Raw genomic sequence first — 56,066 nt, 5'->3', positions numbered from 1 at the left:
CTAGCATTTGTGGGGAATAATCTTTATTTGTAATGCTGATTGGATGGAAGTTTGGGCCTAGCAAGAGGAGATATAATTTGCCTGTTATGTTCGGATTCAGATAAGCACGAACCATTAATTTGACAGAGAAGTGATACTTATAATGCAGCAAGCTGTTTTAATTGCTGTTATGATAGAGATTTTATATTTCCTTGTCCAAAGCATTTATTGGTTCACTGAAAAGTCAGAATAATGTTTCCTTGTAACTTAGACTATTATTGGTCAAGGCATTTGTAAAATCATGGGTGACCGGTGGTCCCCCATAAATAATGGTTGCATCCAATATTAAGATAAAGATGGCAGACTATAGCGTTGATTAATCTGGTTCTACTCTCATCTGGAATACTTGGAACAAATAAAGATCCTAGAAAATTAGTATTTATCTGCCTGTGTGTTGTTTGTGTTTTTTGTCATTGTCTTTGTCTTTGACTTTCCCATCATGTTTGCTTTTATTGACAACAATTCAGTCCATTTAAATGCTTCAGTCAATGTTTTTCTTGACTACCTACCAGCTCCTCGCCGGGCGCTATGTGGCTGGTGTGGCATATTTAAGGTGGGTTCAACCCACTAAATCAGCACAGACAGTAGGGCAATTGTCACATTTAGGGCTCCAAGAATATTCTCTGTCCATGTGTATTTATATACGTAGATGCAGTTTCTTTTGCTTGAATACAATTCACTGGCTTCGTACATACAGGTATACCGGTTTTTAGTTGAAATTTAGCCAATCTTATTATCCAAGTCAGTTGGACATTTGCCACATATGTCACAACACTCAAATATGATAATGGTCATGGTGAATGGCAAACTTGGTGGTCATACAGTTATAAAAAGTAAGCACCAGCTTACTCCGCTCACCCCACTATGAATTAAATGGCTGTTTATAATACCACTTTTGATGGTTCCATGTTTCTTATTCATAACAATTTTAATGTTAAACTTCTATATGTGCTTGCATATATATGTCAATCAGACCGCATTGTATTGTAGTGAGCTATTTGGAATTGGTGTAGTATAGTAAAGGTATATGTTCCAGTACGGGGGTGTGACATCAGAGTACACTCTTGAAGACGAATTTAAAACAGACGTATTTAAATGATGTTTATAAAGTCACACAAAGTGTGTCCAAGTAACTCTTTGTGCAATTACTCCTACTGACAGAAGTTAATGAAACAGTGTCATTTTGTCGTTGTATAAATCGAAAATTATTTAAGCAAGTATTTAATATACTCAAATATTGTGACCATTTATTCTAATTATAATACTAAACAAGTATGTTGGATTGCATAATAAATAGCCAACGTGTGCTACCCCGTTTTCATTTTATTATAACACTTATTTGACACATCCCTTTTACCCATTACATCTGCAAATGAATATATTACAGTATTAAACTATGTGCATGTAAAGTTCTAATCTACACACATTTGAATAGAATAAATTATTTATATATATTGATATGTCTTCGTAACTCAATTGATTGACTGTAATTGGTTGCAATGAAAACCAGTCTGGCCAGTACAAACACAACATGCATAGGACTCGTATTGACTGCACTCCTGAACGACTGAGGTACTTTAGCAGTAAGTTTATCTCGTTATCAAGTTATTCGTCCAACACAAAATTACTACAACTGTCTATATTACTTCCTGAATTACGTTCTAATAATCTTTCATTGCTCTTTTCATTGGAAATATCAATCAGAGAAGCATGAACTCTATCAGTGCGTAAAAGCACATATCACCACACTTTGTTGTTTACTATACTAAAACCATCATGAATATCTCGCCACCTTTATACATACTGTTTAAACATAATTTCGATATGTCATATCATAATTAAAAAAAAAATTTAGCCGTTTCTCGATGTGATAATTTTTTTAGCATTTTTTGTCAATGCGAATTTCTCTTACATAGTGCGTAGCACAAATGCGCATTAATATGCACAGTAATACATTATTTGAAATTTGTTCGAACTTCGTAAACGTAATGTAATAGTATAATAGTAATCTACTAGTATATTGTTTATGAAAATGTCTTTTCTACGGGAGACACTATACAATCATTAACAGTTCTAGAATATTACTCGTTTAAAACATTGTCTACGAATATCGCTGTTGTGACCCTATTCAGATGATATATTCATGAAAATAAATACTCTGAATGAGTGAGAACACGATGGCTTAACGGTATATATATCGTATGTTTGACAGGCCGTGCAACTACCGAAACAACTACCCATGTACACTCCAAACATCATGTAACCGTTATCTCTCGCTACCGCAGCACATTTGCCGACAGGGTTTATCCTTTCACGTGGCGGACCATCCAATCTGTGGTCAGTTCCTTCAAGTGATTCAATAGCATGTGGATGGTCATGGTAATAACATCCAACTAATCGATAAACTGAACAAAAAAAAAACAAACAAAAAAGAAACAAGATATAAAATAGCCTATAATATTTTTTTTGAATCAAGAACGGAAGTCTCCAAGAAATATTGTTCATAGCATAGCAACTTGATTTTATACACAGAAGAACTATTTTTGCGACATACCAAGTAAGCCCAAATACAACCTACCGCATACGAGGTTATCGAAGTCCTCACATTCACAACCAGTTTCACATATTCCGCCACATTCGGCAGTGCATGGTACTTCCAGAAAATTTAATAAAATAAAAACATTATTCCATTGTCAGGATATTATATGTGATGTTTGATGAACTGTGGACAATATACACAAACATATTGTTTGACATATTTATATAAAAATTGTGAAAAATGCGCACAAACACTCGTAATGTACATAATGCTTTTATTTTACTGATATGATACCCTATATCACAATATGATTTTCCCACGAACATATTCATAAAAAAAAATCTTTATTGTTTACATATCAGTGACTAGTTTTGGCCGAACTGTGTAATCATCACATATGCAAATATTGGGGATGCATACAAATTAAATTACTTATTGGATAACTTCTGTCGGGCTTACCTTCAGTGGTATAATACGGTGTAGTATATTCATCAATAGTTGTTAGATCACTCCCTGATATATTATAAAAAATACTGATTCAAATATAAGTTTTCCATGGCATTATCATTGAAACAAAAAAATGGCCAGTTATTGTTGGTTAAATTGAGAAGAGTATATCACAGGAAACTGCATAGGCGAGTACATAATGGAGTATGTTGGCAATATCGAGTGATATACCTGTTTGTAGCGGTGGTTTATTGCTATTCTTTCATTACATTGTCATTTTAACTGTAATTCCTATGCACGAAATTATTTTTTAAGTGCCAAAATACACTATTCAAAAGTGATGACCATTTAAAACCTTCCACTTGCGTGCGACTGCGGTTAAACGAAATGAAACATTAAACACGAGTGGTGGAGTAACTTTGCACCCATATTTTTGAAATTTATTCGTGTAGTTTTATGATTGCGGCAAGACAACGATTCTCTCCACACCCCTGATTACGTTATGAGAATCCACACAAAATTGGCCAATTTAAGTTTACAGCAGGATTTAAACATTGTGTTGTATACCGTACTGTATACCGTCTGATTAACTACGGATTGCAATCAGAATTACTTAATCAAACAATTGCAATGCTTGTATAAAACATACAAGTTGCATTTAAATTTGAACAATATATCAACATTCAATGTATTTCTGAATATTGAATACATATAATGTACCTTCTGATGTTTGTTCGGGATAAGGCGTAGATGTTACAACTGGAATAAATTAACAATTGAACAATAATTACTAGATAAATCCAGCAAGTGGCACTATATATGTGCACTATTTCGCAACACAAAATATCATTATTTCGTACACAAGTTGTTGTAAATGCTCCGAAACCGAAAATTGCTCTCGTGGAGCACATTGATTAATGTGTCACTGTACGCATTGATCTATCTATGTTGTCTCATATAAATTGTTGTTTTATACGTCCGTTGCACTCTTTTGAAAACCCTATACGACTATTGATATTGAATTATTGGATGCACATACCTTTGCTTTTTTTCATTTCGATATAAATATAAATAATACATATAAAGTAAATTTGCATTCCGAAATACTTAACTTGCCATGAGTTTAGTACATGCAATTTTCATACTGTTTTATCTGCATAATAATAAATGTGGAATTACCAACGACAAAGAAAAAACGGGGTATGGCCATGCAACACCATGTAAATACGTACTTGAAATAAATTGTTGTTCAAACATGTATGCTACAAATCATCATGAGGAAATTGCAAAACATATTTACCTTGAATTGATTGTTTTTTTCATTTTAAATTGACTTTTTGTATGAAATTTACTAAATTTATGTATATATGTCTATTTCATTAGTTGCAAATTTATGGTTTGTGATCACGTGACAACTCACAAATTACCTCTGGCTAGATTCCAGACACATGGAACAATTATTAGACTACTCATAGCCGGCATATCCAAGATGTTCACTAGAAGTTCATAACAAGAAGTATTTATCGTATATCATGGTAAAAACTATCACTGGTAATTACTGGTTGCAACAACTCCCAACATAACACTGAAACTTTCAGATAAGTAGAACGCCATCGTTGATACCTTGTATTCAGCTAAGATAGTCTAACTATGTACTATCTATTTCATGAAGCTATTCAAGTTTTAACAAACCAGTGCTAATAAAGTTAACATAAATGTATCTGTTATATCTATAACGTACATGTCTTTTCGTGTGTATATATTATGTTTGAACATCGAGTGAAAATTTACTTTGACTTTCTATCTTTCTTGTTCTTTTTTTTTAACTTTTATTACTGTCTTGGCTTTATCTATATTATCAACAAGGTATATGATTTTGGGATATACCTAACAGGGGATCACTTGTTTTATTTATTTACGGTTATGTGAGAGACACCAACTTTGGGCGAAAATCATGCATTACTAAGAAATCAACACATCTTTCCTTCCTGAACCCCTTGGCCCTCGCAAATTTTAAAGAGACCTCTTGTTCATTTTAGAACAAAGTGCCCTTCGCTCTCGCAAATTTTAAAAGAGACCTCTTGCCCATTTAAAACAGATTGCCTCAATTACCCTTTAGTAAGTTCTAATAATTACCCTCTTGGCCATGTTTTGGTTAGCGGATATGTTTTTTGTGTGCAGTGGTATTTCTGTTTCTGCTATATACAGGATGTCCTGTAGTTTTAGATTTAGAACAGTTTAGTCTAACTTAATCTTCTCTTTGAAAATATCCGGCGATAAATCGTAAGTTGCAGTTCAGAGTATCACTGGTAACAGGAATATTGGTATGAATCAGACCAGACAGAATGTCCTGAAACATACCTCGGGGTGTGTATTCATCAGAAGTGACAATATCAGTTGTCATTATGTCCGTTGTTGTATATACAGATGCTTTATTAGTTGTATGGCTGTGTGCTGTCAGTATATGTGGTTCTGCAGTGGAAACTGAAAGTGTAACAAGAAGTGTAATTATCATAATCACAACACAATGAGTAGAAGGTAGATTCCTCGTCATTGATCATTGTCAAGAGGATTGGTGACTCAGTCACATGACGTAGAATAAAAATGGAAATTGCATGGTATTACTTGAGCTTGATGTAATCGTTGCAAAAGCTAATGTATCTGCCACTGTTTCTGTTCAATTAATGTATCCCACACGTAGCTACTGATGCTTCCTTTAATACGATGACGATTAACACCCATGACAAGCCCGTAGGCTGGTTGGCCAACCGAACATGTATTTGGCTGTTGCCATGGTAGGACATGAACGCCAATATTTTCGAAAATGTATTTTATCAATAGGTTTGTTTTAAAACCAAACATCTTCATCACCAGGAGAGTTATCACAGGGTCTGATGTTGTAGCTCGATTACATGATTCCACCAGACACGCCATCGTCGTCATTCTTGCACACTTAGCTCCCAATATGAATAAAGTACTCCATCCTCTGATTTCACCATAAAATAACCTCGTAAATCACGCTGACCCTCCCTTCCGAAATATACAATAATACTGAACCATATTTTGTGTAGAAGGACGAGAGGACTGGTGTTATATCCACAGTATGTTGGTAGAATGACTGATTTATGAACTTTACTTTTAAGCTACTAGCTTCATCTCCCTTGACGAGATCAACATTTTGGCGCATAGAATACTGTGACAAAGACTTTCTAATTTCAACATTGTGAAGTTATTTCGTTTTTATGCAGAAAAATACAGTATTTTCACCAAGTAAAATCATACACCTCTCAGACCTCTCTCCCGCAAAATAACTTCTTAACGCTTGTTGTTTCAGAACGCCGTAGAAATAACTACAATGATTTTTTCCCGAATGCACCACACCTTCTATTTGCATTCACAAGTCACAAGTATGGCAGGCGCGAAACGCTCGCGGCGTAGATCGCGCCGCAGCGATAATGAATGTGACGTTTCAGTGACTGCTTAGCCGTACATATTTGCAGCATATAAAACACATTCTAAACATAAAAAACGGTGTATCTTACTGACTTGCCTTGGTTATATCGGTTACACCTATACATGGTGATATACGGCAGCTTTAAATTAATGTGCAGTCACATATTATTACTTACCTGGCAAGGGTGTATATTTCAAATCAGTGACATCTGGACTAGTACTCAAATCTTCAGTGATACGCATATTTATTTTGTCAGTTGTAAAATCAGGAAGTGGGGTGGTGCTTTTCTCTGGTTTGACAAATCACAAATTATAATATTATCAACAACGATGCTCGACTGGCCAGCAATTAGTAATCATTTATAGAATATTACTTGTTAGATGAGGTATAGCTACTAACGTTATGATAAATACAATGTAAAATTCTTTGGTTTTTTTTTTAAACGCAACCTAAAAAGAACTGATTTTGAAAAAAAAATCAGAATTGTATTAAGAATAAACAAGAATATTATGGAAAAAAGAAAATTTTCTATATTCTCTATATCTTTGCATTTTATTTGTCATGAATTATGACTGAAACATGCTGAATGAAATTACAAAATGTTCAACAACTCATGTATGAACAACTGTAAAAATGCTGCATCAGAACAAAAAAAACTTCGCAATGTCGAAAAGGAAAAGTTTTTTTTTTCATATCAGTGTTAATGATAATATTAATTTATATACCTTTGGAAGCAGTTGTGTGTTTTTGATCGGTGACAACGCCAGTTGGCATCATTCTCATTGTTGTATATACGATTGCTTTCTCAGTTGTTGGTGCCTGTGTTGTTGACATATGTGGTTCATCGGTTGTAACTGAAATTTTAAGAATAATAATAACATCCTAACCAGCACAAAAAAACAAACGAACGAAGGACAGTACATTCATCATCATGAATCATTGCCAAATATAAGCCAATATCTTATACAATGGTTCCACCATCAACGTTTGGCGATATGCTCTCGACTTGTTGCTTCCTTCGTTTATGTATCACTTGTCCAATTAGGGATGAACACGTGCCACTTAAATACTACCCTCATATAATTAGGATATCAGGACATTACCTTGTGGAGGATTGGTGTACACCATTGGTGTGATTTTAGAACTTTTTGGTTCTAGTGATGTTAACCCATGAACTGTTGGAATAGGAGCTTCGGTCGTGGTACCTAAAAGTCCATGAGAAATATTCAAAATTGTCATTACAAGTATTGATATCACCTTATAGTAATACCAATTATTAATTATAATATACAATTATATAGAACAGTGACGTTATTGTTATGCTAATTGCCGCTCGTCGATTCGCATGTCAGTGTATTGATTGTACTATTTTACCTAATATAATTGATCACATTGTTTTCCATAGTATGTGTTTGGTTACGTTGAAACAATTCAACATGAATATTCATCACACACTCAAACAAATAGACTATGAAATGTAGCGAGATATGTTGCGTTTGTCCCCTGTGGCGAGTCGATTGTCGTGACTGCGAATTCCAATTATATGTTTAGTTTTTGTTTCCATATACAAATATTATGTAAACCGTTATCAAGTTCGCCTAACAGATAAAATGGTATTATAATATACAATTTAAACGCAATCATTCGCTTTGGGTAATTCCATTTGTTTGTATTCAGAAAGTGTTGGAGTGTGCGTTTCTGAGATCTGGCCAATATAGAGGATGTCATGATTGGTTAGCAAACACATGCGCGAAATTTACGGTGAAAGTTAACATAGTTTAAATTGTTGCTTCCTTTGTTTATGTGTCACTTGTCGCCAATTAGGGATTAGCACGTGCCACCTAAATACAACTCTCAGCATAATTATGATATTACCTTGCGGAGGATTGGTGTACAACATTGGTGTGATTTTAGAACTTGTTGGTTCTAGTGATGTTAATCCATGAACTGTTGGAATAGAAGCCTCGGTAGTGGTAACTGAAAGTTTACAAGTATTGGAATCGTCTTACAGTGATACCAGTTGTTAATTATAACATACACTTATATAGAACAGTTTTCTATGATGTTATTGTTATGCTATTTGCCGCGTATCGCTCGTCAATGTGCATGTCAGTGTATTAATTAGACACTTTTACCTTATATAATTAATCACATCATTTCCCATAGTATGAATTTAGGTCACCATGAATATTCATTCACACACTCAAACAAATAGGCTGTAAAAGGTAGCGAGGTATGTAGCGTTGGTCCGCTGTGGTGAGTCGATTGTCGTGGCCGCGAATTTCAATTAAATGTTCAGTTTTTGTTTGTGTACACAATTACAATAAAAAAACATGATCAAGTTCGCCTGACAGATGAAATTTTATCATAATATACAATGATAACACAATCCTGTGCTTTATTTGTATATTGGTTAGTGGATTTAGTTTGTGGTTTTCATATTTATTATTGTGTATCACTGCTTACCACAATTTGCACCTGGGCGACCAACACGACAGTATCGCCAGCGTACACTGGGATTCACTGTGTAGCACCACGGAGCGACTTTATCATCTGGGTTCCGACAGTGATTGTGATTACCGAGACCAGCATTTGGATAGTTTTGTGGTGTTCGTGTGTGGCTATGAGGGGTCTGCCACGTCCATTTTTGACACGTGTCGCCACTACCAGCTACGCTTAATGTTCCTCGGTAGTCAGTACCATGTACATCCCTGTAACACTCTGAAGTTGGACCTGAAATGAATATTTATTGATAAATAGTGGATATGAATAATGCACCAAAGTGTAGGTATGTAGTCTGTATATATTTATATGTTTATTTAAACGTTAAATAACTTACCTTCGGTGGTCTTGTAATTCTCGGATGTTGTATGTTTTGTTCTTTGTGTTGTTCCTGTTGTTGTTGGTAAATATTCTGTAGTAACTGAAATTACATATAATGTCGGTATAATTTAACATGTGCCAGTGCTGCATGGTATCTTCCTTGTGGATAACAGTTCGAATAATGGATAGTTACTTGTCACCGTATAAACAGTTTTCCGAACACATGTTTAGAATTTAGCTTGAGTGTACATGTCTCCTTTGAGTAATATGTAAATAAATTACATTTCGTAATCAAATTAGTAGACGAAAGATGTTTGAACCAATAGTATACAGAAAGTAATGTAATATATCATTATGAGTAGCATTCAAATAGTTTTCGTGTGGTTGGCACATGACAAGTGCCATTGCTGCCATCTTAGTTCTCCTAACAGTGTTACAGCATTGTACCTCAAGCTCACCATATTCGTTTACCACACATTTTAAAACTAGTTGTTTATTACAAAACTATTACTTTAGTAGTTTAGACAGAATAAAACAACATTGTAGTTGTATTACAGACTTGAATTGAGATAAGGGAAGGTGATAGGTATTTTTCGTGACTTTTTCCCAGTAAAATTAAAAATCATCTAATTTGTCATATTTCTTTTGGTGAAAAAGATGTCTCTCAAATATAATTTCAAGACACATATCTAAGAATGAATTATAATTCTGTAGTCTTTTCTACTACTGTAATCTCTTGTTCAACAGAATATAACATTGATTATAGAAACTAAAACTAAATATAGAAATATCGATGAAAGATATATATGGACGACGTGTATTCATTCTTCGGTAATAACATTACCAACCTGTTACCTACAATTCAACGGTTTCCGCAAACACAAAACAATGTACATACCACAATTCTCATATGGGTCCCCGACATCACATAATCCCCAACGCTTGGCGGGATTTGTGGTATAGCACCACGTTTGTATATCTGCATCAGGGTTTCGACAATAGTTGTGGTCACCAAGACCAGCGCCTGGGAAGTTTTCCGGAGTCCTAGTGTGCTTGTGGGGTGTTTGTTCCGTCCATTGTTGACAAGTTTCACCTTGGATTGTGGTGCTCTTTTTTCCACGGTAGTCACTTGCATCTGGTACCTTATAGCACTCATCTAAAAACACAAATATGAAAGTATGTTATTTTTGATTATGCAACATGTATATAAAAAAAATTGGCAACCTAACAAATTGTCAAGCATTTTAAATCACTGAAAACTTGATAAGAATTAGGCATTCACCATGCACCTACAAATTAAGCTCACCGGGAATAATTCCAGGCAATGTTGTTAGTGGTGCTCCCGTTGTTAACTTGGCTGTAACGTTCGTTCCTTCCGTTTCCTGTTTTGTAACTAGTTTTTCTGTTGTCTGCCATTTTGCTGGAAAATGCACAATGCATGAGTATAAACAACTGGTAAAGATTAACACCAAAGAATTATATAGTATACTGTATGTCATGCATTACCACGCCTAAACAACATGCGTTGTAACACATGACAATTCTTACATTAAAAACATAATATAATTATCAGTACTGTTCAATATATCGAATTTATTGTGATTTGTCAATGAAAGTATTCTTTTATTATACCCAGAACAAAGAGTGTGTGATGCAACAACTACGGTGTCTATGTGCAATTGTTAAATGTTTGCCAAACTATGTATGTCCTGACTTGGTTTTCTACCACGATGTTAGCTCTTTATTTGTATTTCAGTGAATGAAATGTTAATTATGCCTAATGTTTTTGTATGCTGTCTTCGAGACATCTGGTTTTCAAATGGTTATCAGGCAAGCTATACATTTAGAAACAAAAACATTGATTGATATAATTTGATAGCTCATTTGATTTATGCCTTCCATGACTAAATATAGTTCAGTCCCTGAGAGGAAGGTGCCAATTAGATTTGTGTTAATGTGTATGTGATAGTGAAATTGTCGTCAAGGATTCAGGTTCTTCAGTTCCAGGTTCCGTTGTATTGACATATGCTGATGCAGATTTGGTATGTGTATAATGTATATCGTTAGTTGGGTATTGATAGTTAGATTACAATACAAACATAAACATACATTTTGTGAGCAAGTACTATAATAGTTTACCCTTAGCTTTTATATCTATATGACACTATTTAGTAAGTCATTCACTGTGATTACCGAATACCCGAATCAGCGGTGTAACACCTTTCTGTAAGACCCGGCCATAGATGTATCTGAGTGATTAGGGTTGGGGGTCAGAGATGTCTATTTATAACATTCACTTCATGGATTATGGTGTTGGAAAGTCAATAAAACAACCTTCTGTATTATTCCGCTGTTATACATACAAAAGTTGATCAATCTGATTTTTATGTACTTAATTTTAGAAAAAAAAGACAAAAAACAAAAACATCTGTCATAATAATTGAAACCATTTAAATGACTTACCCAGTTGAACTGAAGTAGGTTTTGTCAGTGAGGCCAGTGTTGTTACACCTGGAGGTAAAATAGTTAATATAAAGTAAAACACAATTTATTCACAACATTCAAGTAAGTTCATTGAACCATTTGTTAAATCTTATTCTTACTACAATCGTCACGGGGATCTCCAATGTCACAGTAGTCCCATCGTATAGTAAGGTTGGTCGTGTAACACCACACATGCACATCACCGTCAGGATTTCGACAGTAGTTGTGGTCTCCAAGACCGGCATTTGGATAATTATCCGGCGTTCGCGAATGATAATGATATGTTTGATCCGTCCATTCAGAGCAGTCTACTCCTCTTTGTGTCATGTTAACTATACCGCGGTAGTCACTTCCATCCGTTTCTTCATAACATTCAGTTATACCTGAAATACAATTATCCCTTGTAATATCAAATATATGAACAATATATAAAGTTTAAATATGATTTTTTATGCAATTCATCTGTTATAATAAGTTGAGTGATGTGAATGTCTTACGTGGTGAAACTTGAGGTGAAGTTGGGGCTACTGTTGTTACACCTAGAAGTAATAAATTGGATAATATTAAGTAAAAATAAAGTTTAGCCGCAACAATTATATCATTAAGTACAGTAAATAATTTCTTAAATCCAATTCTTACTACAGTCCTCGCGGGGATCTCCAATGTCACAGTAGTCCCATCGTATAGTCAAGTTGGTCGTGTAACACCACACATGCACATCACCGTCAGGATTTCGGCAGTAGTTGTGGTCTCCAAGACCGGCATTTGGATAATTATCCGGCGTTCGCGAATGCTGATGGTGTGTTTGATCCGTCCATTCAGAACAGTCTACTCCTCTTTGTGTCATGTTAACTACACCACGGTAGTCACTTCCATCCATTTCTTCATAACATTCAGTTATACCTGAAACACAATTATCCATTGTAATATCAAATATATGAACAAAATATGAAGTTTAAATATGATTTTTTATGCAATTTATCTGTTATAATAAGTTGAGTTATGTGAATGACTTACCTGGTGGAACTTGAGGTGAAGTTGGGGCTACTGTTGTTACACCTAGAAGTAATATATTAGATAATATTAAGTAAAAATAAAGTTTATTCGCAACAATTATGTCATTAAGTAAGTACAGTGAATAATTTCTTAAATCCAATTCTTACTACAGTCCTCGCGGGGATCTCCAATGTCACAGTAGTCCCATCGCCGATTAAGGTTGTTTGTGTAACACCACACAAGCACATCGCCGTCAGGGTTTCGGCAGTAGTTGTGGTCTCCAAGACCAGCATTTGGATAATTATCCGGCGTTCGCGAATGCTGATGGTGTGTTTGGTCAGTCCATTCAGCACAGTCTTCTCCACTTCGTGTCATGTTAACTACACCGCGGTAGTCACTTCCATCCGCCTCTTCATAACACTCAGTTATATCTAAAATCCAGATAGTGCTTGTAAGATCAAATATTTGAATAACATGTGAGGTGTTAATATGATACAAAATGCAACTCACACTCATCTATATATACTTACCAAGAGGATGATCTTTGACCCGCAATGCAAACACCAGAATCACAACCAGGAAAGCTATGGCTAGTACAACAGCAAATGCACAAATTGCTGCCAAAGCAAAATTAGAAGCTTTTTCCTATTGGAAGTGAAAATATGTATTTGTTAAGTAAATAGGTGTCATGACACCTTGCAAGCAGCATGTATAAAATCATGCATATTTTACAGTCGCTAACATCGCAATCAAAAACGCGGTCTCAAAATGTATGCACTACATGGATGAAAAAGAAAACAAATCCTATTTGGTTTTATTATAGAAGTAAAAGCGAAATTTAGTCACACTTTCTTTATAGTTGATTTTTTATTTATGTTTTGTTTTGACGCAGTGGACGCTAATACGAAAATCGTGGTCAATTCATTCTATTGATGTATGGTCCAAATGGAGATGCACAATATTCACAGCTTTTCAACAATGTTTGTAAAATCTGTGAATGTATTGCTTTCTGGTTTATTAAATCATTTTGGAATTATTTCATGCTGTCACAAAAGCCCGTCTCCCGTGTTATAGAGTCGATTATACTATTAACATAACAAAGGGACTTGTATAAATTAGTTGTTCGATACTCGATACTCTTAGCATCCACTTTCAGTAAAATTATTAAGTTTTGACACTGTCTAGGAGACAAGTGTACACTGTAGATCAGATATAGTATTGTATAATATAGACAAAATAGTATAATTTTGTAATCAGTTTATCCATAGTCAAATACGAAGGAACGTTTTAGGCATATACGTCCCATCGAGCCGTTGATTTTGAGTACTGGTCACAAGATCCTGGATACGTTTATGAAACTTAGTCTATAAAGTTCACTGGACTATATCTCCATGACTTTGGTGCATATACAATTGTCAAGACCCAGTTTCAAAGATCAATGTTCTATAAAACTACAATTAATTATTTTACATCTCAGATTTCTGAAACAAATACATTATCATAGCTGCATGCTTAATAACGGGTAAGGTAGGTAATAATACACTAATGTTTTTACACTATTGATACCTCAATAATGCAGTAGACTATAGTCAATTACAAAATCTCTTAAGGTAGAAACCTATTCATATTTTCTGAAAAAGTTGGGCATAAATCGCATGACGATGTTCATTTTTTTATGTACAATCATTGCGTTACTATCCCATGGCACCAGGAAATAGCTTTGTGAGAAACTTTCCTAATATTTAAATTCTATAGAAAAGAATGTTGAAAAATGTTGCATTTTTGACACATTTTGAACTTTTGAAAAACAAATAATTAAATAATTAATTAATAATTAATTATAATTACATCGTTCGCAATATATATTTTTTTACAATTTGAATTATGGCATAACATTTCTGCCATGGCATGACAGATCTCTATAATACTGACAAAATGGCCACAATCAACTAAAATACAAAAATAATTTTATCGAAAATTGTGCCGGTGATCCCCAACTTGTTTTCATGTAAATTTCCTTATATTGCCCGGAAATAGAGTTAATTGCAAGATGAATTAAAGAAAGCTTACTAATCTACAAATGTTACTGTATCAATTAGAACATTCTCTTATTAAACCGTGATTACAAGTCCTTTATGTCAAGCTGTTTCAAATTAATACATCTTTCATACGTAAATAAGCATGTGATTTAAGCATTTTCCTACGGAAATCACTACCACGTATTCTTAATTTTGTACACTGCAGTCATGTCGCATTAACCTCTCGCCTACCTACATCCAATAACATTACTAATAGAACACATTAATGTAAATATGATGTATGTGCAACACTCACTGATTGTACCATTATGACGATCTTGTTTCACATATGACCTATCATGAAAAAAAAAGATTCAACGTCATTACTATAAACACATCACAATTAGAACCCCAACCACCAGTAGTTCAAATTTCAGTTTACACTACATGTGTTGAACTGATGTCTCTCACAATAGAGGAAAATGTTTTAAACGGTTCCAAAAATTGTTATTTTTATGCTTTGTGTCAGTAGCAAATACCAGTCTATTCCATAATTTTATGTATACTATGACGTCCATATATCGTCTTATTTTTTATTTGATTACTTCGTGTTTTGTACTCGTCAGTTGTTCTGTTTTATTTCGAATTGTTCAGTTGACTGTTGTCAGTCATTCGTTTCGTGCTTTTGAACTTGTAAACAGTTCTACGGTTTGGTACGACTACTTTCGCATTCATATGTGGTATGGAGTTACACAAACAGTATCCATTCAATCAGGATTATATAATACACTATATAAATGTGGACATAGCTTTGAATTCACACTGCATTCAGAAGGCCGTCAAATATTATAACTAAAACAACAAGAGTATTTGGTAAACCTTAACACAAAGAGTGGTGTGTTTCTTCTTTCGTGTTCTAATACAATGTGGAATTTACTAATATATCCTGCGGTAAAGAGGATATATAACAATGTCACTTTGCAACTCGCATTAAAATTCCAAGTGAATATTTTGAAATCCCTAATTTGTCAAACCTAAAGATGGCGTCGCATGGAATCATTCAACCACTGATCGGCCACTACTGCTTGTCGATTTACTTTTGGTTTGGATAAATACCGCTGAACAAATTGACCCAAAATTCACTAAAATGTCGCCGATGTATTTTAGTAACCAAAAATGATGATTAAAAAATAAAATTATTTTTTCAATACACTGACCACTGTATGTTCAAAAAACGGCCTTTCTGTGTGCAAATAACCTTCTGATGCTAAACTAGCTGGAAATACAATCATGTGATTATTAGAATATCAATACTTATGCTCAATCCAGTGTTTGTCGTCTGGGACTTGGAACATATGGAAGTGGATATAATATATCCTATCACAAATCATGTAACCAAAATTGAATAAAACAATTTACAATCATTGTAAACATTTTTGAATTTAATATTATTCTACCATGTATGGTATTGATTCTACAACGTAGAAATATATAATAGTTAATTATAATATATCAAATAATATATCAACTAACATGGCCGGACGTGACAGAAAAGATAGCTGATACATAAATATCTGACTGCACTAAACTACTAGTTATGAAGCTAAGTTACATGTGTTATTGTGCGCTGTCTATTGAATAGGCATTGTATGTACACGATGATTGAGCATGTATAAAACCTTTTGGACACTTTTTTTGTCGAAGTCCAAACAATAATTTTCTTAATCTCACACGTAAGTGAATACTGATCCCACACTTCTTGTTGGATAACAGTTACTCTAGGTCTGGTTTTTGCTATGACCAGGTCAAATGAAACCACATTTAAATCGTCTTAGCTACACGTATTACGAACATCATATCTTTTTCAAAAATAACAATCATTATGTGTTATATGAAGCAAATAATCAATATCGTGTTCACTATATCACTGTCAATATTCTGGATATTTAACAAGAATGACCTACGGTATCAAGATCTTCTCATCGGATTTGCGAAATACAATGTGCATTCTAATTTGGTATTCATCGTTGGAATAACCAACCCGCATGAAGATTACTATGAAAAATACACCCTGTTTAAACGGTTGAAAATAAATAATCTAAATATTTCTATATATTCTCAATAATTTTACGTCGAATTCTTAAGTAGTCTCCAATTATGCATTTATTATTTGAGTATTTTTAAATGCAGACAGTATATTGTTATGGCCTGTACATATTTCTGTCATTGGACTGCTGTATTATGTATTTTACTTTAACAATTGACATTTAGTCATAATCATATCAAATAATGATTTGTACACTACTCGTGCAACCTCTGTGTAAGTTCGTGAAAGGTAATAGAAAACACAAAATATTAGACTCAATCTATAATTTGTTTAGTTTGTTTTGCAAACATGATGACTTGAGCGAGAATAATAAAAATAGAGTATATACACTTTTGCTTGACATTTTACAGCATAATATAATGATAACAACTTAAATTTCTAGCTACTTGTTGTCCAGACAGTATGACGACGTCCGAAAATAGCATGTTACAGATAGTATGTTGTAGTGTTTTTTTCCAAATAAAAATGCGCAAGTGTTAAAAATAAAAATAGATTATTTTTAACTCAGGCGCTCTCAATTCACACGTACAATTGAACCCATTGGACCAATATTTTTACATATGCATTAGCAGACACATGCCTACTTTATTGTTGAATTAATTTCGCAACGACACTCTTAGTGGCGTTTGAATTAGCGAAATTTAAATTGGCAATACCTGTTTTTATGATAATTACACTATTGTTTCTAGGTGTGCTATTGTCATGTAATTTTTTAACTCGGCCTGCCGAGATTACTTCCGGGCATATTGACAAGTATCAACGAGCGTACACGATAATTCTGAATCTCTAATACTAAATCAATGAAGTCAATCTATGTAGGATAGTATGTAATCTGCTGTAGCATATGTTAATGTGAGACGAGTCGAAATACAACCTACAGTTCTCAACAAGAATAATAAATGTTAATTGGAATACAGAATAAGCATTACAAGACAACAAAATTACCTGTAGTTATCAGTTTAACGCTCAAAGTATCAGTAATTTTAACACGAAGCGTAGTTATTCGTACAGATGACTGGAATCGGATTACATTTATTTTCAGCTATGGCATGGTAGAGTAATTGCTATGACAACACTTTACTCACTCACATATTTAAATATCTATTTATATTTACACTTTTCTCCAAGAAAATCACAATTCAAACACGATGTTTCACACAAGCAAGTATGATTTATAATAGTATGTTGTATCGTAATTGCCTGGTAAAATGATTTGAATATGACCGAATATATCACGTAGCAACTTACCTTCCTATGATAATCCGCTGGTGGGCGAAACCATTCATTCGAATAATGTGCATTGTTTTCACTGTGTTGTTAACATTTATGGTCAATTTGCCGATTTTGCAGTTGTATGATGCAGTCTAAAAACGGGTAATAATATTTTTACCTTTTTTGTGAACAATTTAGTTTACCTGGTTATTAAAAATTATACCTACAATCTTTATATATATTAATCAATAATTGCAAAAACATGAGGTTAGATTACCAACTGATGTTAGAGGCGCCATGGCTAAACATTGTTTTAATCTATCAACGTTGCTGTTCGCAATACAGTGTATTGCATATTACAATCACAATTACAATAACAGTTACTTGAAAACAAGCTGTCTCCAGACAAGACTAAAATCGGAGAGTTTTAGAATATTCTGACAAGGTCCATTTAGGAAGAATGAGACAGTATATATGCGAGATATAACAAACAAAAACATGCTGGAACTCGTAGCATGAGGTTCAGATGTAATTGTAATCACGAGACAACGAATGGTGTGTTACCATAAAATAAATATATGATGCCAAACCATTCACCCTCTCGAATAAAACTTGAGATTATTTCATATCATATTGTATTGATGCATAATATGGACGCAGTTATGCAATTCTTAGTCATGTAGAACATTTACTCTGTGCTTACAAAAGCAGCACCAAACACCAAAAGGCTTAATGTGATTGAGTCACAATCTAGTCGCAGAAGGAATTCTGCAATGTGCCAGAAAACTGCCATTACTAAGTTGAAATATATTCAAAACTATATACCAATATATCCACCCAATTCCATGCACTTGACGTCATCCCTCATTTGTTCAATGAAATTGGAGTTCAATACGCACATTCAGAGTGCAAGACAATTTCTGATAATTGCCAAAATCCTGACACGGATACATTTAAGTGAGTCATTTAAGTCATCTAGTTAATAAGGTCACACACAACAAGTATACATTACTGCCCTGTCACACTATAATATACATTATCTAAAATCATTTTGAAAACACTAAAAAACGCCCGACATTGAAATATTATGCGGCAAGCTTTTATTTTAAGGAAGCAAACTCTGTGAATACGTATTATATTGCATTCCTATTTACAGAATATTAATCCCCAGCTTCGTCTTTGGTGAATATTTCGGATAAAATCTTGTCACACATACAATGTCTCTGTCATGAAGTATTCATTATTTTGATCTAGGTAAAATCTTTATTTATTTATAGACATTTATTTGTATAAATTTTACAATTACATGTTGTGATATTGAGCGTATCACTACAGCTTTTATTCACGTTGACGCTTAGTTTGTTGTTGTTGGTTGTTTTACAATTTCGATTGTTTTAATTCTTGTTGTGCTGTGAGTTTAGTGTTTTCTATATCCCAGAAATAAACGTGTGAACAGTATTATTGAATCATGTATTTAGTTTGTTCTTCTTCACCCCTTCAAAAACAAGCTGCAGGTTATGGCGTTGCTTGACTATTCAATGTGTGAGGCTACCTGACTGAGTGGTTTTTGGTCTAGCTAGCTTCGTTATCTAAAAAAAACAGAGGTATGAGTTACATTTGCAGTGTAATTAAAATAGAGCATAACCTAAATTACATGCGCCTTAAATATATGTTAATATTGAAGTTCAATTAGTGACCTACTGATTTAGTATCAACTCTATGAAATGTCACAGTATTGAGCAGAATTTCTGCATTTCTGATGAATGGGCACATTGAGGCATGTGACAGGAGGCGTAATCACACGGGTTATAGCTCTTCGGGTTATCACTTAGCTAAATCTTTATTTTCACCATAGCGACAATAATTGTAGGGATGGAATAGCAAGAATTCCTTAAAGAACCTCACCCTTTTAGCTGAACCCTAACACTCTACTCCCCCAATGTTTTCAATGTGCCCCCCAACAGGGTATATACAACTGAAATAGAGGAAGGGCACTGGGGGGTATGGATATAATTAGAGTTATGGGTGAGGGACGCTAACAAAGTTTTACAGATAGAATGGGTTACAGCGTTTTCTGAGAAGTACAGCTGTTCATATTTGCAGTGGATTATGGATATTTTCTTTTGCTGAATCACAATTCATTCAAACAAATAGTGTAGTAAGCAAAGATTGTATTAGGTAAGAATTGCATGGTAGATGTTATTCAGTATTTCACAAGTGAAGTGTGAACCAGGTGATTTACATTATAGAATAATGATTTTTCCGAAGTTACAAGTTTCTTCTTGGTGGTGGTGGTGGTGGTGGTGGTGATTATGTATTCGCTTCTCGTTATATTCTAAGTGCAGGTTGCTGCTGCCAAACTAAACACATGAAAAGGATTAACATATTATAGGTTGATACAAATTAGTGTTGCTTGATCACAAATGTGACATTGTCAGTTCAGCGAGGCAGCTAATCATTTTGTTTTTACGATCACATTTTTGCATCTTTTCTGTGTATGTTCTGTAGTCTCGGTTAGGAAATGGTGACCACTGTATTTTATTTATAGACTGTATCGTTTCTCTGCTTGTAATTTTCATTTGTGAATATCCTTCACATTTGAGTGTGTTTTATTTGAAATTTGTCAGCTGTGTTTAAGGAATGGTTTTGCATTTCCCGCGTGACGGGAACGTGATTGAGTAGGCATGCGCAAAAAGAAGAGTTGGACAGCGTTCTGTCGTCACAGGAAGCGCTGTTCCAGCACAGACAAATACTCCGACCTGCAGCGATGCTCAGAAAGTTGTGGTGAAATTGCTTTGAATCGCCAGTCACTGATTGAACAGTTCTGATACGTACCAGTAAATACACAGGAAAGACTTCCAATGCATTTTGGGCCTTTGACGGCGACGAAATGACTGCGATAGCCACGAATTTCCAGTTGAGGTGAGCGTTTCAAATTTGGTGTCGTCTGCCGGGTACTATCCAGAGTTAGCGGGACCAGCGCAATACAAACGTGACCTTGATAATATGATTGTGTTCAAATAATAGAAACTGACATTTTTGGACTAACATTATGTAATTGAAACACAAAATATAATTACTAGAGGGATTACAAAAGAGGCTATAGTTAATATGGGCAGATGATTTGCTGGAGTTGTTGGTAAATTTATGTAATTGATTTTGCTGTGACAATGTATACATGTATGAACAATTATGTGAATATGGTGTTGTGTGTTATAGGAAGTAGGTGATGTCTTTTGGTAATGTCATTTGAATCAAGAGGGGAGGTTAAAATACTTGATCGGAAAGAATGATTATATTTGTTCTTTGGCAGTGAATGGATTAATTGTACTTGACTGTGCCCCACCCTCCACTCGATTGTAATTTGACCAGTTGCTATTAGACATCACTAGCATGACTAGTTGGAAGACAACCATGTAAAAATAGTGTGAATAGAATAAACGTCTGTAAAGAACAAGGAAAAAATAAACTTTATATTTTTTGTCTTAACCATTAATATACAACAAGTTTACAAAAAAATTCGAGTAAGAATAAAGTAAAAAGTTGAACCAATAGGAGATACAGGTGATGGTTGAATTATCTCGCCTGGAAGAAAATAAAAAACAAGTGGTAAGGATTATATATTGTAATGAATGATTTGAGTAAGGTGTTGAGTAGAGGACTGTTCAATAGGAAGAACATTGTTGAAATGCTTTGGAAATGATTGGACTTTCCATAAATAAAATCTTGATGCACATTGTAAATAACTAGTGAGAGGATTCTGAAAGCACTACCGTGCAGTCAAGCATCCTCTCAATGAAAACACAGGTTATGCACATTATAATGAGGTAAATTAGTGTTGTAAATGGAGCGTCATGATTAAATCTGGTATGATGTGCATGGAACAACTCATTATGCAAAAGCAAACAAGTGTCGACGGAAGACCCAAATGATAGTTATCACCACCGACCAATTTTGTAGTAGTCATGTTGCCGAAAATACTATATCTTGTTGTTTTCAATAAATATATGTGTAGCAACAATAAACTGTACAAAACCAGTAGTTAACTGTTTACAAGACAGTATTATAGACCCATATCATGTAAAGTTACAGGGTGTTGTACAAATATACCCCCTTACTTTTAGGCTATTGTATGTTCATCCAATTGTCCATTCAGAATGAATAAGAAATAAAGTAGGTGCAAAGAGACTATATGGAATGTAATTGTACTTCATAGAGTTATCAATGATGATATCAATTCCATCAGACTTATAGAACCGGTAAAAGTAATGAATTTATCGCATGGCAATGGTAATGTGTCATCTGACATATAACCGGAGTGAATTGACCATGTGCAAAAACAGCATTGTTGGTTTGCATAAGACAGCCCACACAAATGCTATAAGGAGTAAACTTCTTGTATCACCAATGACAGGGCTGTAAATGAGTCAACATCAAACCAGAAACATAGAATGTAAATGTATGGACCTGTTTGTACAGAATTCCAGTTCATCCATCATTATTTATGTGGATCATGTTAATAAGATCTCAAACCATTATGAGGCCAATGAAAAACAAATTTGGTGTTTCCAGTATTAGAGTAAAAACTATTGGGTAGTTAGGCAGGGATTTTATTATTTTAGATTTATTTTTTCCCCAACATGTTCAGTCTATATCAAATACAATCATTTTCAACATTTTTTTTTACATGATGATATTACTATCAAATTTTGTTTATTTTAGAAAAAGGTAACTCATTTCCATGAAAATAAAATTAATAAAAAATGACAACGCATGTCATTGTTTAAGGTTGAGGTGAGTGGCATGAACTGTTGATCGGTGGCACCATTTCAAAAATGGCAGATGGCAACAGAAAAACCTTCACTGATGTACATATGTATGTAGTGAGCACAAGGAATAGGCCTCTATCAGTTTCTGCCTAATAAATGACAGTTATGTACATTCCTGCTGTGGCCATTTATCTACAATAGCAACATCATAAGCATGATAAAAGCCCCCTGATGTACACAATGCAGCTCTCGCTGTTTCTTGCATGTGACAAAAATCCGCCTAAATCACAAGAAACTTGTAGTGAGCCAAACAATGATCACGAAAAAGTAAGAATGAATACAGCCAGCCATGCCAATGTGGTGAATCAAATGCAATTTCTTGCATGACTTTCTGCTCAATATTATACAGTGTGTGGTAGCCTATGCCGAATAATCAATGGTGTGGTCACAAATGATCATGAAGATTAATCATGATCACATACTTCATATACATTATAACATTACATTATTGGACAAAGACTATAAATCATATCCATGCCCCTTGACATGGCTAAATCCGAGGTCATCATTTTGCCAATGCCATTCTTGCATGTCATTATAGCTGGTTGCATAGACTAGACTATTAATGTACAAGTATTTACACATATCACCCCTAAATGGTTTTAGATGCTGTTTTATTGAGATGCATCGCGACAACTGTGGCCGTGAAGGGCCGGTAGGTTAGGTAATTGTTACTAGTCGCACCATGCACGCACATCATATGAGTTCACAGGCCATAGGCCTAGTACATCGCTGTCATCATCTATATACGATGCAATATTTATTTTTGGTCATTAGTTTCTCTGATTCATGACATCATGTGCCAATAAATCCTGAAAATTGGCTTTGCTAAGCGATGAGTCGTTTAGTACAAAACACTGAATGATCATAGCATGGTGTACAGAGTTTAAAGGTTAAGCAATTGTTAAGAACATATTAAAATTTGTGGAAAAGGGCAAAGGCTCTTACCTTAGTACAATGTCTGTACGGCGTCCTGGAATGGCTGGAAAAATAATCACGTCATCGAAAGATGCGTGTTCGTGAACTGTAGACAATTTCCATGACGCTGCATTGCATGCGTAGAGTCAACGTCACGATTTCTGCGTATCAATTTTTCTCCGCTTTTTTCAACAAATAATTCACTGTTTTCTCATGGGAAAACGTCGTCAATCTTATTTTATTAGCCTGAACTTTGTCTTGACAGCGCAAATTATACCCAAATAAACGTCTTTGGATGATTTCTGGCACCCAAAATTGATTCTCGACTCAGTCCTAATTACGCGTTTAGGAATGACCTGGTGATCCGAAATTGACCTCGAATGAAAATACTGCCGCCTACGGCGGGTCCCGGGAATATTGCGTCAAGGCGTGACGTCATTTGACCTCGTTTACGATGTAAACAATATGGCAGCGCCCATGCAACAAGCCTGTAAGCCTGATAATACAGTTCGAGCGTGTATTTTGCATTGGAAGCATCGTGCAGTGATACACGACGCAATCGGCTCACTAAATTACTGTGTGAACAGTTTTTGGCATGTAAACAACAGTGATCGTGACATTAATCTTGCTTTGATTGACCAGTGCACTGTAGCTGTGACCGACCAAGGAAAATCAGTTCCCGCATCGACTGTTGTAAACACGTAATTCGTGGACAGTTATTGACAGTTTTGGTGGTTGTTTTGCACAGTATTATCTGACAGTGTATTGTTGGTTTTAATATCACGTTCAGCTGTATTATGATATACGCAGCATTTACTGAGTAATAGTTATTACCAGTTATAAATATTATTGCTAGTTAATAAGCAAAATATCAAAAGGGAGTGTACCTCTAGTATATTTGTTAAAGCGAGGTTGGAGGTTGTTTTGATTTGTGTCCTGACTGTGTTGCCAAGGTGACAGGCCGCATATTTTAAGGTTAATTTACATTGTTTGGCATACCACCTGTAGTAGGGCTATTGCGGAACACCCCTTAGCTTTAGTTGCATATACATTTTGCAATAGTAAAAAATACCTTTATAGGTACCATATCCCAGTGTAGGATTTTGGGTTAGAAGGAACAAGCGTTTGTGCGACTGTCACCTGGGTAACTCACGTCGGGTGTGTGATCCTTTGAGTTCGGCTTCTAGCATTACAATTTGAGTAAAGCAAAAAGTGTACTTTGACTAATCTGTCATTCATTATTAAACCTGTTGATTGATACATGCCACTGGTTTTTACTGTGTTGTATGCTTTGCATGGTATAGTATCGAAGTTATCTGCGACGGTAGACTATCCATAGGATTATTATGAAACAATACGAAAAGGCGAAATTGCTTAAAATACAGTTTACAGTTGCGAGTCGCAAAACACTTTCAAATCTCGTATTTCATGTTCATTTGTTTGTAAATGTGCCTTTTTTATTTCAGTATACAAAGTATGTGATAAAAGACTACGCATTCCATATAATCAACGCTCACGCACACTTGAACATTCGCGCGTTTAGCGTGATTCTGAACATATATATACCAGCACATTGATAATATCATGTAATGTAACTACAGTTTACTTGATCATCGTTGTCGTTCACAGGAAACTAGATATTTAAACTTAAGAACCCAAACCAAATTACCGCTTAATATGATCGTTATATAATTATTAGTATTTTAATTGGCATACAAAATCAAAAAGGTGTGGTCATATCTGTTAATAATTGTCACTATATTGATGTTATTTATTTGTTATATTGACTGTTATAATTTGTGTTATATTACGTAATCTACTAACAATATCTAGTGGCTGCTTGGCAACTATTGTCCATGTGTGCATGAATCGGGTGAACAGTGTACATGTTTGTTTAAATTAGGTGTTAGTGATATGCACTTGCAGGTGGGTGTGACGAATGTGTTTCTCCACTGACTGGATGAATTTTGTCGACAGCGGTCGTCTCTGAGCTGCACGCAACAATTTTGTTTGTGACGTTGTTTGCTGGTCGTGGATTGAATGAGCATTAGTTACCGGTTAAAATGTTGCGTAACGTCGCAACGTCGCCAGCAGAAACCTCCTGGAATCTTGATGTTGATGGTTGCGACTACATAGTAATCGCCGATATTATTGCGGGTGGGTCTTCAAGAGCCCTTCAAGTTCATAAAACTCAGTTTCCAGGTGGTCAACATACATTTAAGTGCTCCCAATCGTAGTATTCCATATGATACACCAAATATACCAAAAATGTTGCTGAACGATTTGAACCGGATAAAAATAGCAGACAAAAATGTGTTTACAAAATAAAAATAGTTCGGTAGCCAATGGAAATACCATGTTCATTTGCATATCGACCGTGAAAATACCGAAAACATTATTGCCTTGGTGATATGCAAATTAGTTTTAGTCAAAATAAGCAACTGCCTATAAGTACCATTACTGTTGTTCACATTTCATTTCCCTCGACAAGTATATTCATATTGTTTATTTTTGCTATGTTTCGAAAAACGGTACTCCGAAATGGACTACTTTATTTGCTTCCAGGCTCATTTGCATATGGGGTATGGATTTTGATTTAAGGGACGAATCAAAATAAACTGCAGTACATATGTAATAAATAGCAAATATTTGTTTATTTATTCTTTAAATATTTATTCTCCCAATTTAACAACTTTTACCACCATTTGTTTAATTATTTGACATAATTCCAACCGACCAGTAAACAGTGCACAATAGATTATCATTGAGCTATACATAGTCACAAGTCACAAGGCAAAAAACAAATTGCGTTCAAATCCCACCCTTTAATGTCTTTTCTCACAAAATAATATGCAATAAAGATAAGTATTACAATACATTTGTTTGACTACCCACATGGTTCAGTGGATTCATACACTGTCTGCAAGGTGAGAGATCACAGTAGTTTGTGAGATTTTTAAACAGAAACAGTTGCCCTAAAAATATATCTTAAATTATCATTCTCATAACTCAAAACGGTTGGTTTTCGGGTACAGAAAAAAAAGGGAGTGGGGGGGGGGGCTTGTGTATAACATTCCACGGTATGAGATGTTGCGCACGGTTCATATTTGTTATATGTAACATTTGCAGACGACACGATTATATACTACCCTTTGTATGGTAATATTCTATTAAACATTACACTGATGATATTGCACATTGATGTGAACTGAATCGCATGTTGCTAAATGCCTAGATGTTTTAGGATTTCGAGTTAACATGTCCCAGGTTTCCGAACGTACAATTTATTAGCCTCCCCTCCACTGCCTGTTTGTACATCCGAATGAAGCAGTGGGATTGCCATATAAATCATTATCACATAATTATCGTCTAACAAACTCTAATGAAATGTTGACATCACCGAGTCTTGTTAATTTGTTTTCTCCGATATTAATATTTAATATACTATCGATAACCCTAATTTACTAATTTGTAATACGCGTCGTGCAACACACACTTTGCGCTAATCGGAAAGTGTATGTGTTAGTTACTTAGTATCACGTCATTAGCATTCCACTCCTAACTATCCACCAATTGTAAACATATTACCTAAGATCATTTCAAGACCATCATCCCGTAGTTGGTTAGCGATGTATGCGGATGATATCACCTGTTTTACCAATGAAAAGTCAATTGATATTGTATTTTGTATTATTAATATTATTAGTATTATTAATGTGGATTATGCTCGGGTCTAAGACTGAACGAGGATAAGACAGAAGCCCTGCTCATGGGTTATGGCCATAACAAAAATCTGGACTGATGTAATCAAAATTTTGGGAATTTACTTAACATATGATGTAAAGAAATTTATTGAATAGAATTTTAGGAGTAAATTAAAAAGATTAAAACAAGACTGTGGACCATGGTCCAAGGGGACGCTGTTTATCATCGGGAGAATACAAGTTTTGAAAACGTTTGGAATGTCACAGTTTGTGTATGTAGGAACGATGGTTCAAACCCCTAAGTATGTTATTTAAGGAATTAAAACAAATAATGTGAAATAGTATGGAACGGTAAAGACAAAGTAAAACGTAATACAATAATTTCAGACATTGAAAAGGATGGACTAAATTTTAAATGGATTAAAAGATTTACCATGGATGGCAGGTGATTATGCGAGATTATTTTGGTGGTAACATACTTATTGTTTGTACTTTCAATGTACAAGAAGTGAACGAAATTGTCTCGCCTGTCTTTCTAGATATCTGCCTTGAATAGGCAGCATTTGCACCCACCTAATGTAATAGTCACTCAATGGCTTTGAAATAACAAATATATAAAAATTGGGAATCATTCAGTTCATTCAATATATAAAGGAAACATCAGTCCAAAGAACATAATAATCCCTGAAGAAAAAGCTCCACAAGTTTAAGAGAATGCAATTTACAGTTTTTTATATCACTTTACGTTCTATAAATTTTCAACTTTTCATCAGTATTATGTAGTCGGCCATCTTTATTTCCAAGCAAAGGAGTATGGGTAAAGTGTTACATCATAAAATCTGTTGTCAGAAATTGAGAAAATTATTTCATCTTTAACTTCAAGAGTTTAACTTCAAATTCGCTGAAAGTTTAAAGATTGGTAGTATACATTTACTGGTGCCATCCATGGTTATAAAATAGTTGTCATGGAAACAGAACTGCAAATATTAATTTTTAAGTTTTTCTACCAAATTCTCAACGTTCTTTCCATTGTATACAATTTACCAATGTGAGTAGGTTATATAGGTGTTATATGTTGATTTTATTCTCATAAGCAAGTACGTGAAGATTATGTGTTATTATAAGTCTATTTGCCGTCCGCGTAACGCTACTCTGGTATCATATAGGTTTCCTTTTCATATCATTCGATGTGAATGCGTCCACATTATATAAAAGTCTAGGAGTTGTTTTTTCGTAATAAAGAGCAGCAGTCATAGCTGAAATACGGAATGAAACGAATAATTACTAATTGCTAGCATATGACTAGTGACTAGAATATGCTATACTTTGCATGATGCCCCACGTCTAAACGTATATCTTTATTTACTTAGCTCCTCATACGCAATATAGCCATGCCTCCGAAAAATATTTGAGTGAAATGATCTCCAAGGCCAGCGTTCGGGTAATTGTGCGATGTTCGCGTGTGTTGGGGTGTTTGATATGTCCACTTAGCACAGTCTTCTCTATCTATTGTAATGTTTACAGTACCACGGTAATCGCTTCCATCCGCTTCCTTGTAACACTCGGTAAAATCTAAAGCACAGACATTGTTAATGCATAGCTAATTCTATCAAACAAGCCTTGACTTACCCTCACGTCCACTCACACTGCCAAGAAAGAGAAATTGTATAAACTTGTTTTAATCACGCATCTGCAGAAACTCACTGTCTGTATATAAGGAACTGAAGCTGAGTAGCAACTGGCACTCTATGCCACTAGCCAACAATTGGCAGCTTAAGAAGTCGGATACGTGCACCATATGGAAAATCTATAAAGTATAATTGTTGGTATTATTAATTACAGCACATGGAAGCGAAAATTCGTAGTTCATTCGTATTCAAATGAAAAACCTTGTAAGGCTTGCTAGACATGCGATATTTTGAAACTACTGTTTTCATATGGTCAAGAGAAGGTTTTTATACATTTTTGAAATGGGAATACAAATATTGTATTCTACGATAAAAACAGGACGAATGACAAGAATGGCAGATTACGCAGTTTATGCTTGACACGTATTTGAATTTTAGCATTACTTGTAAGTTTAATAAAAATATAATTCAAACAAGCATTAAAACAAATCCAGATATTCGTCTAAAGATTTACTGATTGAAACTGACAAAACTGACAGATTGATTTTTTAATAGTGTGATACAAATAATATTGAAATGGTATTTCTTGTTTCATCTGATGAAATTTATAAGGAACCTGCAAAAATTAGTGATTTATTTAATGTAATATTTAAAGAATGAAAATTTCAGGAAGCTAATTATGTATTTTAATTGTTTTTTTACCTGTATTTTCGCTTTTATCTGTAATTTAGAATTTATAAGAGATCTATATATACTTGTACTAATTTCTATTGTGAAGTCGGTGGTTTATGTTCTATTCTCAAGCTATCACTACTGAGAACTACTGCACGGCACCGTTGTGTTTGAATTTGTGTGTGTGTTTTATATAAATATTGTGTGAAGTGTGTAAAGAGTTTGAAGTTGACATAAGCCTAAAATCAAGCCATGTACAGGATGTTTATACAAACTGGAACTTTCACCTGAACACGCGGGTATCACAGAAGTTGGCGCCAGGTGTGTTTATTTGTAATAGTAGTTCTTCGTAAAGTTGAAACTGCTGACATTATTGGATCATGAACCAAAGGTGCAATCGCTCATACGTGCAATTAGCTTGTGGTACCCCAAAAGACGAACATTTCTGTTTTAAGATGTTTAGGTATAATAATAGAAATGTACCCCTAACGACGCATGAGCAAACAGTTTTGTTTCAACTTGATTTAAATCGCTTAATTATATAATATCTAATGTTTGACTGATCTGCACACACTGACGTGGTATGTCACTTCCCAGTATATCCCGAATGTTCAGGGCGTGCTGATAGGTGTTACGAACTATATCCCTTGCATGATCCATGCTCCGATTCTGGCTTTACGGTAATAGCGTTCGAGTATATTGGTTGTTGTCGTACTGGTATGGCGATTTCAAACTTGGGTTAGGTATGTCCACCTGTAACCAGTGAATGTTTCCAGAATATATTTCGAGTGTGACGCGATCATAGCCATTGGTTGATTGCAAAAGTTGGGAAAAGACAACGTTGATATTCAGAGCCAGGATGTATTCTGACACCAAATATGAAATCAATTAGCATCGATTCGTATTAAACATAAAAGAAAAAAGTGAACACTGACTGGTTGTTTTATTATCTACAGCGAGATCATTTATTCGTGAATAAACTGCAAAACAATTCTAAACGCCCAATTAAAATTAACTCAAAATATAATTCATAGATTCGTTACACTAGATAAATATGCATGGCTGAACATTTCTTTATTTTAACTGTGGTGGTGCAACTAAATACGCTACTGTCTTATAATATACTTTATGATTATAATGTTGAGGCTAAAAGCGACAACATTATACCTTGCAATTTCAAGATATACATGACCATGCTAAAAACATACACAAATCCGCAATTGTTCTAAGAGCAAACATTTATTTGACTAAGTTATATTGCTTCTCGCATTACTAGTATATTACCATACAATTACATATTTAATTGTGTAACTTATGTTGTACACATATATTTGCAAGTAAAACCTGTTTTCTATATATATGATCTGAACTGATATGTTTATCGAATATATTTTTGGAAAGCACAACACAACAAAACAGGAAAATGCATTTCAACAAAACTTAACTTAACGGTTTCCCTATTTTTCCTATTTCTTATAACTATACGAAAAAAGTATCCATTGGTATAAACTTTGTTGATATTATGCGAACTCTGCCTATTGTACACACAGGGTTACGGAATAGAATAGAACACTATATGGGGGTTAAAATTGGGCTCTTTTGTTCTCAAAGAGGTATCATCGGTCATTAACAAATAATCATTGTAAAACGTGTCAGTGTCTAAAGTTCCATGGCACTAAGTACAATAAATAAACATTTCCTTGTGCTGCACGTATACATACTACAACCTAGATAAGTATTTTGGCGAGAACATTTGACGAGCACAACAGTAGATTACAATACTTCATGATTATATGGAACGACAGGTGTTTATTCTATGGCATTCTTTTAGTACTTTCAGTTGTTAGATCATCTTCTATTCTATAGAATAAAAAAAATGGATTTAGTTTAAGAATTGCAGTGATATCTCTAACTACCGCAGTATGTACATGTTAGAAAGTTCTGGTCTGGTCATTAACCATTATATGACATTATTGTTATGATTTCATTGTTATGGGTTAATATTACTACAAAATTATTTATAAGTATCTCAAAATTGTGCTCTGTTACGAGGAATTGAAATTTTTATTATCCATATGAATTCGATTATTGCAAATTTTGATATCCAACTTAGTAGCAAGTTTCAAGTATGATAATACAGTTTTCATGCATATGTGCCACATTTAAATTTATATTTTTATTAAATTGGGACATTGATCCAGAATCCGGCCGAACAGTTAGAAGTGTATTTAAAACATCATATATAGTTTATATATAGTATTATAATATACTAATGTTTTCAACGCCATTTTCAGTGCTGATATCAACAGAAATGTACTGATCTGCCAAATGCCAACAGCAAAAATAGTATAGTTCATAATTTTTTTCACTTCGTAATAAACCTAAATAACAAAATAAACATATAGTTATATTCAATACGTCCCTTACCTTCATTTATAGTACTTGTAGGAAATGTAGATGCTGAAGAAAATACATCCGTATGAACAGCTGTAACGTTAATAAAATTATAATATTACAATCAAATGTGAAAGGAATGATAATGCTTGAAAGACCCACGTGTTGTGCTATTTGTATTTACAATTCATATGGCCATATTTGTTGATGTATATGGACATCATTAATGAGGTTACATGACATATCTACTACTCATATGTGGTCTTATAATTATGTTAAATCAGTAACTCTGTCAACATCATCCAGTATTTAATAATCAAATCGAATGTTAATTGATATTTACTTAGTAAACATGTTAGGTAAGATGTTTCAATAAACCATGTTTTAATAAAGCTTGCTCCTCGTTTCAGCTATTTAAAAGATCTATATCTTTATGAAACTACACAGCAAAACGTGTACATAACATAGCATATGTAAATTATATTTACCAGATGTTGGAGCATAAGACGTAAATGCTGGTGTCGTTGGTTCATATTGAGAAGTAGATGTCCCGACTGGAAGAAATTAAAATAATTACAAAAACTTTCTATTGCCATAATTAGATACATGAAATGTAATCGTTCAAGTATACTAACATATTTCATACTATTACCCTCTAAATACCGAAGAAACAAACATTTTTTTTTTCTCAAATATGTGTATTGATTTTATAGGTTGATGATAGATGAATCGCAACCCATTCCCATGCATGCCGTATTTTGTTAATTCGTTCATTTACGTGAGTATTATTAATAATATGGGAAGCAGATTGAGGTTTTGAAAATTTGATAACATACTACTAAAATATGATAGTAAAGACAATATAATACAACAACAACGCTTAATGAAACAGAACTTCAGAAATAAACCTGCAGCTGCTATAAACCACATGTATGTTCAACGAATGATAATGCGAACAAAAGGAACTGTCGCGTCATAGCCCATGTCTGTTGGTTGTTACTACTTTGATTGTTATTATTGTACATATTTCCACAAAAATGCATCTATTGACTGGGTCATAAGAAACCCAATAGTACATACGCCATATGGGAAAGTTACAAAAGCCTCGTATCGAGCAGGTTAAGAGATACCTGTTTGTAACCACAGAACAAACAACTTGCCTTCATACGATATTTTTTTCAATACGTAACATGCAATTCCTGCTTATCTTGGCTTAGGAAACTTATGAGTGCGTTTCATCAGTGTATTGACTAACTACCAATAATAACAAAATGAATGTTTTAGTATTCCAAAATGATTTTTTGTAAATATTCTATGTGTCAAATTGTATGACTGGGTTCGACTAAATCAAATGGTTGAAATACACAAAGAAGTTACGTACTACAATTGTCATATGGTTCGCCAACATAACATAGTTCCCAACGTTTACTGGGAGTCGTGGTGTAGCACCATGTCTGTACTTCTGCATCGGGGTTTCGACAATAGTTGTGGTTTCCCAGACCAGCGGTGGGGAAGTTAGCAGGAGTTCTTGTGTGAGAGTGAGGCGTTTGGTCTGTCCATTTCTGACATGTTTTGCCACTGATAGTAGTGCTCACTTTTCCACGGTAGTCACTTACATCGGGTTCCTTGAAGCACTCATCTATAAACATAATATCAAAATGTAAATAGGCTTAGTCTAACCAAATTTATTCAATAACTAAATCCCGTGTAATATGTGAGAGAATATTAATTTTGATATCATCACGAGGATATTACAAAGTATGCACGAAGACAGTACAGCGACGTTTCTTTAGTGGCACTTCATGCACACGTATCATTATGTTATAATCATGATACATGATAGGCCTTGCATGTCTTTTTAAATATATACTATTGAACCTTTTGTAAATTATAAAGGATAGTCTCAAATCTCTATTCGATATATATACTGATTGCTCTGTGGAATATTGTCGTTAATATTTGATATTACCTGAATCGATTCTAGGCAATGTAGTTAATGAAGCTATTGTGCTCAACACCGTGGTACCTTCTTCTGTTGTTTTCACTTGGTTCGTTGTTTCTTTTGGTGCAACACTCACCACTGTTGTTTTCAATGTTGTTCTTGCGTTCGTTGTTTGCCTCGTCTTGGCACCTACTATATACAAATGAGGTAATGTTATTTTGTGTTTCCTCTGGCAACAATGATTGTTAGTTAGAGCATCGAATATATGTAAATGCTAACTGGGAGTAAGACACTGCAAATAATATGAAATATATGCATTGCATTACATTCTATTTTTGTCGATTCAAGAATAATACGACTGAACGTAAGACAAGTTATCACAAAAAAGATTCGCGGTAGTGCTTGTGCTCTATTTTCTGACCTACCTAGTGATAATGTTGTCAAGGTATCAGGTGATTCAGAACCTCCCTGCGTTGTATTTACACCTGGCAAAGCTGTTGTAACTGAAAAGATGTAACAAAACACAATACAAACATTATTTGAACTTTTTACAAAGTTAACACATAATATATTCGTTTTGTTTTAGACTCACCGCAAAAATCGCTGGGAACTCCAATATCACATTTACCAACACGAATGCTAGGATCAGTAGTGTAACACCATGCTCCATCACTGTTGTCTGGGTTTCGACAGAAATTGTGATCTCCAAGACCCGTTCCTGGGTTTTCGCTAGGTGTATCTGAGTGATTATGCGGGGTCAGTGATGTCCATTTCTGACATTCAGTTCCATCAGTCGTGGTGTTAACGGCTCCTCTGTAGTCGGTGCCATTAAAGTCTGTATAGCATTCACCTGTTAACAAACGCACATCATAATCGATCGGGATCAATGAAAATACTCAATACAGTGAAATAGAGAAAACAAAAACACACCATTGTCTCGCATAGAATTATAAATGACGTACCCGCTGGAATTGATGGGAGAGATGTCGTAGGTGCCACTGTTGTTACACCTACGAAAGGTAATATAGGTTAATGGGAGTGAAGTGAATAATACATAATTAAATCAAATTATTATATTTCTATTTAACATTTTAAGTTAGTTTGTCAAATACATTACATACTGCAATCTTCACGGGGCTCTCCTACATAACAGTAATTCCATCTAACTTCAGGGTTAGTCGTATAGCACCACACCCCATCATCCCCATCAGGGTTGCGACAGTAGTTGTGGTCACCAAGGCCACCAAATGGAAAATTGCGTGGCGTTCGAGAGTGGTAGTGTATTGTTTGATCTATCCACACGGCGCAGTTTTCCCCATCTTTCGTTATGTTTACTACACCGCGGTAATCACTTCCGTCTTTCTCTTCATAGCATTCCGATATTTCTGGAATAAAATTACATTAAGTGTATTCCCGTAAATTTCCCATTCAAAAATATGGGAGTGTTCATCAATTAATACACTCTCATGACACTTACCAACTGGTTGATCCGTGTCCCGAAATACCAGCACCAGGATTACAACCAGTAAAGCTATAGCTACACCAACAGCAGCAATACAAACAGCTATCACCAGAAAATTTGAGCAATTTCCCTATAGGTGTAAAACCAGCAAAATTCGGTTAGTAGCAGTATTTTTTTGTAATTTATTCATTATTTGAATACAGAAATGCTTTCAATCAAAACAGCAGTTTGTTCGCCGGAAAAGAGTTTGTTTTAAAAAAGGTCTTTAAACGATTAACATGTACACTTACACAGTAATACATTAGCTGGTGTTAATATATTTTAGTAGCGTGTTTATTGCTAAAACATTCATGAATGTATAAAGGCACAGTTATGTTAATCTTCTAATCTATTAACTTCACATGACCTTAATAATGCCAACAAATATTTATTTATATAGATAATCACAAGATACTCCCTGATAAGTTACAATATAAGAGGCACAGTGGTGTATTGCTCGCCTTCATAGACCGGTTGTTTGAGGGCAGGAATAATTCTAGTTAATTTCAACAGAGTATAACAAAGCAGTTATGAATACATATTTATGAAAAACCCCACTATTTTAGGATTACTGTGAATTGACCAATGTTTGTAGTTTTTCTCCTAAAACATATTCGCAGTTCAGTTGTAAACAGTTTCAAAAGTCGGTATGGGGACTACAAATTCATTTGAACCTTTACCAACTTCACCAGGCAATATAAGCAGACAACATGGCCGCTGGAAACCAGCTCATCGAGTACGTATATTTCATCATTATAGATGTGGAATTGATATTCATAATTCATCGACAACTCCCTGAGTGAGTGAGTGTAAGTATTGATCACATGATGTTCAGGCGAAAGGTTACACTCTAATTGAATGTAATGACATCCTCATCCTTTTTCGGGATTCCGATATTCGGTGGTGAAGTATTATCCCATAAGGGCTTGTTTCTGCATAACTGTAACCCATCAATCTAGTGCCACAATCACAATCTAGTCTATGTCATTTGCCATATTAGCTGCCGCAGTGCTCGCCTGCCATCTTGGTTGAATTTGACTCATTAGCAGATATTCACTAAGGCCATTCGAAAATGTAATCGCCCAATTGCCATACAATTTTTGCTGGTGTCAAAACAATGTAAGTACAGACAAATTATGAATGTAATACACACTTTTCAAACTCTCGATTATAGCAATGCACCCTGCTTACCATGCTACTTCATCATGATGTAACTAATCAAAGTATATTATATATTTTGATTGGAGACAAAACCAATATTCAGATGTTAGTTTTTATCACTTGAGACCTTTTGAATTATTTGAATTATTCGAAATTTCATAACCTCAAAATTTCACAATGTCCAGATACCAATAAGCCATTTTAGCAAGCTCCAAGTTCACGAGTGACAATCACGCATCTAAGCAACCAGTTGAGTCCATGACACATGATAAGCTTTCAGTTCAATGACAACCATATTGGCCTGCGTGTTGTAAACCTCATCTCGTAACAATGTAAACCTCATCTCGTAACAATATCTGTGACACTTGAAGCTGCGAATGAATGTTAAATGGTGTGCTTACGGCATTTCTAAGAGTGTTTCTCGCATGCAGCACAAATATTATATAAATTATGTGTTTTTTGGCGATCCCCTAAGCCTAAAACACAGTCTGAAAAGTGCGATCATGAATCAGTGCCTGCTCTCGGGAAGACAATTTTGTTCGACACCGCATCACCGAGAACACGTACGTTTGATCCCTGCACTTTGTGGAAACAAAAGATCCTACGGAGTTGCACCTAGACTCAATGCTGGCGACTGCGAGATGTGTTTAATGCCGTTTATTCGAATCGCGGAAGATAAGGTCGTCACCGAACCAAGTAATTAGAAATCTTTTAACGCTTTGTTCACAGTCGGATTGATGACACATTAAATAACATTGTTAGCGCTAGGTCATGACTGCAGCGACTAACATGCACTATATTTGCCACATCAGGTTTTCATTAGCCACACATACTTGAATTTATTATCAATGAAAACTAATTATATTATCATTATATAGGTATTCAGCTTTATAGTGGAAATTATCGTAACGCGTCATAGAATTGCATGATATTGCAATTCAGTTATTTTGCCTACCACATGAGTCATTTCAAATTTTAGTTGGTATATGCATGTAGCTATATACTAGTAGCTCCATGGTATATGCTAATGTGGTAATGTAGAGTGCTAACGCCGGATAGTTGAAAACACAAGTTAAGCTGAATTCTGAAACATAAATCGTTAAAGTAACCAACGGTAATTTCAAAGGACCGGTGCTATTACAGCCACGTTTGTTACGTTCAGGAGTGTTGCATAACAAATCAGGATCTTCCCCGAGTTCAAAAATCATGCACAGCATTAGCGATTGCAAGAAAGATATTTTTTTCTAGTTTGACGATGAAACTCCAAATTTACGCAGGAAGCCTTTTAGCTGTCACGGTCTAAGAAATTATTCGGTAATCTTACGATCAACACAAAATGATTATTACGTGCCTAGCAACCGGTTGCTAGGCACCTGTATGAATGAGGCTTTTTGAACGCTGACGCGATATTGTATGCATTTCAAGAAAAAGTATAGCATTTGACAAAATAATATATCAGTTTATACATCAACGATAAGCAGCTTAAATGTTTTTTATTCTGTCATTTTTTTCTCGGTGGCCAGCATGCAATATAATCAGAATTCTGCTTCGTCAACAGAATATTTACAATCAACACAAAATAATCTAAGGCGATAATGTTTACCCACTTTTCCCTTCAAAGTTTTATATCTGGAAAATATTCCTAATGTAGCTATGTATAAATGCACACAGTATACTCACTGCTTGTACCATTGTGAAGGCCCGGTGTTACATGTGACCTGTCAATAAAAAAACAATGTCTGTTAGAATGATATCATTTCCAATCACTTGACCCCAAGAACCGGCTGTCAAATGATTCATATCAATTCCCATACAACACAGTATACAATATATTGTTATAAATATCGTTTCGATATTAGACACGAAATATTAATTTTGTTGATATTACAATGCTACGATTTTGGACTATTGGAGATTGATTATTCAAAAGTTTAGATATCCGAGATGTAATATTCTAAGCGGTATGTTATTGAAAGTTGCCATATTTACTGTACATATTAATAAAAGATTTGCATTACTTGAAACTAATTATGTTTTTTTTATTTTTATTTTTAGAGTACAAAATCAAAACCACTTCATATGATACCTTTCATCTGCATGGACGTTAAATTATGAGATAAATAGTTGAATATTGTCTTACACCCACGTTTTTCCGTTGAATATAGTAAATTATCTAGACGTATTTAAATATGAACAGAAACATCTAATAATAATTTGCATAGGCTATAGGTAAAAGAAAGTTTTAGGTATTTGACACTTGTTTTGACATGAATACTGCGATCGTATCCGTGCTTGGGATAGAAACAACTCAACAAGTATGCGAAATTGGAACATTACCTATTGCTAATATGGCAGCAGACCCTATTCCCACCTGCGTTCTGCGGCTTTCATGATTATTACTCAACACATAAGTTGGAATGTGTTGTAAAACTCGTAGTCACAATTATATAAATACATGAACATAGTATTGCCAATGAATAGTGCAGAATAACAAATTACTATTGCAACAGCCCTATCAAATATGAGAATATTATATGAAATAAACTATGACCTTTTTGACGACATGCTGTCAATATATTTCCCACTCTTGACGCATATAATATTAAGGTTCTCACATCAGATATAGATTTGTGTATTGCATACTATTTTGGCATATATCATTGGAAGGTCTACCCGCATATATTTCAGTATGAAACACGCCCTGACTACCAACATAAAATAACATAAATATAAATTTAAAAATCATTGTGTTTTAATTTTTTTTATAAATTATTTGGATAAATTTGATCCATAAAACAGTGTAACAATATGTTGTGTCACAATATTAATAAGATAATAGAATGTGTGAAACCGACTCTCATGGTTGTCAATTGATTGAATGTGTGTTTTCTTAAAAAAAAGTAGTGGAAAGGAAACTAAAACATACAGTAATATTATAAAAACAATATATACAATTGACCACTCTTTTTCATAATGTGTTTGTTTTGAATATCACGTTTCTCGAGCCGATTAATATTTCACAGGTACTTTATTTAGACAAGTGGATAATAACCGCCATTTTGTTTCTAGTCCGATCTGAACATATGGCCACCATGAAGGACGAAAGATTAAATAAATAACGTTACAAGCATATGCAATATCATATTGAAGCATAATTGGAAAATTACATTTCCACACAGTTATCTTGACCCTATTCTCAAATAAATTGATACATTTTGTATAGGCGAACGTTATTTATTTAATCGTTGAATACACTAGACCTGACATTTAACTAGTATAATATCGCCAATACAGTTTGACTCATTGGGCTTTGTTCCTAATATTTCACGACTTCATACACGCTTAAATAATAAGTAAACGTGTTGCAGTATATTTGGTTGAAAAATAGCTCATTATGTTCGTTGACAATAAAGCGATCTTCAAACGAATGCGCCCACTAGGATACAACATATACTCACAATTTATGCACTCTTGATTAGTAGCTTATTCGGGTGACGGAATATTTAACTTCGGCAGGAGTTTATGTCGCGAATTGTCGATAGTATTCCGGGAACACGTACTATGAAGACGAATTTCACCAGTAATATAACGACTAAACCGCTCACGTTTACCTATGCACGAGATAGGAAATTTCTAGTATATAATACGAAATGACCATATGCTTCAAATCGGTATTCTCAACGCGTGAACTTTTTCTGATTGTCTTTTAAGTGATGAGAATTATACGACGGCAATAGTGTTTATTTCCCTCACCACCTATCTGTTGTTCCCAGCACAGAGTTCAGTTGTTTAAAATAATGCCCAGCATGCGATTAAATTTATTTTTAGGTATGACATGGATACATACCTCGCGTACGCAGGTTAAACCACCAAACAATCAACACGTCAAAGCAGTTATTCACCACTTTAGGTTATTTCTGAGCAAAAGCATTCACATAAAAAATATTATTATTTACATAATAAATATTTTGTATAACATAACTTTATTTACCTAATATTTGACATCTAATAATCATGAATAAATGAATAAAAGATATTGTCACAGTGTCGTCATAGCCTATTCTTGTAGAAATACAACAAGATATACACCACTCTCATAGAACTGGTAAGCGACATACTATCTTCTCATAGAAGAAGCAATTAGACATACCGCTCTTTCTGAAAAATTATTCATGCGTATCTCATGAAAATGTTGATACATCATGTCCCGTAGAATTTGTAAAATATAATCCTTCCTTGAAAAAATAGCAAAAAGAATAACCCTTTGCAGAACAGATATTATATATACGGTAAACTCCGTTGTAAATATGGTAAAGAGCATATGTTTCTGTATTACAATAGCTGTGAAGACAAGTGCTTTCATAAATTTTGGGAAAAAAAGTTGGTCGGTCAGTCAGTCAGTCAGTTCTTCAGTCAGTGTGGTTGGTCAGTGTGTTGAAAATCAATTCCAACATTCTTGAGGTTTGAAATATGTGCGGTTGAAACATCTGTTTCTATACAGCACAAACTCACACATAACAGGGTAATTGAGAGAATTGTCAAACATTTGGTTGTCATGTAGGTTGGTAAAGCCAAGTCGCAGCATCATTTTGGTCTGTGGTGAAGAAAGAAGTAACAACTTATTTACCGAAAAAGAAATAGCCGCCGATACATCAACGCTGTATTCATGTCTCGAGGCGTGACATCAGGGTTTCCAACCCATAAGTAGTTGATTCTTCCAATGTTTTGAAAAACACAATAAAAAAACAAAACAAAACACATCCACAAATACGAAAGAACTAGCACGCCATATTTTCAAATCAGTGAGAGCAAGATTATGGAACTCAAGGTGGAAACCCAAGAAGGAACGATGACATCAACATGTATATTACATATTTAGAGATCATTTTAGTTGTTGATATTAATATATGCATGATCATCATGACACCAATGTGTTATCAATTCGTATGTAGACACTATCAATGCATATTCATATTCAGTGCATTGCTATACGTAAAATATAATCTGAAATCTCACTCTTGTTCTCACCATTCTTTTCTATGACTCTGTTGACAAACGTGGAAACAGCCATATCGCATCGTCATCGAATATTTTGGTTATAACGATTTAACCATATATTCTGCACACTCTTCTACAGTAGATGTAGTAAATGTGAATGTAAATGTTTATGATTATTTTCCAGAAAACAAATTAACCGTTTGTAAATAAAGATTCAGGATTTGTTCATAAACGATTCGAGTATTACAGATACTAAATATTAAGTTGAATATCGTATGCAACTATTTAACTTTTATTAACTGCATTGTTATCAATATGGATTTAGTTTTTTCTAGGTACAAATACACTTATAGTTGGAACTGACAACATTTTTTTCATACATCACAATACAAGCCCTGTCCACATACCAGTGGAATTATAGATATGTGCTTGCCATAGGCAAAAACAACGGTAATGGCGAGTGAGTTGGTGACAAATATATTTGGAATAGATACCGTGAAAGATTTTACTCTAAGGCTAGATGATTCTTTCGATGCGATCCTGAAAGTCCATCCCACATTTCACAAAACATGTCGAGGTGAATTACTGAGTGGTACTGATGAAGACTCAGTTAGATCTTAATCATCAGGTACCTCTTGTTCACCTCGAAGCACAGAGTGATCAAGTTACTATGGTTTATCTGGCAATTCTGGTTAGCTGTTTTAGTCGTTCTGATGTCACAAGTGCAGTCAACAGGTAAATCCGTTTTAGATTCAATTTTGGTGATATGAAATTACAGTGTGACCAAAGAGCGAATGACGCATGAATTCCCACCTGTATTTGAATATCACTTTTTTAAAATCACAGATTGATTATATCAATGTAAGAAGTCCCCCCTCACTACTATTGATATGCATATATAGGTGCATCATATTCAGCAACATGGCATACCAATGACAGGATAAATATATAGATCAGCGCAGTGTTATTTTATTGGAAGCTGATGAATATCTGTGTTATAGTGTAAGGCCTGGTTATTGTTATTGAGAGAAGCATCCGCAGAATTCTCACTGTGCAGGGAGTTCTTTCACTGCTAGAATAGGGTAGACGAAGTAATAAATAGTAAAAGAAATACACATACACCAAAATATCAACTTATAGCTCCTGGATTGAATGCATTAAATGCCTTGATGAATGGAAATTGATGACAGTCAGTGGCTTCTGCAACTCAACGACGAAGAAATACAGGAGTCTTGCTTGCAAAGAAACGTTGTTATCCAGCAGGGCACTGCTGATAGCAGGAGATCACAGACCAGTTCATACAAGTCTCACAGAATGATGATTAAAGCCTGTTTCACTTGTCTTACAATATCGCAGCAGCAGCACACATGGTACTAAATTGAAATGCTGTACCTAACTGACTTCAGTCTAGCTTATTTATAAGTATAAATGTCCCAGGTTCAGGGACACTACTAGGGTATCCACATGAGCCAATCAGAATGAGCTCTTCCTAGCAGCTGTCATGTAGGCAGGTCGTGAGTAGATCGTAAGCATCTTTTGTTAAGTAAATCAAACACACTTCTATGTGCTGGGTTTGAGGTATTATGACAAAAATATATAATAGACGATGCTGACAATCTTTATACATTTAGTTGAATGGGTTTTAACAGTTACTTTTTAAGTAAAATATCTGAATGTTGGCAAATCTGCATATTCACAATGTGTAAGCTCTGATGTCGACACGAGCTGTTCATACTATTAACTGCCTTTCTTTCTTCTTAAAAGCGCCAAATGCAAGGTTTCATGCTCACTACATATATATCTTGAGTAGTTCTCTTTCAAAATTGTTCAATTTGTGAACATAACCTTTAATTCTCTAATTTGCATAAAATGTTTTGTCATTTTGACTGGTTAATAAGTCACCTTGAAGTGTAGTTTACAAGTTTACACCATTTATCCAGAAGTTGATATTCACGTTGTATGGAATACTGGTATTCGAAATAAAGTCAATTTTGGAACATTCTAGTACGGGTGTGCATAGGTGAGCGGCGCTTAATTAATGATAGTATGTATGCGTCAAGACTCGTTAGGTGCCTTGGCACAAGACATATCTGTAATCGTTAATCAACAACAGTATCTTATTTTGATTATTATTATGTGTTACAATAAAACACATAATTTGATTACAGTATAAGCTGATATGTGTCATGCGAGTGCAAATAAGTACTTTTTATTTATTTTCTTTTATTTTCCAGGATCTACATCAATTGCCACATTGCAGTGATTGCAATTGAAAGAGAAAAAGATATGTTCATCAATATAATGAGAGTATACTATACAATATACAAGGGTTTTTTCGTTATTGACACATTTATATAATTTATTTGATCTAATATCAATAATAGTTTTAGTAGTATTTTACAAGATATTGCCTGGAATGTGATTAAACCCAAGGTCGCGTTCCGGGTTTCAAATTCAAGTTTCAAAACCTTCAACTAAAGTCCAATTGTTTCAATCGAAAACCTTCCACTCAAGTTAAACTGTTTCAATCGAAATCTTCTACTATAGTTCAATTGTTTCAATAGATAAACCTTCTACTCAAGTCCAATATTGCAATCCTACCACTCAATTTCAAAGGTTTCAATTGGAAACCTTCCACTCAAGTCCAAGTAATTTGATTGAAATCCTACCACTCAAATCCAAAGGGTTCAATCGAGAACCGTCCATTCAATTCATAAGGTTTCAATCACGAACTTCCACTATAGTCGAAAGGTTTCAATCGAAAACTTCCACTAAAGTCCAAAAGTTTAAATCGAAAACATTTTACTCAAATCAAACGGTTTTAATCGAAAACCTTCCCCTCAATTCGAAGGGTTTCAATCGAAAACCTCCCACTCAAGTTCAAGGTGTTTAATCAAAAACCTTCCACTAAACTTCAAGTGTTTTGATTGCAATCCTATACCACTCAAGTCCAAGGGTTTCAATGGAGACCTTCCACCAATGTACAAGGGTTTTGATGAAAACCTTTTGCTCATGTGAGAGGTCAATGTATTTGTGAGACAGCCTCGTTAAAATGACTTACAGCAACAACAATATATAACTCCACAAAATTTATTTTACAGCAAAATATTCAATTTGTTAAAAATTTTCTTTCCATTGATTGTAGAAATTCATAACAGCGGAGCATGGTTGAATCCATTTTTTTCATTAATAAACTTCCCGACCGTATTTTGTAGACTGGTAAACTTTTAAACTAAGTAAAAATCTACTCATTGAAAGAATAAACAAACCTCAAAATAGATGCACAAGTGTGTATTCTTAACCTAGTAGATGAAAATAGGTGCGCCCTCAATTTCACAATTACGCATCCTTTCAGGGGAAAATCAGGTGAAAAAAATGATACATTGCTCATCACACACCAGCTCTAATTCTTATGCTTCAAAGAATGTTGAGTTTTTTCTCTGAACACAATGCATCCTTGTGATCAATTCTGCCAATTATGGTAATCAGAATACACTCACTAATGACGTTGTCGCAGCTTTTGCAAGCATGCCTCCACGTCGACATTTAACAATTGAAGAGAATGAGGGTGTTTCCTTGCGAGAAGCTACGAGAAGGCTAAATGTGAGCCCATCTTTTATTCACATCCCAGCACTTCAGAGAAAGCAATACAGTACTTGGCACACCCAGGTCAGGTCGTCCACGTGTCACAACTCCTGCTGAGGACCTCTACCTCCTTATCTCAGCCCTTCGTAACTGAACCGTAAATGCCAATTCCATACGCATGAACCTCATACCAACAAACCTCATACGAATGTGAGTGACCCGACTGTGCAGAACCATCTGAGGGCCAGAAATGTCAGGCCTAGGCGCCGGCCTGTTAGGCCAGTCCTTCTCCCATGCCACATAACTGCTTGTTTAGACCGGGCTTTCGTTGGAAACGTCGGCAGTAATTTTCTGTCGTCTTCACATATGAGTCAATATTCATTTTGCAGAACAATGATGGTCGTGTTCTTGTCTACATACGCCATGTGAACGTTGTGTTGCATGTGTTACTGCAAGAGCTGGTCGCACCCATTATTGAAATGTTCATTTTCAACCTTTCTCTCTTTCAGAACTCAAGTAACAAAAGATGTCCTTATCATCTGTTTCATTGTGCAGATGTTTAACGTCAATTATGTGACCAAATGGGTTTATCTGAAATAAAGGATCTTGCTGTAACTGGGAATATTCAAGTGTTCCTTAAATTGTTTTGAGTTGCATATTTGAATTATGTAATATCGCGTAATAACTCAGCAAACGATGTAGATGTTTTCCTTAAACTAATACTGTATATTTACCTACACAATATGTAGTATATATCTCAGTGGGAACAACAGTAGATGTCTGTGGAGTTGTCGAGTTATCATGAAGACGTGTTGTAACTGCAACAATAATAATAGCGATTATAATTTAATGTTAGCACTTGTGATTGTAACCGTTATACCTGCTGACACAATGATTCTATCATCAATAAACATACACCACAGAATTATCGATCTAGAAATTTGAAGAAGGACGACATTATTATATGGTGACAGTGAATACGAACTAATGACAAAAAGAAATGTTGGAATTATATTATATTATATTCCATGCGACCATATTCAGCATTCATCAACCTCTAATATACATAGTCATATTGATCAATTGCCTTTGTGGATTACTCTATAGAGTATTGTTGATTTTATTCACGTAATCAAGTACATGAATATAATATTTTTCTTAATATTAGTGTCAATAAGTCGATTTTACCGACTTCTTAACGTTACTCTGATATCATATAGGTTTTCTTTTCGTGTCATTCGATATAAATGCGTCCAAATTATATACAATATTTACCTTTATGATAATTTGATGGTATAAGAGTTTTCTCATTGTAAAGAGTAGTAGTCATAGCTGAAATAAGGAATGAAACAAATAATTGCTAATTGGTAGCAAAGCTAGTTATGTATCAATAATATATGCAGGTAGTTCAGCAGTTCAAATAGTTCACAAGAATACAAACTGTACTATACAACAATTAAACTTTAAAGAAACAATATTTAATTGCATGATCATCTTGTTGAAATTGATGCTGTTCGTGTAGTGGTTTGAACGACATTTTTAGCAGGGGACGTTGTATTTGAATCTGTTAGAACGTATTCCACGTGGCTAGATCGCAATAAATTCGACAGAATGGTCACCGTATTTTCGTTTTAAACTTGTCATCATCACGTTCACTGTTCCTTAAAATGGTTACATAGGTCATTGAAAGAGCAGTCGAGGTCAATAGCAATCTTTTTCATAGAAGAAAAACATACCTCTTTCTCAATGAAATAGCGATGATCATTTTCCTTAAGCAATTATTGATACATTGTACATACAGAAATCTGGAATGTTATATTGGTTACTAGAATTTTAGTGAAACAATGTGCGCTAAAATTGCTACTTCAGGGTTTTGATCGAAAATATTTTGTTTTTAGTAGTGCTCGCACGAATACATTAGAATCTTCTAAAAATCTTTGAAACTGAACGACCTACCCGATGAACCTGGTTGAGGTGTTGTAATTGAGACCAGCGTTGTAACACCTAAAAATGTAATATTTATTTAAAGTCAAGGCAATAATATTCAATCAAGTTTCAAAATAATGTTATCTTATTTATTATAAGTATAAATTGGTTAGTAAATTCAATCAGTTACTTGCAATCATCACGAGGTTATCCTATATCACAATAGTTCCATCGCTCATTAGGGTTAGTCGTGTATCACCATGCATCTACATTCCCGTCTGGGTTTCTACCATAGTTGTGATTTCTAAGGCCAGCGTCGGGAAATTGTGCAATGTTTGCGGGTGTTGATGAGGTAATCGCTTCCACCGGCTTCCTCGAACACTCGGCAAAATTTCAAGCACAGACATTTCTAAAGCATAGCTTATTCAATATTGCAGAACACTTACCTAATAAATAGACTGGGTCATGAAAATTCATCACAACGGTAGCAACAAACAAACAAAGCAATAACTATTCCAATGAAACATCCATACAATGATAACAATATGACATTAAAACGTCTTTCCTATTGAGGAAAACATTGCAGAAGAAAAAAAAAATTCTGTCTTTAATTTGTTCATTCACTAATGATTTTAAGCAAAACTATTTCTTACTCGGAACTTTTTAATCACATTCCACCAAAATGATTTTTTTATGTAGAGTCATTATTTTATAATTTAATCTATTTGAACCTAATTAGTGTGCAGTTGGAGAACAAAATAAAGCAAATTATGTCAGAGATATCGGTGCAGCACATAAGTCGGCACGGAAGTCCAAAAGAAAGTGCAAAGTCACAATGAATGAGAAACGTACAGAGTGGTATACTGGATTTACATTTGTGTTGAATACGTGGTGCTAAAGAAACAAAAAAAAACATGCCTAATACCCTTAACGCTTTGCCCAACAGTTGTTTATTTAATTCTACGTAACACAGGTTGCATTCTTCTCCATCTTTCATTATATATGTATATGCAAATTACGTTCGCATAGAGTACTCACCATTGACGCCATTGCAGAGATCTGATGTTACATGCGATGACCTGTCAATAAACACATTCTGTATTAAGTCATTACTCTTTCATCCACAGTCATTGCAGCCATTTTTTTAATGAAATGTAACATAACTATTTATTTATTTAATCAACAGATAAGATTTGACAATTACTGTTTTAATATAGAAATACTACTTTTCAGAGCGTCACGACACAAATTTTCACTATGAAATGCCTTTTGCTCAAACACTTCAAAAGTAACGCCAGACTGTGTTAAGTCATGACATTTAATTATAATTAATTTGAGCAAAATTCCACATGTGTTCTACGTATATATAAGAGACATGATAAATCCTTTCATCATTTGCGCATGGCACTGACAAGTAATAAAGGTCCACTTATCGTAATTTCACTGTCGATCATTGGTATTTTGACTTGAGCAAATGCATATTTTGCCAGATTTATGCTAAAAAATATCGATGGAAAACGGCACCCACAATTCACAAAAATATTCAGATTGGACATTTAACCACTTTCCGTCATTTTGCCATAGTAAGAATGGTATCAGTCGCTATACACAAAAAAAAACATCGTCCCGTCTATTATTGACCATTTAGTAACATTTGAATCCATGCAGCGACATTATTTGTCATTGACATTAAATTGAAAACACTCCTACACGCGATACGACTAAGCAGGCAAATACGATTTTTTAGTATTAATTGCAGTTTTTCATTCAGACGGAGGGTGAATAATTAATTTCGTAGTACTTTACAAGTGTCGAGGATTACATAAGATGACACTTTTTGATGATACCACTGACATCAAATAATGTGAGAGACGGATATTTGAATGGATTGTAACATATTATTTTTTTAGCTCAAAATAACGCGCACGGTAGCTGTCTCGTCCGAGGAAAACAGAATAATACATATATCAACGGAGTATGTGGTTGTTTTCCTCTTCTTATATCAGTTTTTTACAGCAGAGTCCAGTTATTTCAAATAAAAAAAAACATGTCGGGATTCGGATTATATTAATTTTTAGTTATGACCTAGTTGGTTGCTAGTGGTTACTGCTTATATAAAAATATCTACAATTTATGTTATTTTTATATTTTTTTCAACCACTATAAACAAATATCTACAGTAGCGTACAATATACTGCTTACTGAATGTTGTTAAACATCTTTTAATGCGAAAAACTATCAGTCTAGAAACAAATTTACCTTACCATGTCGTTATTTTATCAATGTTTGGAGATTCTACATTCCTCGCTTTTGAAATAACAGTCTGGTACGGAGCTGCGAATAAAACATGGTTGTAGACAGGCCTTTACAAAGTTATTGTGTTAATAAAATGTCTGGTTACATGCGTGATTACTTTCATTCATGGCGACTCCATTTCACAGTAGTAGACGAAACTACAATTGAAAACGTGGTGATATGATTAAATATATGCTGTGTGTCGACATACGATGTCTACATTGTAATGTATAGTAAATTACTAAGCTATACCATTGTAACAAGACTTGGTCATCTCAACCACAGAATAATTTACGGAATATATTCTATGTGTATATATTGTATAACTTCAACCATTAACGCGAATCGCGAATATTACTCGTGACATGACTGTCCATTAACCAGTGTTGAATAGTATTGTCGGGCATTTTAGCTAGCTCAAAATACGTCAACCACCAATATTTGTGCTTGATTCCAACTGATTGTTATTTCAATTTAATCATTGAATCGTAACAGTAGTATGGACGCCGGTAAAAATATACTTTGCTTGGAATATGGACACCGAGCCTTATTAATGTCACGTATTTGCTTACTGATATATTGATCTGATCTGAGCATTTACCTGTATCTTGACTGAACAGGCAGCGAGTAAAATATTTCCACTTCTGCATACTAAATATATAATACGCTTCAGGGAGTGTGGGAGAACTTCGTTCAACGAGAGGATTGTTTCTAGTGAGACGAAATATGCTAAAGTGGAAAAGAGAATACATTGAACAAATTGGTGATATTGTCGGCTACGTTAGAATTATATCTAAAAGAACTAATGACGTATTGTCATGTAGTAGTTTTGTCTGTCGGTGAGAGAGAGAATAAACCACTATAATTTCCCTAATTATTACTGTGATATTTGTTCGAATTGATTAAATATTACTCAGTTGTTGTTCATTGCTTTCTCGAATTTCATATATCGTTATTGAGCTTAACTAGAGGAAAACTCGCACAAATCACGACAGTAGACGCCATTTCGAGGACATTCGCTCACTAATCAATTATAACAACAACATAACAACATAACAACCAATGAACCAATCAGCCCCGAGCCCGCTATAAATGTTACGGTGGCTGATCCTACCAAGGCTTTAAAAACTTGGATACTTGTTTTAGTGCGCGAGTACATGAAACCTTTTCCAATTTCAAACAAGCCTTGACTTACCCTCAAGAACACTCACACTGCCAAGAAAGAGAAATTGTATAAACTTGTTTTAATCACGCATCTGCAGAAAATCTTTGTCTATATATAAGGAACCGAAGCTGAGTAGCAACAGGCACTCTAGTCCACTAGCCAACATTTGTCAGCTTAAGAAGCCGGATACGTACACCATATGACAAATCTATAAAGTGTTGGTAATATAAAATTCAGCACATGGAAGAGGAAAGTTGTAGTTCATTCGTATTTTAAATGCAAAACCTTGTAAGGCTTGCTAGACAGGCGATATTTAAAAAAAATGTCATATGGTAAAGAGGAGGCTTTTATACATTTATGAAATGGCAGTACGATTATTGTATTCTACGATACAAACAGACCGAATGACAAGAATGACATAGCAGATTACGCGGTGATATTCATGTTAGGACTAGTTTGCCTTCAAAATGTTACTCTCTCATTGTTAGTAAACTATGATTTGTTGCGCGCTCTGAGACACTGTTTTTTGTGTTTGTATGGCGGTTTGTCGCTGCACGGCACCGTTGTGTTTGAGTTTATTTTTTTTATATACATATAGTATAGTGTGTTTTATTGAAGTGACCAATGTTGACATAAGCCTAAAGTCAAGCCATGTGCAGGATTTGTATACAAACTGGAACATCGTGAAGAATACACCCGGGTATCACAAAAGATGGCACCAGGTGTGTCTATTTGTAATAGTAGTTCTTAGTAAAGTTGAAACTGCTGATATTATTCGATCATGAACCAAAAGTTCAATCACTCTTGAACTCTTCCAACTTATATATGTTTGTCCATACATGCACTTAGCTGATGGTGCCCTAGAAGACGAGCATTTCTGTTTCGGTATAATAATAGAAATGTATCGCACAAAACGCGTGAGCAAACAGTTTTGTTTCAACTTGATTATGAGTTCTTCAAACGGTAATAACGTTCGTGTATTTTGTTATTGTCTCACTGGTATGATAATTTCAAAATAGAACGTATATATTTGCATGTAAAACCTGTTTTCGATTATATGCTATATAAATATGATCTTAACTGATATATTTATCGACTATTTTTTGGAAAGCACAACACAACAAAACAATAAAATGCATTACAACAAAACTTAACTTAACAGATTTATAATGTTTTCCTATTTTGTTTCAAATTGATACTATATTTTCTAAACTAATGTACAAAACATGTAGTCTATTAACTACACGAAAAAAAACATACATTAGTATAAACTTTGTTGATATTATGCGAATTCTGCCTATTGTACACACAGGATTACGGAATAGAATAGAGCACTATATATGGATTACAATAAGGCTCTTTTGTTCTCGAAGAGGTATCCGCGGTCATTAACAAATAATGTAAAACGACAACATATGACGAGCACAACAGATTACAATACTTCAGGATTATATGGAACGACAGGTGTTTATTCTTTGACATTGTTTCAATATTTTCAGTTGTTATATTATCTTCTATTCTATAGAATGAAAAAAAAAACGGATTTAGGTTAAGGATTGCCATGACATCTTTAACTTACACAGTATGTACATGTTAGAAAGTTCTGGTCAAGTTAAATATTATATGACATTATTGTTATGCTTTCATTATTATGGGTTAATACTATTATACAGATTATTTTACGAGAAACAAATATCATAGATAATAATCAAATGCTATTTTTCTGTACTGGATTCTACAGTGAAATTATTTATTCGTATCTAAACGTTTTGCTCTGTTACGAGGAATGAAAATTTGTATTATCTATATGAATTTGATTATTCGAATGCTGATTTTCAAATATAATAATGAAGATTTCTCACATATGTGCCACATTTCTATTCGTTTTACATATTCTTACTTATGTAAATTGGGACATTGATCCAGAATCGTACCAAGCATTTCGAAGTGTGTTTAAAAATTAACACATTGGAGTTTAATAAAGTACTATACTAAACTATTTTGAATGTTTATATCAACAGAAATGTACTGATCTGCCAAATGCCAATAGAGAAAATAGTGTAGTTAATAATTGTTTTTCACTTCGTAATAAACCTAAATACAAAAAATAAACATATATGTATAAGCAATACGTCTCATACCTTCATATATATTACTTGTAGCAAATGTAGATGTTGAAGAAAATACATCCGTATGAACACCTGTAATGTTAATTAAATTATATTACAATCAAACGTGAAAGGGATGATAATGCTTGAAACAACCACGTGTAGTGTTATTAGTATTTACAATTGATATGGCCATTTTTGTTTATCTATATGAGCATCATTAATGAGGTCAAATGACATATCTACTACTCATATGTGGTCTTATAATTAGGTTAAATCAGTATCCCTCTCAGCTTTATCGAGTCTTTATTAATGAAATCGAATGTTTATTGATCTATACTCAGTATAGATGTTAAGTAAGATGTTTCAATTAACCATGTCTTAATAAAGGTTGCTCCTCGTTTCTACAATTTAAAAGACCTACATCAATATGAAACTACACAGCAAAATGTGTACATAACATAGCATATGTAAATTATATTCACCAGTTGTTGGAGCATAAGAGGCAAATGATGATTCATAGTGAGAAGCAGTTGTCCCGACTGGAAGAAATTAGAATAATTACAATTACTCCCTATTGTCATAATTAGATACATGAAATATATATTTCAAGTTGTATGCTGACGTATTTCATACTTTTACTCCCTAAATACAGAACAACCATTCTTTTCAAGCATGTGTATTGGTCTTATAGGTTGGTTAAATGAATCACAACCCAGTACGATTCATGCCGTATTTTGCTAATTCGTATATTTAAAGCAGGGGAGTCGTCACCTGCACAAGCGTCAGATGGCCATAGCGTGTCATTGTTTACACACAAGCGTCATGAGCCTTTAGGTTTTCAACGTGTGTTATCATCATCGCCTGGGACTCAATTCCCGCTCATGTACAGGTGAATCCCCTCCCGCTTTAATTAAGTATTATAAATAATATTGGGAACAGATTGAGGTTTTGAAAATTTTGTAAAATAGTGCAAAAAGTAGTAAAATAGTAAAGACAATATAATACAACAGCGCTTAATGAAGCGAAACTTCGAAAATATACCTGCAGCTGTTATAAGACATATGTATGCTCCTACTTGTATTGTTATTATTGTACATATTTCCACAAAAAATGTACGCATGGTAGTTGTTGGACTAACACAGGCATGACTAGGTTATGGAAAACTCAATGGTACATATGCCGGATGCAAAAGTTACGAAAGCCTCGTATCGAATCGTCTCGACCAGGTAAGAATTCCCTGTGTGTAACCACAGTAAATACCAGTTAATTCCAGTTATTTTTTTTTCAATACGTTACATTCAATTCCTGCCTATCTTGATTTAGGCAACTTATGTGAGTGTGTCTCATTAGTGACCAGACTAACTATCAATAATAACAAAATGAATGTTTTAGTATTTGAAAAGTGATTTTTGTCAATATTCTATGTGCGAAATTGAGTGACTGGTTTCGACTAAAGTGAAATGGTTGCAATACACAAAGCAAGTTACTTACTACAATTGTCATATGGTTCTCCAACATAACATAGTTCCCAACGTTTGCTGGGAGTCGTGGTGTAGCACCATGTCTGTACTTTTTCATCCGGGTTTCGACAATAGTTGTGGTTTCCCAGACCAGCGGTGGGGAAGTTAGCAGGAGTTCTTGTATGAGAGTGAGGCGTTTGGTCTGTCCATTTCTGACATGTTTTGCCACTGATAGTAGTGCTCACTTTTCCACGGTAGTCACTTGCGTCAGATTCCTTGAAGCACTCATCTATAAAAAAGATATCAAAATATAAATGGGCTTAGTCTGAACAAAATTATTTCAAACAAAGATATTCAATAACTAAATCCCATGTAATACGTGAGAGCATATGAATTTTGAGGTCATCACGAGGATACTACACAAAGTATCCACGAAGACAGTACAGCGAAGTACCGACCGACGGGCTGCGGAGGTCGATGCGACAGGTACCGCCTGAGTCTTCCTCCCAGAAATATACATCATGGAATGGCCGAAATCCAATACGATTAGAACAGATTTAGAACAGAACTTCTTGTTCTTTATTATAAGAGAACCCTTACGCGCGTACTCGTTCCATATTTGAAATTTGCGTTTCCTAATATGTTAGGAAGAAAATACCAAGTTAAATACAGCAAAATTACGGAACGCTGTAATTTATGGCGTTACGGTGACAGATGTATTATTGCCATTTGCATTAGAGAGGTCCAAATGCTGGTTACAAAAGTAACAAGTTGAAAGGAATGTTACATCAAGATATTTAAGTAGCTATGGAAGTTCAAATCAAAGATTGTCATAATGGATGATCCTAAATACAATATTACCGAATGTAACATATATTCAATCAATTAACACTAGTTCAACTGTTTTTTGTTTTTGTTTTTTGTGTGAAAGGGACACACAACATACTACACAACTGGTCTCTTTCATTCTAAAATTTGAGCTAATAGCTAAGGAACAACGTCAAAAGATCGATGTCGGATAAAAAAAAAAATTATTTGCTTTAGTTTTGGGGTGGGGGTTGACCACAAAAAGTTTCCATCCTACAAAAACGATTTTATTTTTTAATGAAGTCAAAAAAAAGCTTGAAGTTTTTGTAGTTCCTTAGTTGTGATTCAAATGAGGTCAATTTCATGACATAGACCTAGAGCATGCGCTGAACCCAGAGAAGTATTATTCCCTTCATTATTACAACCAACTGCTATGCCATACTACAGTCCGATTATCAATTTGTATTTAATCGTGAATGTAGTCTGAAGCCATGATCAATATTTATCAATTAAGTTTCAGTGGGGGGGGGGTGGAAAAAATCTAAAAGAATTAAGTTTTTTTATCCGACATTGATCTTTTGACGTCCTCCCTAAGGACATCATTTGCATATTTCTATTGAGTTTCACTGTTTAAAATGTTAAGTTATTGATATTTTCACTCGCACAACTTGTTAAGTCTTTGAATGCAAAGGAATTTATGATTACGTGTTGATTTGGTTGATTTGACTATAATATCATTATATGGCAAGTTAATGTAATTTCCACTGTTGTTTGGGTTAACAAGAAACAGTTGCAACCGATAGTGTAGGAGTACACCTTTTCTTTTCCATTTAGCACGTGGCACGCTCATA

At 34.4% G+C, this 56,066-nt stretch overlaps 2 protein-coding genes and 1 long non-coding RNA gene across 7 annotated transcripts; all 3 read right to left on the bottom strand.

Moving 5' to 3' along the window:
* Nucleotides 1-1,259: 1,259 nt before the first annotated feature.
* LOC144343519 (apolipoprotein(a)-like) lies at nucleotides 1,260-15,141 on the bottom strand. 3 transcript variants are annotated; one of them, XM_085507941.1, is made up of 21 exons: nucleotides 15,117-15,141; nucleotides 13,313-13,427; nucleotides 12,950-13,213; nucleotides 12,804-12,845; nucleotides 12,426-12,689; nucleotides 12,284-12,325; nucleotides 11,906-12,169; nucleotides 11,766-11,813; nucleotides 10,609-10,722; nucleotides 10,201-10,458; nucleotides 9,319-9,402; nucleotides 8,946-9,212; nucleotides 8,355-8,456; nucleotides 7,583-7,684; nucleotides 7,205-7,333; nucleotides 6,655-6,768; nucleotides 5,387-5,509; nucleotides 3,746-3,784; nucleotides 3,038-3,091; nucleotides 2,618-2,692; nucleotides 1,260-2,444 (listed from the first exon to the last, which is right to left on the bottom strand). In XM_085507941.1, the coding sequence occupies exons 1-21, from the start codon at nucleotides 15,126-15,128 to the stop codon at nucleotides 2,164-2,166; spliced, it is 2,793 nt and encodes a 930-aa protein (XP_085364067.1). In that variant the 5' UTR covers nucleotides 15,129-15,141; the 3' UTR covers nucleotides 1,260-2,163. The 3 variants fall into 3 exon arrangements, with proteins under 3 accessions (XP_085364067.1, XP_085364068.1, XP_085364069.1); XM_085507942.1 differs by lacking the exon at nucleotides 8,355-8,456; XM_085507943.1 differs by lacking the exons at nucleotides 3,746-3,784; nucleotides 5,387-5,509.
* A 15,667-nt stretch (nucleotides 15,142-30,808) lies between these two features.
* LOC144360862 (apolipoprotein(a)-like) lies at nucleotides 30,809-40,639 on the bottom strand. Of its 3 annotated transcripts, none has more exons than XM_085507944.1 (12): nucleotides 40,327-40,639; nucleotides 38,549-38,586; nucleotides 35,684-35,798; nucleotides 35,328-35,591; nucleotides 35,169-35,216; nucleotides 34,799-35,056; nucleotides 34,632-34,709; nucleotides 34,234-34,398; nucleotides 33,646-33,903; nucleotides 32,753-32,818; nucleotides 32,298-32,357; nucleotides 30,809-31,730 (listed from the first exon to the last, which is right to left on the bottom strand). In XM_085507944.1, the coding sequence occupies exons 2-12, from the start codon at nucleotides 38,558-38,560 to the stop codon at nucleotides 31,726-31,728; spliced, it is 1,329 nt and encodes a 442-aa protein (XP_085364070.1). In that variant the 5' UTR covers nucleotides 38,561-38,586; nucleotides 40,327-40,639; the 3' UTR covers nucleotides 30,809-31,725. The 3 variants fall into 3 exon arrangements, with proteins under 3 accessions (XP_085364070.1, XP_085364072.1, XP_085364071.1); XM_085507946.1 differs by having other exon boundaries at nucleotides 34,234-34,395; XM_085507945.1 differs by lacking the exon at nucleotides 40,327-40,639 and adding an exon at nucleotides 39,206-39,388.
* An 11,543-nt stretch (nucleotides 40,640-52,182) lies between these two features.
* Nucleotides 52,183-54,567, bottom strand: LOC146734486 (uncharacterized). Its single transcript, XR_014931610.1, has 4 exons — nucleotides 54,440-54,567; nucleotides 53,431-53,487; nucleotides 52,979-53,038; nucleotides 52,183-52,356 (listed from the first exon to the last, which is right to left on the bottom strand). It is a non-coding gene; the product is annotated as an uncharacterized LOC146734486 (long non-coding RNA).
* Nucleotides 54,568-56,066: the final 1,499 nt, after the last annotated feature.

Source organism: Saccoglossus kowalevskii, chromosome 14 (genome assembly GCF_978046115.1).
Source record: "Saccoglossus kowalevskii chromosome 14, keSacKowa6.1, whole genome shotgun sequence".
NCBI classification, from domain to species: Eukaryota; Metazoa; Hemichordata; class Enteropneusta; family Harrimaniidae; genus Saccoglossus; species Saccoglossus kowalevskii.
Note: the sequence above shows the minus strand (reverse complement) of the source record. Positions and strands in the feature narration are given on the sequence as shown.

Bases quoted from the DNA above. Each gene is read 5' to 3' on its own strand.
- LOC144360862 (XM_085507944.1), bottom strand. The intron at 35,057-35,168 runs GTACGTCATTTA...GTTTGTTAACAG, and splicing joins TCTCCCATCAATTCCAGCGG to GTGAATGCTATACAGACTTT. The intron at 34,399-34,631 runs GTAGGTCAGAAA...ATTTGTATATAG, and splicing joins CTTGACAACATTATCACTAG to TAGGTGCCAAGACGAGGCAA.
- LOC144343519 (XM_085507941.1), bottom strand. The intron at 12,170-12,283 runs GTAAGACATTCA...ATTGTATTTCAG, and splicing joins TTCACCTCAAGTTTCACCAC to GTATAACTGAATGTTATGAA. The intron at 9,403-10,200 runs GTATGTACATTG...ATGTAATTTCAG, and splicing joins GGACCCATATGAGAATTGTG to TTACTACAGAATATTTACCA.